This window comes from Arachis stenosperma, chromosome 4 (assembly GCF_014773155.1).
Source record: "Arachis stenosperma cultivar V10309 chromosome 4, arast.V10309.gnm1.PFL2, whole genome shotgun sequence".
Lineage (NCBI taxonomy): Eukaryota > Viridiplantae > Streptophyta > Magnoliopsida > Fabales > Fabaceae > Arachis > Arachis stenosperma.
The window spans coordinates 60,990,254-61,057,228 of NC_080380.1; the positions used below are offsets into that span (position 1 = coordinate 60,990,254).

At 39.2% G+C, this 66,975-nt stretch overlaps 2 protein-coding genes and 2 non-coding genes across 4 annotated transcripts; 2 read left to right on the top strand and 2 right to left on the bottom strand.

Moving 5' to 3' along the window:
• Positions 1–42,058: 42,058 nt before the first annotated feature.
• On the bottom strand, positions 42,059–42,163 carry LOC130978117 (small nucleolar RNA R71). The gene has a single exon (XR_009085779.1). It is a non-coding gene; the product is annotated as a small nucleolar RNA R71 (small nucleolar RNA).
• Positions 42,164–43,300: 1,137 nt separating this feature from the next.
• Positions 43,301–43,807, top strand: LOC130975033 (uncharacterized). The gene has a single exon (XM_057899869.1). It carries the CDS (start codon positions 43,301–43,303, stop codon positions 43,805–43,807), a length of 507 nt encoding a protein of 168 aa, XP_057755852.1.
• Positions 43,808–45,941: 2,134 nt separating this feature from the next.
• Positions 45,942–46,865, top strand: LOC130975034 (uncharacterized). Its single transcript, XM_057899870.1, has 2 exons — positions 45,942–46,370; positions 46,455–46,865. Exons 1-2 carry the CDS (start codon positions 45,942–45,944, stop codon positions 46,863–46,865), a joined length of 840 nt encoding a protein of 279 aa, XP_057755853.1.
• A 4,607-nt stretch (positions 46,866–51,472) lies between these two features.
• On the bottom strand, positions 51,473–51,580 carry LOC130978243 (small nucleolar RNA R71). Its single transcript, XR_009085897.1, has one exon. It is a non-coding gene; the product is annotated as a small nucleolar RNA R71 (small nucleolar RNA).
• Positions 51,581–66,975: the final 15,395 nt, after the last annotated feature.

Genomic DNA, 66,975 nt, shown 5'->3' on the forward strand with positions numbered 1-66,975 from the left:
AATTAAAGGAAACTATAATGATAGAACTTCCATTGCTCACCCTTGGCCAAGGCTTTTATCTTGATTGATTGTTGTTTACTTTCGTTAGCTTGAATTTTTGCAACGACTCTCAAAACCACAAAAGACTTCCTAATCAATAATGTGCATTCTAAGGAAATTCCTAGGGAGGACGACTCGGGACTAATACTCTCGGTTATAGATTGTAGAATTGTTTGATTCGAAATTTACGTGATATTTAGACTATACTCACGATTGGATTTACTACTAGCCTCTATACCGACATAAAAATATCATTCATCATGGTGCAACCGTGTCAAGGAGAAGCTTGAGAAATTATATCCGTGGGGGGCGTTATCACCGGGTAACTTGGACCAACTAGTCTAGGATTACCAATCGAATGCTCACTATCAAAAGTTGCCTTTAGATGGAGCATTTAGAGTTGTCACCTGACACATTTGGTAGATAACCCGAACATTATCCTCTCTGCTGTTTACTCACTTTATAGTATAGCCTTGTAGGGTGAGTGCCCTATACACCTCAAAGATAGAGGGAACCTCACAGAGTTAAATGCTTTGTATACCTCGTAGCATTAATATATTATACACCTCGTAGATTCACATGCCTGTATCTCCCACAAGGTTAGTACCCTGTCATATCATCGTATAACCATTATCAATTTCACCGTCACTTTCCTTATTTCACAGGGAGATCAGCCTGTATCTCTAGTAGGGTGTGTACCTTGTACACCTCGCAGGCAGAAAATCTGTATCTCTTTCTAAACTCATTGTTCGTCTCGCAAGGTGAGTGCCCTATACACCTCATAGGAAGAAAAGCCTATATCTCTATTCATAACCACAACACGAGATAGGGAATCCTCTACCTCAACTCGCCTATTCATTTATCTCATTTGTCAATTTCATATTCAATCAGTTTGCTACTCATAAGCCGTCATTATTAATTCAGTTTCTCATTCCTCAATCTCCTTCATTATCAATATCACTCACTCCACATGTTTTTACTCATTTCAAAACCTAGCAGGAGAGGGGGAATTCTCAACCCCAACTTATCTATTCATCTCGGGATATAGTACCCATCACACTTCTCAATCATTATCTCGTCAAAATCTTCACTCATGTATATAACATATAATTCGGAGGGAATCCTCAACCTCCCCAATCCGCCATCATTCACCAATTATCAATGACTTTGACCGATCATTCAGTTCACTCATTATCACCATCATTCTCATCATACTCAATCGTAATTATTTCATTTTCAATTTACTAATTCAACTCATAAATTCTCACTCTTAACTTCTCTATCCTCTATTACACTGGCTTTATGCTTTTATTGTGGTTTAGAAAAGTTTTGAAGGCTAAACAAATGGTTAAAAACTCAAAAATTCAAGTTTTGCAAAACTGGGTTGTCGTCATGCATACGCATGAGTGCAAAAATTGGCATAGTTATTTAGGCAAACCACTCTCCCATACGCGAGAAATTTGGGCAGAGAGCTCACGCGCTTAAGCATGACATGCGCTACATAGGGATGAGCGTAATTTTGATAATGTCGCGTACGCAGCCGATGTTCGCAGATACATGGGTTTTGGCAGTGACCAACTCTCGCGTACGCATGATGGATTCCGCGTACGCATGACATATCAGAATGGGAAAAAGCTTATATGCTCCAAAAACTAGTTTTCCAGCCAAAATTCCAAACCTTCATAACTTTTTTCGGAAAATTTATTTTTCAACCATTCTTGAACCGTTGGAAAGATCGATATTCATAAAAATATTTTTTCATAAAATTTCCAACTAAGGACCGAGTTACGGTCTGCCAAAGTTGGTCAAAAATCAGTTTTTAACCAAAAACAGAATTTACCGATTTCTCCAAAGCTTTATAAGCCAGAATAATTTTTAACTAAACAACATAACCCCAAACCACTTTTATTCACATATTCACAATCAACCAAACTCAAACCTACTCCATTCCCACATTTTAACTCAAAATCATCAACTTCACATCTTAAATCCTCAATTCCACTGTTCCAACAATCATTACCTAAAATTCCATATACTCAATATCAAAATTCCCATTCAAACTCATGCATCAACATACAATACAACCACCAACTTACCAATCTTACCTTTTTCCAACTTCCGACTCAACATTCATCAATTCAATACATAACTTATAAATACACAATCACCATTCAATATCAATTTCAATAACACATCAACTATACATATCAATTTCATCCAAACACATAATTCATACTTATTACTAAGGGCATCTAGCCTAGGATTTCACATTACATCACACGGTATTTAAATGAAGCTTAAACCATACTTTAATAACATCAAAACCAAACCCTCAAACTTGAAGTCAACCAAGTCCAAGTTCCAAATTCACGTCTGCCAAGCTCAAACACCACCAATGCTCAATTTAATACCTCAAGTACACAATCTACACTAATTTCATATAATATGCATAATACGCAAACTCTAGGGTTTCATAAAACTTAATAAACAAATAAAAAAAGTGACTCTTACCTTTACTCACTAAAATTGGTGATGATATCTAGTTAGAACTCAAGTAAGAGCTCCTCCTAAACACAAGAATTGTAAAACCCAAATGATTAATAAATAGTTAACTCATAAATTAAAATTTATTTTAGAAAATTATAAATGTGACTTTTTATGGTTTAATATAATAGAAAAAATTAAAATAAAAATTTTGACACTAATTTTAAAGAATTTAGCCCGAGATTGGGTTGAACAGGCCGAACTGGGCGAACGGGGCCCGTATTGGGCCCATGGCCCAACCCAACTCCATTAAAATGAAGGGCATCAGCCTTTCTTCCCCAAACAAAGGGGGGAAACACGCTGAAACATGGTGAGGGGGAGAAGGAGATGAGCAAACCCTTGGCTTCAATTTCATTCTGTCATAAATTTTGATTCGAAGTTTTGATTGACGAGCCATCAACGGCCACGCGTTTGTCTAGGAATTCTCTACAAAGGCCAGTACATCAAATGGTAAGAAAACCATATTCCTAGTTTCTGTCCTCTCTTCTCATTTTTGAAAATTTATTGTTTGGGGTTTTGAGATTTTAATGTTTTGATATGTTTAGGGTCAATCTAACTTGAGGAGATTATTGGGTCATGATCCTATAATATTTGGAGAAGGTAAGAACCCTAGTCCTCTTGTGGAATTGTTGAGATTTTGAGTTTAGGGGTTAATTATAGTGATATATGTGGTTAAGATTGAATATCGGTGGTTTGGAGTACATTGATGATCTGTTGAAAACTTGATTGTTGAACCTTGGTGACTGTGATTTAGTTTGAAGAGGCTTTGGGGCTGTAGACTCTCGAGAAACATTGACCTTGAGGTGTCCTTGAGTTTTGCGAGGAATCGGCTAAGGTACGATTTAAGTTTCATTTAAGTACCGTATGATATGATGTGAATTTCTAGGTTAAGTGCCACTAGGATTAAGCTTGAATGGTATGATTGATTGGTATTATATGTGTAGTGGATGATATTGGATACGGATTGTAGAATTGTGCATTGTTGTTGTGTTGATTGAAAATGGTATTGGATAGTGAATTATATGGTGATGAGTTTATTTATATTGAATAGGAAAGAGATAAGGACGGAAAGTATATGGTTGATGATTGGTGATTGAATGAATGATAGTAATATATAAGTGTTGGAACATGATGTTTTGTTGATTGTTGAACTTGAAAGATTGGATGTTATTTGAATTGAATTGTTGAGTTGAGATCCATGAAAAATAGAGAATTGGTAGGATGTGGATGTAATGAGGGAGTTGGATAATATTTAATGCTAAATTTGGTAGGTTTTTGGGTTGGTTTTAAAAGGTAGGAATTGGTATGTTTTTAAAATGGATGTTGTAGAATTTTATGAAAATTATAATTTTGGCTCAACTTTGGCTGAGTATAACTTGGTCTCCCGACCTCTGATTTATTTCAAACTTGTATAGAAAGAAAATTTGGTTCGAGATATTTATGTCGTTCGAAGAATGGAGGAAAAATATTTTAAAATGAGAAAATTATACTCGATCAAAGTTATGCTGCATTGTATCCATATGCATACATTCCATACGTGGGCAAAAATGTACGCTCACGCGTACGCGTGGCCCACGGTACGCGTGACCTGGGATTTTTGCGTACGCGAAATCCCTCATACGCGAGCATTCGCTTCTGCTTGATGTATATGCGTACACGTAAAGGGTAATGCGTACGCGTCTTGGTCCAAATGCACACTCACGTGTACGCGTGGCCCACGCGTACGTATGACATTTCAGTAAAACACTCCCACACGTACACGTGGCTTACGTGTACGCGTGACCCTGTTTTCAGCAAATATGAGTTTTCTGCTTTTAGAACCAAATTTCTAACCTCTAAGCCTCTATTTTCACTCATTTAAGCCTAGATCTTAGTAGTAAATCTAGTAATGAGATGAAGCTAGGGAAGAGGAGGTATGTTGGTGGTGAAATAAGGTTGGAAAGTGATGACTTATATATGGAAAATATGAATACATGGAGTATATGTGATGTCATTGCAATGATGAATGGTTGTGAAATGATTATGAATGACTGTGATTGAATGTGATCATTGAGACTTCGTTCATGATGAGAATATGTAAGTTTCTCTCTGTTGTAAGGTGTGTCGGGTACTATATCCCATGAGTGTGGAAGCATTTGTCCCAAAAAATGCAACGGGCACTATATCCTATGAGTGTGATGGGCACTATATCCCGAGAGTATGATGGGCACTATATCCCAAGAGTGTGGAGGCATAAAGAGACGATATTCGAGTTAGCTACTGGGTGTGTCGGGCTCTGGCAAGTAACCGACACGTGAGCTCACGGCCAGTAGGATAGACATGCATCATATGCATTTTTTTGAATTGTTTGGGTTTGCTTAATTGCTTTGGATTGCCTAATTGTACAAGTCTCCTGAATTTTCGCTAATTGCCCTACTTGCCTTACTTGTATATTACTTGTCTGCATTGTTTGTGTTTGATTCGGTTCTTGGGTCAGTCAGTTGGGAGGTGGTAAAGAATGAAGGGATTTGGGTTAGAATTAGAACCCCCTATGATAGTTGCCAAGTTATGGATTAGTGAGAGCTTAGGTTGGATAAGACGAGATAAAAAGTTTAAGATGCTTGGTGAATTTATATTTTAGTACATTGTATTTATTTGGCACTTTTACCGTACTGAGAACCATGGGTCAGGGGTTCTCATTCCGTATATATCTCTTGTTTTTCAGATGCAGGTCCAGGTGCTCATCAGTGAGCTGTGGTTTATCTTAAAGACAGTGAAGACCTTTGAAATTCTCTGATTTACATTTTCTTAGACTCTCTCCCTTTTGTTTTGAAAACATATGCTATGTATTTAATCCGTTGTAACTTGCTTATAGGGGCTGTGATGTATTTTTGGGAGAGATAGGAATTCACGTTGTCAAACTGATTTTCATTCTATACTCTAACCGGCCTAAACTTCGCAGGTCTCGAATAGCAGCTATTTGTATATATATTATACAATTATATTATGTCTTTATCTCATTCAGCTTTACTGTTTTATCCTTACCTTCGCTTTTTTAATCAAGCCTTATTTGTATATTATCGATACATAAGAGTTCCTATTTTTGTGATTTTATTTTTACTCCTTTTCAGCCTTCTCATTTAACATTTTCCTTCAACATATATATAATTACGTATTATAATCCACCTTGAGAGTCATACCACCTTAATACCATTTACTTATGACTTGAGCATAAGGATCTGTATATTAGCGAGTTACAAGAATCACAAAGTTCCATGAACACACAACCAAAAATGTGATATTCATACCAAAATCGAATTGGAGATTAATGACGAAGAAGTGATGAGCGAATAATTTATACGCTTTTTGGCATTATTTTTAGGTAGTTTTTAGTAGGATCTAGCTACTTTTAGGGATGTTTTCATTATTTTTTATGCTAAATTCACATTTATAAACTTTACTATGAGTTTGTGTGTTTTTCTATGATTTCATGTATTTTCTAGCTGAAATTGAGGTACCTGAGCAAAAGTCTGATAGAGGGCTGACAAAGGACTGCTGATACTATTAGATTCTGACCTTCCTGCACTCGAAATAGATTTTCTAGAGTTACAGAACTTCAAATGGCGCGCTCTGAACGGCGTTGGAAAGAAGACATCCAGGGCTTTTCAGCAATATATAATAGTCTATACTTTGTTCGAGTTTAGATGACGCAAACTGGCGTTCAACGCTAGTTTCATGCTGCTTTCTGGAGTAAAACGCCAGAAACACGTCACGAACCAAAGTTAAACGCCAAAAACACGTTACAACTTGGCATTTAACTCCAAGAGAAGCCTCTGTACGTGTAAAGCACAAGCTCAGCACAAGCACACACCAAGTGGGCTCCAGAAGTGAATTTCTGCATCATTTACTCAATTTTGTAAACACTAGTAGCTAGTCTAGTATAAATAGGACATTTTACTATTGTATTAGACATCTGATGAGCGGAAATTTATACGCTTTTTGGCATTGTTTTTAGGTAGTTTTTAGTAAGTTTAAGCTACTTTTAGGGATGTTTTCATTAGTTTTTATGTTAAATTCACATTTCTGGACTTTACTATGAGTTTGTGTATTTTTCTGTGATTTCAGGTAATTTCTGGCTGAAATTGAGGGACTTGAGCAAAACTCTGAAAAAGGCTGACAAAAGGACTGCTGATGCTGTTGGAATCTGACCTCCCTGCACTCAAAATGGATTTTCTGGAGCTACAGAACTCCAAATGACGCGCTCTCAACGGCGTTGGAAAGTAGACATCCAGAGCTTTCCAGCAATATATAATAGTCCATACTTTATTCGGAAATTGACGACGTAATTTGGCGTTGAACGCCAAGTACATGCTGCTGTCTGGAGTTAAACGCCAGAAAAACGTCATGATCCGGAGTTGAACGCCCAAAACACGTTATAACTTGGAGTTCAACTCCAAGAGAAGCCTCAGCTCTTGGATAGATCAAGCTCAGCCCAAACATACACCAAGTGGGCCCCAGAAGTGGATTTATGCATCAATTACTTACTCATGTAAACCCTAGTAGCTAGTTTATTATAAATAGGACTTTTTACTAGTATATTAGACACCTTTTGATCACTTTAGATCTAAGGAACATCTTGGGACGATTAGTTCTCAGATCATGGGGGCTGGCCATTCGGCCAGGCCTGAACCTTTCACTTATGTATTTTCAATGGTGGAGTTTCTACACACCATAGATTAAGGGTGTGGAGCTCTGCTGTACCTCAAGTTTCAATACAATTTTTATTACTTTCTATTCAATTCTCTTTTATTCTTATTCCAAGATATACGTTGCACAACACTTTGATGAATGTGATGATCCGTGACACTCATCATCATTCTCACCTATGAACGCGCGTGATTGACAACCACTTCCGTTCTACTCTAGGCCGGGCGCATATCTCTTAGATTCCCCAACAGAATCTTCGTGGTATAAGCTAGATAGATGGCGGCATTCATGAGGATCCAGAAAGTCTGACCTTGTCTGTGGTATTCGGAGTAGGATCCTGGGAATCCGGAAAGTCTAACCTTGTCTGTGGTATTCCGAGTAGGATTCCGGTATTGAATGACTGTGACGAGCTTCAAACTCCTGAAGGCTGGGCGTTAGTGACAAACGCAAAAGAATCAATGGATTCTATTCCAACCTGATTGAGAACCGACAGATGATTAGCCGTGCTGTGACAGAGCATTTGGACCATTTTCACTGAGAGGATGGGATGTAGCTATCAACAAAGGTGATGCCTCCTGACGATTAGCCGTGCAGTGACAGCGCATAGGACCATTTTCCCGAGAGGATTGAAAGTAGTCATTGATGATGGTGATGCCCTACATACAGCTTGCCATGGAAAGGAGTAAGGAGGACTGGAAGAGTGAGTAGTGAAGTAGAGTTTCAAGAGGAGCACAACATCTCCATACGCCTATCTGAAATTCCCACTATTGATTTACATAAGTATTTCTATCCCTTTTATTTTCTTTTTATTATTAATTTTCGAAACCCAAAACTATTTAATCTGCCTAACTGAGATTTACAAGGTGACCATAGCTTGCTTCATACCAACAATCTTTGTGGGATCGACCCTTACTCACGTAAGGTATTACTTGGATGACCCAGTACACTTGCTGGTTAAGTTGAACGGAGTTGTGTCCACACATAGTTGAAAAGGAATGAATTTTACAAAATACAATAACAAAGGAATCACAATTTCGTCCACCAAGTTTTTGGCGCCGTTGCCGGGGATTGTTCGAGTATGGACAACTGACGGTTCATCTTGTTGGTCAGATTAGGTAATTTTCTTTTCAAAAACTTTTTCAAAATTTTTCTTTTCTTTTTTTCGTTTTTCCAAAAATTTTTTCGAAAAAAAAATTATAAAAATCCAAAAAAATTAGAAAATTATAAAAATCAAATATATTTTGTGTTTCTTGTTTGAGTCTAGTGTTAATTTTAAGTTTGGTGTCAATTGCATGTTAAAAAAAATTTTCTTGCATTTTTCGAAAATTTCATGCATTCATAGTGTTCTTCATGATCTTCAAGTTGTTCTTGACAAAGTCTTCTTGTTTGATCTTGATATTTTCTTGTTTTGTGTTGTTTGTTGTTTTTCATGTGCATTTTTCGTTTGTTAGAGTCCATGCATTAAAGATTTCTAAGTTTGGTGTCTTGCATGTTTTCTTTGCATAAAAAATTTTTCAAAAATAAGTTCTTGATGTTCATCATGATCTTCAAAGTGTTCTTGGTATTCATCTTGACATTCATAGTGTTCTTGCATGCATCTTGTGTTTTGATCCAAAATTTTTATGTTTTGGGTCATATTTGTGTTTTTCTCTCCCATAATTAAAAATTCAAAAATAAAAAAAATATCTTTTCCTTATTTCCCTCCAAATTTTCGAAATTTTGGGTTGACTTGGTCAAAAATTTTCAAAATTAGTTTTTTCTTACAAGTCAAGTCAAAATTTCAATTTTAAAAATCTTATCTTTTCAAAATCTTTTTCAAAAATCATATCTTTTCCATTTTTTTCTTGTTTTCGAAAATTTTAAAAAATTATTTTACAAAGTCTTTTTCTTATCTTTTATACCATATTTTTGAAAATATGCTAACAATTAATGTGATTGATTCAAAAATTTGAAGTTTGTTACTTTCTTGTTAAGAAAGGTTCAATCTTTAAATTCTAGAATCTTATATTGTAGTTTCTTGTTAGTTAAGTCTTTTTAAAAAAAATTAAATCTTTTTCAAAATATCTTTTTCTTAAAATTTTTATCTTATCTTTTTATCTTATCTTTTTTCAAAAACTTTATCTTTTTCAAAATTTGATTTCAAAATATCTTATCTAAACTTCTTATCTTCTTTTCAATTTTGATTTCAAATCTTTTTCAATCAACTAACTAACTTTTTGTTTGTTTCTTATCTTTTTCAAAACCACCTAACTACTTTTCTCTCTTCAATTTTCGAAAATACCTCTCTCTTTTTCAAAAATTCTTTTTAATTAATTAATTGTTTTAAATTTTAATTTCAATTACATTTTATCTCTAATTTTCGAAAATCACTAACCCCTTTTTAAAATTATTTTCGAAATTCTCCCTCTCTTTTCTTATTCTATTTAATTATTTGTTTACTAACACTTCTCTTCACCTCTCTCCATCTAAAAATCCAAATCCATTCTTCTACCCCCTTCTTTTTCTACTAACATAAAGGAATCTCTATACTGTGACATAGAGGATTCCTCTTTCTTTTCTTGTTTTCTTCTCTTTCATATGAGCAGGAACAGGAAAAAAGGCACTCTTGTTGAAATTGATCCTGAACCTGAAAGGACTCTGAAAAGAAAACTAAGAGAAATTAAATTACAACAATCCAGAAACAACCTTTCAGAAATTTTCGAACAAGAGAAGGAGATGGCAGCCGAAAATAATAATAATGCAAGGAGAATGCTTGGTGACTTCACAAAGCCAACGTCCAAATTTGATGGAAGAAGCATCTCCATTCCTGCCATTGGAACCAATAATTTTGAGCTTAAGCCTCAACTAGTTGCCTTAATGCAACAAAACTGCAAGTTTTATGGACTTCCATCCGAAGATCCTTATCAGTTTTTAACTGAGTTCTTGCAGATCTGTGAGACTGTAAAGACGAATGGAGTTGATCCTGAAGTCTACAGACTCATGCTTTTCCCTTTTGCTGTAAGAGACAGAGCTAGAATATGGTTGGATTCACAACCTAAGGATAGCCTGGACTCCTGGGATAAGCTGGTCACAGCCTTCTTGGATAAATTCTTTCCTCCTCAAAAGCTGAGCAAGCTGAGAGTGGATGTTCAAACCTTCAAAAAAAAGATGGTGAATCCCTCTATGAAGCTTGGGAAAGATACAAGTAGCTGACCAAAAGATGTCCATCTGACATGTTTTCAGAATGGACCATATTAGATATATTCTATTATGGTCTATCTGAATTTTCGAAAATGTCATTGGACCATTCTGCAGGTGGATCTATTCACCTAAAGAAAACGCCTGAAGAGGCTCAAGAACTCATTGACATGGTTGCAAACAACCAATTCATGTACACTTCTGAGAGGAATTCCGTGAATAATGGGATACCTCAGAAGAAAGGAGTTCTTGAAATTGATACTCTGAATGCCATATTGGCTCAGAACAAAGTGTTGACTCAACAGGTCAACATGATCTCTCAAAATCTGAATGGATGGCAACATGCATCCAACACTACTAAAAAGGCAGCTTCTGAAGAAGCTTATGATCCTAAGAACCCTGCCATGGCAGAGGTTAATTACATGGGTGAAACTTATGGAAACACCTATAACTCATCATGGAGAAATCATCCAAATTTCTCATGGAAGGATCAACAAAAGCCTCAACAAGGCTTTAACAATGGTGGACGCAATAGGCTGAGCAATGGCAAGCCGTTTCCATCATCTTCTCAGCAACAGACAGAGAATTCTGAACAAAACACCTCTAATTTAGCCAATCTAGTATCTAATCTGTCAAAGGCCACTTTCAATTTTATGAGTGAAACAAGATCCTCCATCAGAAACCTAGAGGCACAAGTGGGCCAGCTGAGTAAGAAAATCATTGAAAATCCTCCCAATATTCTTCCAAGCAATATAGAAGAGAATCCAAAAGGAGAGTGCAAGGCCATTGATATAATCAATATGGCCGAATGCACAAGGGAGGAGGAGGATGAAAATCCTAGTGAGGAAGACCTCCTGGGATGTCCCTCAAGCAAGAAGGAGTTTCCTATTAAGTATCCACAGGAATCTGAGGCTCATATAGAGACCATAGAGATTCCATTAAATCTCCTTCTGCCATTCATGAGCTCTGAAGACTATTCTTCCTCTGAAGAGGATAAAGATGTGACTGGAGAGCAAGTTGCTCAATATTTAGGAGCTATCATGAAGCTGAATGCCAAGTTGTTTGGCAATGAGACTTGGGAAAGTGAACCTCCCTTGCTCATTGGTGAACTAGATACCTGGATTCAGCAAAATTTACCTCAAAAGAAACAAGATCCTGGCAAGTTTTTGATACCTTGTACCATAGGCACCATGACCTTTGCAAAAGCTCTGTGTGATCTAGGGTCAGGGATAAATCTTATGCCACTCTCTGTAATGGAGAAGCTAGGGATCATTGAGGTACAACCTGCCTTGTTCTCATTACAATTGGCAGCCAAGTCATTGAGACAAGCTTATGGAATAGTAGAGGACGTGTTAGTAAAGGTTGAAGGCCTTTACATCCCTGCTGATTTCATAATCTTAGACACTAGGAAGGAAGATGATGATTGCATCATCCTTGGAAGACCTTTCCTTGCCACAGCAGAAGCTGTAATAGATGTCAACAGAGGTGAATTAGTCCTTCAATTGAATGGGGAATACCTTGTGTTTAAGGCACATGGCCATCCCTCTGTGACAAAAGAGAGCAAGCATGAAGAGCTTCTCTCAGTTTAGAGTCAAAAAGAGCCCCCACAGTCAAACTCCAAGTTTGGTGTTGGGAGGCCACAACCAAACTCTAAGTTTGGTGTTAAGACCCCATATCCAAACTCTAAGTTTGGTGTTGGGACTATATAACACTGACCTGATCACCTTGTGGCTCCATGAGAGCCACTGTCAAGCTATTGACATTAAAGAAGCGCTTGTTGGGAGGCAACCCAATTTTATTTATCTAATTTTATATTATTATTATTTTATGTTTTATTAGGTACATGATCATGAGGAGTCACGAAAAAAATATAAAAATTAAAAACAGAATCAAAAACAGCAGAAGAAAAATCACACCCTGGAGGAAGCACAAGCTGGCGTTCAACGCCAGTAAGGAGCATCTGGCTGGCGTTCAACGCCAGAACAGAGCACCAACCTGGCGCTGAACGCCAGAAACAAGCAACATTCTGGCGCTGAACGCCAGTAACAAGCATGAAACTGGCGTTCAACGCCAGAAACATGCTTTACATGGGCGTTGAACACCCAGAATGTGCACCACTCGGCGTTTAAACGCCAGAATGGTGTGCAAAGGCAATTTACATGCCTACTTGGTGCAGGGATGGAATTCCTTGACACCTCAGGATCTGTGGACCCCACAGGATCACCTCAGGATCTGTGGACCCCACAGGATCCCCACCTACCATATTCCCACCTTACCTCCTAATCCTAGTTTTTGTGATTACTCTTCCCCATGTCACACTTCCCAACACCCTTTACCAATCACATCAATTCCTCTTCCCAATCACCCCCCTCACCACTCACATCCATCCACTCTTCCCCATAAACCCCACCTACCTTCAAAAATTCAAAACCAATTTCCCACCCATTCCCACCCTAAATAGCCGAACACACCCTCCCCCCTTCTCCCTATATATACCCTTCCATTCTACTTCATTTTCACACAACACAACCCCCTCTTCTTCACCTTGGCCGAACCTACATATCTCCCTCTCTACCATATTCTCTTCTTCTTCTTCTTCTCTTCTTTCTTCTATTGCTCGAGGGCGAGCAATATTTTAAGTTTAGTGTGGTAAAAGCATAAGCTTTTTATTTTTCCATTACCATCAATGGCACCTAAGGCCGGAGAATCCTCTAGAAAAGGAAAAGAGAAGACTAAAGCTTCCACCTCCGAGTCATGGAAAATGGAAAGATTCATCTCTAAGAGCCATCAAGACCACTTCTATGATGTTGTGGCAAAGAAGAAAGTGATCCCTGAGGTCCCTTTCAAGCTCAAGAAAAATGAGTATCCGGAAATCTGACATGAAATCCGAAGAAGAGGTTGGGAAGTCCTAACCAACCCCATGCAACAAGTCGGAATTTTAATGGTTCAAGAGTTCTATGCCAATGCATGGATCACTAGGAACCATGATCAAAGTATGAACCCGAGTCCAAAGAATTATCTCACAATGGTTCGGGGGAAATACTTGGATTTTAGTCCGGAAAATGTGAGGTTGGCATTTCACTTGCCCATGATGCAAGGAGATGAAGGCCCCTACACTAGAAGGGTCAACTTTAATCAAAGGTTGGACCAAGTCCTTATGGACATATGTGTGGAAGGAGCTCAATGGAAGAGAGACTCCAAAGGCAAGCCAGTCCAACTAAGAAGACTGGACCTCAAGCCTGTAGCTAGAAGATGGTTGGAGTTCATTCAACGCTCCATCATTCCCACTAGCAACCGATCTGAAGTTACTGTGGATCGGGCCATCATGATTCATAGCATCATGATTGGAGAGGAAGTAGAAGTTCATGAGGTCATCTCCAATGAAATCTACAAAATAGCCGACAAGCCTTCCACCATGGCAAGGCTAGCTTTTCCTCACCTTATTTGCCATCTATGTTACTCAGCTGGAGTTATCATAGAAGGAGACATATCCATTGAGGAAGATAAGCCCATCACAAAGAAGAGGATGGAGCAAGCAAGAGAGACCCTTCACGGTTCTCAAGAGATGCATGAGGAAGCTCATCATCAAGAAATCCCTGAGATGCCTCAAGGGATGCACTTTCCTCCCAACAACTATTGGGAACAACTCAACACTTCCTTAGAAGATTTGAGCCACAATGTGGAACAATTAAGGGTGGAACATCATGAGCACTCCATCATTCTCCAAGAAATAAGAGAAGATCAAAGAGCAATGAGGGAGGAGCAACAAAGGCAAGGAAGGGACATAGAAGAGCTTCAGAACATCATTGGTCCTTCAAGAAGAAGACGCCACTAAAGGTGGATTCATTCCTTGTTCTTATTTCTTTCTGCTTTTCGGTTTTTATGTTGTATGTTTATCTATGTTTTGTGTCTCTACTTCATGATCATTAGTGTGTAATAACTATGTCTTAAAGCTATGAATAAAATCCATTAATCCTTCACCTCTCTTAAATGAAATATGTTTTAATTCAAAAGAACAAGAAGTACATGAATTTCGAATTTATCCTTGAATTTAGTTTAATTATATTGATGTGGTGACAATACTTTTTGTTTTCTGAATGAATGCTTGAACAATGCATATTTATTATCTTGTTGTTTATGAATATTAAAATTATTGGCTCTTGAAAAAATGATGAACAAAGAAAAATGTTATTAAGGATCTGAAAAATCATGAAATTGATTCTTGAAGCAAGAAAAAGCAGTGAAAATTAAAAAGCTTGCGAAAAAAAAGAAAAAAAATGGCGAAAAAAATAGAAAGAAAAAGAAAAAGCAAGCAGAAAAAGCCAATAGCCCTTAAAACCAAATGGCAAGGGTAAAAAGGATCCAAGGCTTTGAGCATCAATGGATAGGAGGGCCCAAGGAAATTAAATCCAGGCCTAAACGGCTAAATCAAGCTGTCCCTAACCATGTGCTTGTGTCATGAAGGTCCAAGTGAAAAGCTTGAGACTGAGTGGTTAAAGTCATGATCCAAAGCAAAAAAGAGTGTGCTTAAGAGCTCTGGACACCTCTAACTGGGGACTCTAGCAAAGCTGAGTCACAATCTGAAAAGGTTCACCCAGTCATGTGTCTGTGGCATTTATGTATCCGGTGGTAATACTGGAAAACAAAATGCTTAGGGCCACGGCCAAGACTCATAAGTAGCTGTGTTCAAGAATCAACATGCTTAACTAGGAAAGTCAATAACACTATCCAAAATTCTAAGTTCCTAGAGAAGCCAATCATTCTAAACTTCAAAGGAAAAAGTGAGATGCCAAAACTGTTCAGAAGCAAAAAGCTACAAGTCCCGCTCATCTAATTAGAATTAATATTCATTGATATTCTGGAATTTATAGTATATTCTCTTCTTTTTATCCTAATTGATTTTCAGTTGCTTGGGGACAAGTAACAATTTAAGTTTGGTGTTGTGATGAGCGGATAATTTATACGCTTTTTGGCATTGTTTTTAGGTAGTTTTTAGTAAGTTTAAGCTACTTTTAGGGATGTTTTCATTATTTTTTATGTTAAATTCACATTTCTGGACTTTACTATGAGTTTGTGTGTTTTTCTGTGATTTCAGGTAATTTCTGGCTGAAATTGAGGGACTTGAGCAAAACTTTGAAAAAGGCTGACAAAAGGACTGCTGATGCTGTTGGAATCTGACCTCCCTGCACTCAAAATGGATTTTCAAGAGCTACAGAACTCCAAATGGCGCGCTCTCAACGGTGTTGGAAATTAGACATCTAGAGCTTTCTGGAAATATATAATAGTCCATACTTTATTCGGAAATTGACGATGTAACTTGGCGTTGAACGCGAAGTACATGCTGCTGTCTGGAGTTAAACGCCAGAAAAACGTCATGATCCGGAGTTGAACGCCCAAAACACGTTATAACTTGGAGTTCAACTCCAAGAGAAGCCTCAGCTCGTGGATAGATCAAGCTCAGCCCAAACATACACCAAGTGGGCCCCGGAAGTGGATTTATGCATCAATTACTTACTCATGTAAACCCTAGTAGCTAGTTTATTATAAATAGGACTTTTTACTAGTGTATTAGACACCTTTTGATCACTTTAGATCTAAGGAACATCTTGGGACGATTAGTTCTCAGATCATGGGGGCTGGCCATTCGGCCATGCCTGAACCTTTCACTTATGTATTTTCAACGGTGGAGTTTCTACACACCATAGATTAAGGGTGTGGAGCTCTGCTGTACCTCAAGTTCCAATACAATTTTTATTACTTTCTATTCAATTCTCTTTTATTCTTATTCCAAGATATACGTTGCACAACACTTTGATGAATGTGATGATCCATGACACTCATCATCATTCTCACCTATGAACGCACGTGATTGACAACCACTTCCGTTCTACTCTAGGCCGGGCGCATATCTCTTAGATTCCCCAACAGAATCTTCGTGGTATAAGCTAGATAGATGGCGGCATTCATGAGGATCCGGAAAGTCTAACCTTGTCTGTGGTATTCCGAGTAGGATCCTGAGAATCCATAAAGTCTAACCTTGTCTGTGGTATTCCGAGTAGGATCCTGAGAATCCGTAAAGTCTAACCTTGTCTGTGGTATTCTGAGTAGGATTCCGGTATTGAATGACTGTGACGAGCTTCAAACTCCTGAAGGCTGGGCGTTAGTGACAAACGCAAAAGAATCAATGGATTCTATTCCAACCTGATTGAGAATCGACAGATGATTAGCCGTGCTATGACAGAGCATTTGGACCATTTTCACTGAGAGGATGGGATGTAGCTATCAACAAAGGTGATGCCTCCAGACGATTAGCCGTGCAGTGACAGCGCATAGGACCATTTTCCCGAGAGGATTGAAAGTAGTCATTGATGATGGTGATGCCCTACATACAGCTTGCCATGGAAAGGAGTAAGGAGGACTGGAAGAGTGAGTAGTGAAGTAGAGATTCAAGAGGAGCACAGCATCTCTATATGCCTATCTGAAATTCCCACTATTGATTTACATAAGTATTTCTATCCCTTTTATTTTCTTTTTATTATTAATTTTCGAAACCCAAAACTATTTAATCTGCCTAACTGAGATTTACAAGGTGACCATAGCTTGCTTCATACCAACAATCTCTGTGGGATCGACCCTTACTCACGTAAGGTATTACTTAGATGACCCAGTACACTTGCTGGTTAAGTTGAACGGAGTTGTGTCCACACATAGTTGAAAAGCAATGAATTTTACAAAATACAATAACAAAGGAATCACAATTTCGTCCACCAACATCTTAGTATCTAGTCCTTTTCCCTATTTTCGAATTCATATCACATTTTGGGGGCTGGCAATTTGGCCATGCCTGGACCACCACTTATGTATTTTCAATGGTGGAGTTTCTACACACCATAGATTAAGGTGTGGAGCTCTGCTGTACCTCGAGTTTTTATGCAAAGTACTTCTATTTTCTATTCAATTCATGCTTATTCTTATTCTTAGATATTCGTTGCATTTCAACATGACGAATGTGATGATCCGTGACACTCATCATCATTCTCACCTATGAACACGTGATTGACAACCACTTCTGTTCTACTTTAGACCGAACGAATATATCTTCGATTCCTTAATCAGAATCTTCGTGGTATAAGCTAGAACCCTTTGGTGGCCACTCTTGAGAATCCAAAAAGTCTAAACCTTGTCTGTGATATTCCGAGTAGGATTCAAGGATTGAATGATTGTGACGAGCTTCAAACTTGCGATTGTTGGGCGTGGTGACAGACGCAAAAGAATCAATGGATTCTATTCCGACATGATCGAGAACCGACAGATGATTAGTCGTGCTGTGATAGAGCATTTGGATCATTTTCACTGAGAGGATGGGATGTAGCCATTGACAACGGTGATGCCCTACATACAGCTTGTCATGGAAAGGAGTATGAAGGATTGAAGGAAGGCAGTAGGAAAGCAGATATTCAACAGGGACAAAGCATCTCCATATACTTATCTGAAATTCCCACCAATAAATTACATAAGTATCTCTATCTTTATTTTATGTTTTATTTATTATTATTTTCGAAAACCATTATAATCATTTGAATCAGCCTAACTGAGATTTACAAGATGACCATAGCTTGCTTCAAACCAACAATCTCCGTGGGATCGACCCTTACTCACGTAAGGTTTATTACTTGGACGACTGATGAGCGGATAATTTATACGCTTTTTGGCATTGTTTTTACATAGTTTTTAGTGAGTTTAAGCTACTTTTAGGGATGTTTTCATTAGTTTTTATGATAAATTCACATTTCTGGACTTTACTATGAGTTTGTGTGTTTTTCTGTGATTTCAGGTAATTTCTGGCTGAAATTGAGGGATTTGAGCAAAACTCTGAAAAAGGCTGACAAAAGGACTGCTGATGCTGTTGGATTCTGACCTCCCTGCACTCGAAATGGATTTTCTGGAGCTACAGAACTCCAATTGGCGCGCTCTCAACGGCGTTGGAAAGTAGACATCCAGGGCTTTCCAGCAATATATAATAGTCCATATTTTATTCGAAGAATGACGACGTAACTTGGCGTTGAACGCCAAGTACATGCTGCTATCTGAAGTTAAACGCCAGAAAAACGTCATGATCCGGAGTTGAACGCCCAAAACACGTCATAACTCGGAGTTCAACTCCAAGAGAAGCCTCAGCTCGTGGATTGATCAAGCTCAGCCCAAACATACACCAAGTGGGCCCCGGAAGTGGATTTATACATCAATTACTTACTCATGTAAACCCTAGTAGCTAGTCTAGTATATATAGGACATTTATCTATTGTATTAGACATCTTTTGACCACTTTAAGTCTTTATTCATTCGGTCACTTGATCATGGAGAGGGCTGGCCATTCGGCCATGCCTGAACCTCTTTCACTTATGTATTTTCAACGGTGGAGTTTCTGCACACCATAGATTAAGGGTGTGGAGCTATGCTGTACCTCAAGTATCAATGCAATTCTACTTTCCTTTATTCGGTCTCTATCTTATTCTTATTCCAAGATATTCATTCGCACCCAAGAACATGATGAATGTGATGAGTAAATAACCCTCATTATCATTCTCACTTATGAACGCGCGTGATTGACAACCACTTCCGTTCTACATGCAACAGAGCTTGAATGTGTATCTCTTAGATTCCCCAACAGAATCTTCGTGGTATAAGCTAGATAGATGGCGGCATTTATGAGGATCCGGAAAGTCCAACCTTGTCTGTGGTGTTCCGAGTAGGATCCTGGGAATCCGGAAAGTCTCACCTTGTCTGTGGTATTCCGAGTAGGATTCCGGTAATGAATGACTGTGACGTGCTTCAAACTTGCAACCTGCTGGGCGTTAGTGACAGACGCAAAAGAATCAAGGGATTCTATTCCAGTAGGAGGGAACCAACCGGTGATTAGCCGTACTGTGACAGAGTGCGTGAGCATTAGTTTTCACTGCGAGGATGGGATGTAGCCATCAACCATGGGTGATGCCTCCAGATGATTAGCTGTGCGAGTGACAGCCGCATAGGATATTTTCCCGAGAGGATTGAAAGTAGCCACAGCTGATGGTGAACCCCTATACAAAGCTTGCCATGGAAAGGAGTAAGAAGGATTGAGTTGAAGCAGTAGGAGAGCAGGCGTCCTTGAGCTCTACAGCATCTCCATCCGCTTATCTGAAATCCCCACCAATGAATCTGCATAAGTCTTCTATCCTTTTTATTATTCCTATTTTATTATTTCTTTTTTCGAACCCATAAATAATGTTTAATCCGCCTGACTGAGATCTACAAGGTGACCATAGCTTGCTTCATACCAACAATCTCTGTGGATTCGACCCTTACTCACGTAAGGTTATTACTTGGACGACCCAGTACACTTGCTGGTTAGTTGAACGGAGTTGTGAAAATAAACAGTGCCCTAAGAGTATACAAAAGAACATGTGATCACAATTTCGTCCACCAAGTTTTTGGCGCCGTTGCCGGGGATTGTTCGAGTATGGACAACTGACGGTTCATCTTGTTGCTCAGATTAGGTAATTTTCTTTTCAAAAATCTTTTTCAAAATTTTTCTTTTAATTTTCGTTTTTCTTCACATTATTTTCGAAAAAATTAATAAAAATCCAAAAAAATTAGAAAATCATAAAAATCAAAAATATTTTATGTTTCTTGTTTGAGTCTTGAGTCAATTTTTAAGTTTGGTGTCAATTGCATGATTTAAAAAAAAAAATTTTTTTTCTTGCATTTTTTTTTGAAAATCCCATACATTCATAGTGTTCTTCATGATCTTCAAGTTGTTCTTGATAAGTCTTCTTGTTTGATCTTGATGATTTCATGTTTTGTGTTGTTTGTTATTTTTCATGTGCATTTTTTGCATTCATATTTTCCATGCATTAAAGATTTTTAAGTTTGGTGTCTTGCATGTTTTCTTTGCATCAAAAATCTTTCAAAATTATGTTCTTGATGTTCATCATGATCTTCAAAGTGTTCTTGGTGTTCATCTTGACATTCATAGCATTCTTGCATGCATTCATGGTTTTGATCTAAAAATTTCATGCATTGAGTATTTTTGTTGTTTTTCTCTCTCATCTTTAAAAATTCAAAAATAAAAAAATATCTTTTCCTTATTTCCCTCCAAATTTTCGAAATTTTGGGTTGACTTGGTCAAAAATTTTCAAAATTAGTTGTTTCTTACAAGTCAAGTCAAAATTTCAAATTTTAAAAATCTTATCTTTTTAAAATCTTTTTCAAAAATCATATCTTTTTCAATTTTTTCTATTTTTCGAAAATTTCAAAAATCTTTTTCAAAATTTTCAAAATCTTTTCTTATCTTTATATGTAATTTTCGAAAATTAGCTAACAATTAATGTGATTGATTCAAAAATTTGAAGTTTGTTACTTTCTTGTTAAGAAAGGTTCAATCTTTAAGTTCTAGAATCTTATCTTGTAGTTTCTTGTTAGTGAAGTAAATAATTTCAAAATTTTTGAATTAAATCTTTTTATCTTTTATTTGATCTTTTTCAAAAATTTTATCTTTTTCAAAATTTGATTTCAAAAATATCTTATCTAACTTACTATCTTCATATCTTTTTCAAAATTTGATTTCAAAACTTTTTCAATCAACTAACTTTTTGTTTGTTTCTTATCTTTTTCAAAACCACCTAACTACTTTTCCCTCTCTTATTTTCGAAAATATCTCTCTCTTTTTCAAAAATTCTTTTTAATTAATTAATTGTTTCATGTTTTAATTTTAATTATAATTTATTTTTAATTTTCGAAAATCACTAACCCTTTTTTAAAATTATTTTCGAATTTTCTCTTCTCTTTTCTTCTTTTATTTAATTATTTAATTACTAACACTTCTCTTCACCTCTCTTCATCCATAAAACCGAATCCATTCTTCATTCTTCTACCCCCTTTCTTTTTCTACTAACATAAAGGAATCTCTATACTGTGACATAGAGGATTCCTCTTCTTTTCTTGTTTTCTTCTCTTTCATATGAGAAGGAACAGGGATAAAGGCACTCTTGTTGAAATTGATCCAGAACCTGAAAGGACTCTGAAGAGAAAATTAAGAGAAGCTAAATTACAACAATCCAAGAGAAACCTTCTAGAAATTTTCGAACAAGAGAAAGAGATGGCAGACGGAAATAATAATAATAATGCAAGGAGAATGCTTGGTGACTTCACAAAGCCAACATCCAAGTTTGATGGAAGAAGCATCTCCATTCCTACCATTGGAGCCAATAACTTTGAGCTTAAGCCTCAACTAGTTGCTTTAATGCAACAAAACTGCAAGTTCTATGGACTTCCATCTGAAGATCCTTATCAGTTTTTAACTGAGTTCTTGCAGATCTGTGAGACTGTAAAGACGAATGGAGTTGATCCTGAAGTCTACAGACTCATGCTTTTCCCTTTTGCTGTAAGAGACAGAGCTAGAGTATGGTTGGATTCACAACCCAAGGACAGCCTGGACTCATGGGATAAGCTGGTCACTGCATTCTTGGATAAATTCTTTCCTCCTCAAAAGCTGAGCAAGCTGAGAGTGGATGTTCAAACCTTCAAACAAAAGATGGTGAATCCCTCTATGAAACTTGGGAAAGATCAAGCAGTTGACCAAAAGATGTCCCATCTGACATGTTTTCAGATGGACCATATTAGATATTCTATTTATGGTCTCTGAATTTTCGAAATGTCATGGATCATTCTGTGGATCTATTCACCTGAAGAAAACGCCTGGAGAGGCTCAAGAACTCATGACATGGTTGCAAACAACCAGTTCATGTATACTTCTGAGAGGAATTCCGTGAACAATGGGGTACCTCAGAAGGAATTGATTCTCTGATAATTGATGCTCGCACACAGGCTCTCAAAATCTGAAGTTGCAACAGCATCAACATACTAGATAGGCAGCTTCTGAAGAAGCTTATGATCCTGAGAACCCTGCCATGGCAGAGGTTAATTACTTAGGTGAACCTTATGAAACACCTATACTCATCATGGAGAAATCATCCAAATTTCTCATGGAAGGATCACAAAACCTCAACAAGGTTTTAACAATGGTGGACGTACTAGGCTGGGCAATAGCAAGCCATATCCATCATCTTCTCAGCAACAGACAGAGAATTCTGAACAAAACAATTCTAATTTAGCCAATATAGTCTCTGATCTGTCAAAGGCCACTTTCAGTTTCATGAATGAAACAAGATCCTCAATTAGAAATTGGAGGCACAAGTGGCCAGCTGAGTAAGAAAGTCTTGAAACTCCTCCCAGTACTCTCCCATGCAATACAGAAGAAAATCCAAAAGGAGAGTGCAAGGCTATTGATTTAATCAAAGTGGCCAAATGCACAAGGAGGAGGAGGGACGAAAATCCCAGTGAGGAAGACCTCCTGGACGTTCCTCAAGCAAGAAGGAGTTTCCTATTAAGGATCCTGAGGAATCTGAGGCTCATCTAGAGACCATAGAGATTCCATTAAATCTCCTTCTGCCATTCATGAGCTCTGAAGACTATTCATCCTCAGAAGAGGATGAAGATGTAACTGGAGAGCAAGTTGCTCAATACTTAGGAGCTATTATGAAGCTGAATGCCAAGCGTTTGGTAATGAGACTTGGGAAGGTGAACCCCCCTTGCTCATTAATGAACTAGATACTTGGATTCAGAGACTCTACCTCAAAAGAAGCAAGATCCTGGCAAGTTCTCAATACCTTGTACCATTGGCACCATGAGCTTTGAAAAAGCTCTATGTGATCTTGGGTCAGGGCTAAATCTTATGCCACTCTCTGTAATGGAGAAGCTGGGAATCATTGAGGTACAACCTGCCTTGTTCTCATTACAATTGGCAGACAAGTCCATAAGACAAGCTTATGGAATAGTAGAGGACGTGTTAGTGAAGGTTGAAGGCCTTTACATCCCTACTGATTTCATAATCCTAGACACTAGGAAGGAAGATGATGAATGCATCATCCTAGGAAGAACTTTCCTAGCCACAGCAGGAGCTATGATAGATGTCAACAGAGGTTGGTTAGTCCTTCAATTGAATGGGGACTACCTTGTGTTTAAGGCACATGGCCATCCCTCTGTGACAGAAGAGAGTAAGCATGAAGAGCTTCTCTCAGTTCAGAGTCAAGAAGAGCCCACACAGTCAAACTCTAAGTTTGGTGTTGTGAGGCCACAACCAAACTCTAAGTTTGGTGTTCATACCCCATATCCAAACTCTAAGTTTGGTGTTGGGATTACACTAAATTGACCTGATCACCATGTGGCTCCATGAGAGCCACTGTCAAGCTATTGACATTAAGAAGCGCTTGTTGGGAGGCAACCCAATTTTATTTATCTAATTTATTTTATTTGTTTCTTTGTTATTTTTATGTTTAATTAGGTACATGATCATGAGAGTCACGAAAAAATCAAAAAATTAAAAATAGAGTCAAAAACGAAGAAAAAAATTTTTCACCCTGGAGGTAGCACAGACTGGCGTTCAACGCCAGTAAGGTGCATCTGGCTGGCGTTCAACGCTAGAACAGAGCACCATTCTGGCGCTGAACGCCCAAAACAAGCAACAACCTGGCGTTAAACGCCAGGATGGTGCACGAAGAGGACAAGCTGGCGCTGAACGCCAGGAACAAGCATGAAACTGGCGTTCAACGCCAGAAACATGCATTACATGGGCGTTGAACGCCCAGAACATGCACCAATGGGCGTTTAAACGCCAGAATGATGCATGAAGGCATGTTACATGCCTATAGGGTGAAGGAATGGTATTTCTTTTCACCTCAGGATCTGTGGACCCCACTGATGTGTGGAAAACGATCCAACACAAAACTCACCGACAAGTGTACCGGGTCGCATCAAGTAATAATAACTCACATGAGTGAGGTCGATCCCACAGGGATTGAAGGATTGAGCAATTTTAGTTTAGTGGGTGATTTAGTCAAGCGAATCAAGTTTTGGTTGAGTGATTTGGGCTTAACAGGAAGTAAATGACAGTAAATGTAAAGGGGGAAGGGAGAAGTGCAGTAAATTAAAGAACAGAATTATAAAATTACAGAATCTTAAAGAGCAAGAAAGTAAATGACTGAAACTTAAAGTGCAATAAACTTAAATTGCAGTAACTTAAATGGCAAGAAAGATAAATGGCTTGAAGATAAAAGGGGTTTGAGGACTGGGATTGCAGAATCTAAATAAAGAGAGGTAACTTGCAACATTGATTGAGCAGAAATTGAATCAGAAGCATAAACATTCAACAGAGAGAAAATAAAATGCAGCAAAGGTTCACAGAAGAACCAAGAGTAAATTATGATCTCAGGATCCCAAGGGCTTAGGTAGCAGAGCCTAAAACCCAATTTCCTTCCCAGATCTGAATTATCTAAGCAATTGACAGAAAATTAAAGAAGAAGCAATAGAAAAACAGAATTGAATTTGAATTATGCAGAAAACAAAGTGAAAAGAGTTTGAATGGGAATTGAGACAGAATTTCCTCAATTTCACACACCCAGAACTCAGAAACAGAAGAGTAGAATTGCCCAAGGGAAATGAGGAAGGAGATTAATCAATTCTCCCTTGATCCTCTTAGCTCTCGGTCAAGTCTCTCAAGAAAGCTCAAGAAAGTGCCCAAGCAAAAGTAAAATTCAAAAGCCAAGGTAAAAGTCTAAGTGGTAAAAAATCAAAAGAAAGGTTCTAATTACATTAAACTAGCTTCTATATATACACTTTCTATTCTGGATTTTTTGGATGGGCTTTTGATTTGGTGAAGAATTGAATTAAAATGGGAATTTAGTTTGAATTTTCGGCCCATGAAAATTCACTCCCAGGAGGCTGCCCGGCCCTTGTGGAGGGCAGGGCAGAAAATTGGTGCTTAGTGCATGAGAATGGTGCAGCCTTGGTGCGGTTGGTGCGAGTCTGGCGCGTCCTGGTGCGGCGAGATGCTGCCCTGCCCCGCCAAGGCAGGGCAGAAAAGTTGGTGCTGCCAGGGATGGTGCGTGGTGCTCGTTGGCGCTACCAGGAAGAAAATTGGGCGCCAAGAAGATTGGTGCGCCAGATTTCAAAGCTGGTGCGCCACACACACGATTCTGCCCTGCCCGCGCAGAGGGCAGGGCAATGCTTCCTCTTTCACGCCCCGTGTTCGAAACACGGCTGGGGCACACGCTTCTCAATTTCTTCTTGGCTTCTTGGCACGGCACTCAACCTTAGTTCTTGGCTTCCTCATGGTTCCTTGTTCGAACCTTGTAGCATGCATGGGTGACATTTTCCCTTGAATTTCTTCCTTATAGAGCCCGATCCTGCCCTCCACAAGGGCAGGGCAATGTTCTCTTCCTCTTGGTTCCAAGGCACCATTTTGTGCTCTGCCCTTGTAGTGGGCAGGGCAGAGTTGCCTCCATTGTTTGGTTCCCTTATGTTGCCTTCCTAGAGGGCAGTCTGCCCTTGTGGAGGGCAATGTTGCTTCTCCCTTAGCATGCGGCACGCTTCTTATTGATTCGGACACGCTTTCCTTTTCTTGGCTACACTTCTTAGGCCACGCTTTTCCTTTTCTTTTCTTTTCTTCACCTACAATAAACCAAAACAACCACTCCAAGAATCACTAAATTCAAGAGGCTTATAAATCAATTAAAATTCAATTAAAATTAGCTCAAACCTTATGGATTAACATTAATTTCATGGTGGTTGCTTGATTAGAGTTATGCATTTTACTCCAAATCACTACTTAGGATGCAAGAAAGTGCATAAATGCTAACAAAACAAGTGAATTAGCTTGAAAAATGGTATGATGATGACTTGTCATCACAACACCAAACTTAAACCTTGCTTGTCCCCAAGCAAGCATCAAAACTAAGAGTAAATGAAAAATAAGAAAAGAATGCATATCCTTATTATGCAGATAGCAGAACTTGATCTAGGGGCATTTATGCAGACAATGACAACTCATTTTGTTGCTGCTGCATAATACACATTTTTCATCAAGGTTTGCTAAACTTGCTGTTAAGACTCACTTTTTACTCACTCCCTCGCTAACTTTTCTTGGCTTACAATGCTTAACAAGCTTATTATTCTTTTAGAGGTTGGGTGTCAAATGCTGCAGCATAGCCTTTGGCTTTATTTTCTTTTCTTTTTGCTCAACATCTTTCCACCTAAGACACATGGCTCATTAATTCTTCCTAGGATCATGCCCAGCATCTCTTTGGATAACAAATGTTTGTATCTAAGTTACTCTTTATTGTGGATTTTCAATTGGCCATCCCAAATCAGTTGATCTAAGTGACCGGGTTTCAAAATACCCCTTAGAATTTACTCCTCAGCATCTTAGTACAAGAACACCACAGGCATATGTCCTAAGGTCCAAGCTATTGGTGTCCAACCTTTGTTCTTTGTTTTTCTTTGCCATTTTGGCTTTTTCTTTCTTCCTTTTTTTCTGTTTTTGTTACCAAGGGTTGTTTCATTATTGATAAGAGTCTTTGTACAGCAAGCTAACTCACACTTGAATGAAAATGATATTATGCAACAATTATTTCATGAGTTATGCATTTAATCAAACACATATACCACCACTGACTTCCTTTCATACTTATGCAACATTGGATATTTTACTTTCCAATTCAAACCAAACTCTTTTATTTAAGCAAATGGGAAACAAAACAAAATTTAAGCTAAGTGATGGATACAAGCATTATGCAGACTTATCATTTTTCTAGCTATTTATTAACTAACTAAGATGAAAAGCAAAAAACAGAAAATGCATAAAGTAAAAGAAATAAATGATGGAGGCATATCATGTTTCAGACATGCATCTCCTTATTAGAGACATGAAAGAAGAAGTATGAAGGAACTTTGCCACCTTCTAATGGTCATGGCTGCTGCTTGATTCTCCCTTCTTCTTCTTTCTCTTCCCTGTCTTGGAGTAATCTCGGATCTCTTCACCAGGACATCTTCTACCCCAAACAGAATCTAAGAGTCCTTTGAGCCCAAAATCTTCCAATCTGTTAAAGGTTGACTCAGTGTATTGATGAGATCTAGCTTGTTGCTTGGCTAAGAATTCAGGGCATTGTTCAAATGGCTTGATTTCAGGATTGAGTGTTGGCAAATTGTGGGTCAAGTACTCCATCCTTGCTTGCATGTTTTCATCATACTCCATTCTTTGTACGTGTCTAACTTCTCCCAAGGTATGATGAACATTCTTCCATTGATATAGGTTGTGACTATATTTCTCTGCTTTAGCTTGACTAAAATACAGCTTATCATATGATTCTTTGAATTCTTTGTATTGCTCTTTTTGCCCTTCAAGAATCTGTGCTTGAAATTCTTGCTGCTGAGTCATCATTTGTTGTTGCCATCTCTCTTGTTTCTCCTCCATTTGATTTGATGCTGCCAAGCTTCTCGTTCCTCTTTTTCTTTCAAAAATTACTCCATAAACTCTGGATGGGGCTCTAGATATTGCGCTGGGCCCTCCTGATTTTGGCCTTGTTGGGCCTGCATGAGTTGATTTTGACCTTGTTGAGCCAACATGAGTTGCTGAGATAATTCTTCAATTGATCTTTGCAATTGGTTCATATCTATGGCATTATAAGCTTGATTTCGTCCTTCCTCTCTTTGTGATCTCCTTTGTCTAGGAGCTACTACCCCTTGTTGGTCTTCTTCTTCATTAATTCCCTCCATGCTCTTCTTGGTAATTCCTTTTCCTACTTTCACTTTTGTTGTGTCCTCATCTTCAAAGATTACGTTGGCTTTGTTACATAGCCTGAGGATGGTACTTGAATGCCCAAGACCTTTTTATTTGCTTGTGCTATTGGCCATTTCTTGAATACTGTCAGCTATGAGTTGTGCAATGTTGATCTCTCCTCCATGCAAGATGCAGTATGTCAAGAAGAAGAGTGCTCTTTTGATTTTGACCCAAGATGCATTTCCAGTAGGAAGGATAGATCTCCTTACTATTTCATACCATCCCTTAGCCACAGGAGTAAGATTTATCCTCCTTATGTGACTTGGAACTCCCTTTGAATCTCTTTCCCAATCAGTATTTTCCATGCATAACCCCTGCAGAATTTCATCAGGATTATTTTCCCGTTGCAATCTGGGCCTCATAACTAAGCTCTGGATAGGTTATGGTTCTCAACTTGAGAGCTCTTGTGATAGCAGCTGGGCTAAAACTCACTTCAACCCCTCTGACATAACTTGTGTAGGGAGCACTATTTTTGCTTTCTTTTGCAGCATTTGCATAGAACTCCCTAATCATTACTGCACTGATGTCAGTCAGAGGAGCACACAAGAGTTCCCACCTTCTTTCTCTAGTAATTTGCCTCATGATGGGGTATTCTCCTTCCCTCAAATCAAGGCCTTTCTCATAGATGACATTCTTTGTCTCCATGAACCTATGATATCTCCCTTCATGGAATTGGGATCTAAACTTGGTTGCATTAAAGGCTGGAGGTTCGGTTATCATAGGCTCTTTTCCCGGCCTTCTTTGTGAGCTTGAGGAGGCCATTGAAATTAAAGTGAAAAGAATGAGGGAGTGAGAGTAGAAGAACTGTGTGTTGTGTTTGGGAAGAGTTTTGGTTCGGTGAGGTAAGGGAATTATGTTGGTTTTTTGGAAGTGGGAGAGAGTATGGTTTTAATATGAAAGTGGCTTGAAAGTATATACCGTGTTGGTGCAACGGCTATTAATAGGCCAAGTTTTCAAGCTTTTCCACAAAACCAAAATGAATGAATGAAGAAGGAACCGTTAGTGTTCATGAAGGGCTGAGATTGAGTTGGTCATCTCAAGGACTCATGGAATGGACGGTCTGCATGCATGGTTGAGGCTTGACGAGGATCCTCCTCCCATTGGCTGCATGTATTTAAGTGTCCAAGGATGCATGCATGCAGATTTTTGTTCCCCATGAACGCGTTCTCCTAGGCACATGTGACCTTCCTCACATAACTCCTCCTAGCCGTGGCCCCTCCTTGAGTTTTGTCTTAATCTTTTTCTCCTGCAAGAATCAAGATAGCTAGCCTTAGATCATTAATATGGCCGTTGGCAATTAATTTGTATGAAAAAAATTTTTTTGTTTTGTTTATTATTATGAAAAATATTTTTTGTGGTCAATTGTGTCCCTTAATTAAAGATGTTAAAGGTTGATGAACACCAAACTTATCTTTTATTTAGGGGATGGCTTAGCAATTGCAAACCAATCTCACAATTGATGCATTTAAAAAAAATTATTGATGTATGATCCCTTGTCTGTATGGTTTTGAGTTCATGATTGGAAAATAATCCTCTGAGCATTGTTGCACATGCAGACACCAAACTTAGTGTTTGGTCATATGCTTCATTAAAAGAATTATGCATATGTTCTAAGAATGACTCCCTTTTCTTTTTGAAAAGCAAAATTAAGTGTGCCTTAAGGGACACCAAACTTAAAAGTTTGACACGTGCTTTAAAACAATGTATGCAGTCATTAGGCATGAAGTTCAAAATCATATTCAGAGGAATCATAGCTTATTAATAAATGAAGACAAATCTTAAACCATGGGTTGCCTCCCATGAAGCGCTCTTTTATTGTCATTAGCTTGACATTGACCTCCCTTTAAGGTGGTTGATGTTGGTGATGTCTCAACTTGTCACCTCTCACTGTCAGCTTTCTTTGTGTGCCTTGATGTTCAATTTCCATGTGCTCAAGAGAAAGTATTTGGTTGACAGTGTAATAATCTTTTGCTCCCTGCTGTTGATATACTAGTTGCACCTTATCACCCTTAGAGAATCCTTCAGTTGGGATTTTCTTGTTCTTCCACCCTTTGTGAGCCTTTTTCTTATTCTTCATCTTTTTCTTGCTTGTTGATCTTCCTCTCTTGATAGTTACTTGAGTTGTGATGCCTTCCTTCTTGCTGATCATGTCTTTGTTGATAGTTTCATCATTCTTTGTTGGCTCAGTGTCATTATGCTTGGTTGCTCCTTGGTTACCATCTGTTAACACTTTTCCACTTCTTAGTTGCACAACCTTGCATTCTTCCTTTGGGTTGGGAATGGTGTCACTAGGTAGTGAACTTGATGGTTTTTCAACAGAAATCTTCTTGGAGATTTGTCCAATCTGCCTCTCTAGGTTCTTCATGGAGGCTTCTTGATTCTTGGTTGTCAATTCTTGGTTCTTCATCAGTTTCTCCATGAGCAGCTCTAGATTGGTGATTCTCTGTGAGTCTTGTGTAATTGGTTGGTTTTGGGGTGTTGATGGATGATGATAGATGTTTTGGTTAGTTGGGTGGTTATTGGGTGGGTATTGGTTAGAATTGGGGTAGTTGTTTTGTGGTTTTCTGTATGTATTTGGTTAGTGTTTGGCTGGGGTTTTGTTTTTCCAATTGTTCTGTCCTGTATTTCTTTGCCATGGTTGTTGGTTTTGATTATGGTTGTCTCCCCATCTAAGGTTGGGATGGTTCTTCCAAGATGGATTAAGTATCCCATAGACTTCATTTGTTCCAGGATTTGGTTGTGCATGTATTGGACTTGCTCTTGTTGTTGCTCCTCTGAGTTCTTCACTTTGCACCCAAGTGGTTGGAGGTTGGCTTGTGGTGCTCACGCTGCAACTTGCAAGCCATCAATCCTTTTGGCCATTTGTTCAAACTGTTTGGATCTGCTGCTGCATCATCTTGTTCTGGGCCAGAATAGAATCAACCCCTTCCAACTCCATTACTCCTCTTCTCTGTGATGGTTGGCGTTGTCTTTGATGAGCAAAGAAATATGGTTGGCCACCATATCAATGAGGTTTTGAGCTTCCTCTGTGGTCTTCATGAGTTGTAATGAGCCTCCGGCAGAGTGATCAAGAGCTTCTTGAGCTTTAAGAGTGAGTCCCTCATAGAAGTTTGTAACTTGTCCCACTCAGTGAACATCTCTGGTGGACATTCCTCAATAGAGCCTTATACCTTTCCCATGCTTCATATAAGTTCTCAGACTCCATTTGAGTGAACGTTTGAACCTCAGTCTTCAACCTTATGATCCTTTGAGGGGGATAGAATTTAGCAAGGAACTTGCTCACCAGGTCATCCCAAGTGTTGATGCTTTCTTTTGGAAAGGTCTCTAGCCATTGGGTGGCTTTATCTCTGAGAGAGAATGGGAAGAGCAACAATTTGTAGCTATCAGGAGGTACACCATTGGTTTTCACTGTGTCACAGATTCTCAAGAATGTGGACAAATGTTGATTTGGATCCTCCAAAGGTCCTCCTCCAAAAGAACAATTGTTTTGAACCAGAGTGATGAGTTGTGGCTTGAGTTCAAAATTGTTTGCATTGACATTGGGAGGAAGAATGCTACTCCCACAATGCCTAGCATTTGCAAATGTGTATGAAGCCAAGACTCTTCTGATGTTGATTATATTGGCTCCTCCTTCGGGTTGATTGGTATCTCCTTCCATGTCTTGGAATTCCTCCTCAGATTCTTCTTCTCCAACAATGTTCTTCCCTCTTTCAGCTCTTCTTATTCTCCGAAGAGTCCTTTGATCAATTTCAGAGATGATAGGAGAAAATCTTCCTATACCTGACATACAAACACACAACAATAAACACACAAACCCAGAAATACAATGGAACTTCAATCTATTGCTAGAATGAGGTTTTTGTTAGTTTAAGCAAAATTTCAAACAGTTAGTGTGTTAGTGGGAATTAGAATAACAGAAAAGAAAAATGCTTAATCTAGACCTCCACTTCACTTAATCATTGTCAATCTATTTCAATCCCCGGCAACGGCGCCAAAAACTTGATGTGTGAAAAACGATCCAACACAAAACTCACCGGCAAGTGTACCGGGTCGCATCAAGTAATAATAACTCACATGAGTGAGGTCGATCCCACAGGGATTGAAGGATTGAGCAATTTTAGTTTAGTGGGTGATTTAGTCAAGCGAATCAAGTTTTGGTGAGATTTGGGCTTAACAGGAAGTAAATGACAGTAAATGTAAAGGGGGAAGGGAGAAGTGCAGTAAATTAAAGAACAGAATTATAAAATTGCAGAATCTTAAAGAGCAAGAAAGTAAATGACTGAAACTTAAAGTGCAAGAAACTTAAATTGCAGTAACTTAAATGGCAAGAAAGATAAATGGCTTGAAGATAAAAGGGGTTTGAGGACTGGGATTGCAGAATCTAAACAAAGAGAAGGTAACTTGCAACAATTGATTGAGCAGAAATTGAATCAAAGCAATAAACATTCAAACAGAGAGAAAATAAATGCAGCAAAGGTTCACGAAGAACCAAGAGTAAATTATGATCTCAGGATCCTAAGGCTTAGGTAGAGAGCCTAAAACCCAATTTCCTTCCCAGATCTGAATTATCTAAGCAATTGACAGAAAATTAAAGAAGAAGCAAAGAAAAAAGAATTGAATTTGAATTATGCAGAAAACAAAGTGAAAGTTTGAATGGGAATGAGACAGAATTTCCTCAATTTCACACACCCAGAACTCAGAAACAGAAGTAGAATTGCCCAAGGGAAATGAGGAAGGAGATTAATCAATTCTCCCTTGATCCTCTTAGCTCTCGGCAAGTCTCAAGAAAGCTCAAGAAAGTGCCCAAGCAAAAGTAAAATTCAAAAGCCAAGGTAAAAGTCTAAGTGGTAAAAAATCAAAAGAAAGGTTCTAATTACATTAAACTAGCTTCTATATATACACTTTCTATTCTTGGATTTTGGGATTTGGATGGGCTTTTGATTTGGTGAAGAATTGAATTAAAATGGGAATTTAGTTTGAATTTTCGGCCCATGAAAATTCACTCCCAGGAGGCTGCCCGGCCCTTGTGGAGGGCAGGGCAGAAAATTGGTGCTTGGTGCATGAGAATGGTGCAGCCTTGGTGCGGTTGGTGCGAGTCTGGCGCGTCCTGGTACGGCGAGATGCTGCCCTGCCCGCGCCAAGGGCAGGGCAGGAAAAGTTGGTGCTGCCAGGGATGGTGCGTGGTGCTCGTTGGCGCTACCAGGAAGAAAATTGGTGCGCCAGGAAGAAGATTGGTGCGCCAGATTTCAAAGCTGGTGCGCCACACACACGATTCTGCCCTGCCCACGCAGAGGGCAGGGCAATGCTTCCTCTTTCACGCCCCGTGTTCGAAACACGGCTGGGGCACACGCTTCTCAATTTCTTCTTGGCTTCTTGGCACGGCACTCAACCTTAGTTCTTGGCTTCCTCATGGTTCCTTGTTCGAACCTTGTAGCATGCATGGGTGACATTTTCCCTTGAATTTCTTCCTTATAGAGCCCGATCCTGCCCTCCACAAGGGCAGGGCAATGTTCTCTTCCTCTTGGTTCCAAGGCACCATTTTGTGCTCTGCCCTTGTAGTGGGCAGGGCAGAGTTGCCTCCATTGTTTGGTTCCCTTATGTTGCCTTCCTAGAGGGCAGTCTGCCCTTGTGGAGGGCAATGTTGCTTCTCCCTTAGCATGCGGCACACTTCTTATTGATTCGGCCACGCTTTCCTTTTCTTGGCTACACTTCTTAGGCCACGCTTTTCCTTTTCTTTTCTTTTCTTCACCTACAATAAACCAAAACAACCACTCCAAGTATCACTAAATTCGAGAGGCTTATAAATCAATTAAAATTAGCTCAAACCTCATGGATTAACATTAATTTCATGGTGGTTGCTTGAATTAGAGAAGTTATGCATTTTCACTCCAAATCACTTACTTAGGATGCAAGAAAGTGCATAAATGCTAACAAAACAAGTGAAATTAGCTTGAAAAATGGGTATATGATGACTTGTCATCACCCACAGGATCCCCACTTCAGGATCTGTGGACCCCACAGGATCCCTACCTAACATATTCCCACCTTACCTCCTAATCCTAGTTTTTGTGAATGTGATTACTCTTCCCCATGTCACACTTCCCAACATCTTCTTCATCAAGCACTCAATTCCTCTTCCCAATTACCCCATTCACCATTCACATAACCTCCTCTTCCCATACACCCCACCTACCTTTACAATCAACTTCTCCTTACCCCCAATCCCACCATATCGCCGAATCCATCTCCCCTCACTCACCTCCATCTTCTTCTTCTTCTCTTCTTTTTTTCTTGCTCGAGGGCGAGCAATATTTAAGTTTGGTGTGGTAAAAGCATAGCTTTTTTGCTTTTTCATTACCATTAATGGCACCTAAAGCCAAAGAAACTCAAAAGGGAAGACAAAAAGCTTCCACTCTGAGTCATGGGAGATGGAAAGACTCACAAAGCCATCATAGCTCAGTGGTAGAACATGTGGCTGCAAATCAAGAGATCCCTGAGATACCTCAGGGATAAGTTATCCTCCACACAAATATTGGAAGCAACTAAAGGGTGGAACATCATGAGCACTCCATCATTCTCCAAGAAATAAGAGAAGATCAAAGAGCAATGAGGGAGGAGCAACAAAAGCAAGGAAGAGACATAAAGGAGCTCAAAAAGCACCATTGGACCTTCAAGAAGGCGCCACCTTCACTCAGGTGGATCATTCCTTGTTCTTTATTCTTTCTGTTTTCGGTTTTAATTATTATGTTTATCTATGTTTTGTGTCTTTATTTCATGATCATTAGTATGTAACCATGCCTTAAAGCTATGAATAAAATCCATTACTCCTTCACCTCTCTTAAATGAAAAATGTTTAATTCAAAAGAACAAGAAGTACATAATTTTCGAAATTATTTTGAAAGTTTAATTATATGATGTGGTGACAATAATTTTTGTTTTCTGAATGAATGATGAACAGTGCATATGTCTTTTGATCTTGTTGTTTATGAGTGTTAAAATTGTTGGTTCTTGAAAGAATGATGAACAAGAGAAATGTTATTGATGATCTGAAAAACATCATGAAATTGATTCTTGAAGCAAGAAAAAGCAGCAAAAAAAAAAAAAAAAGGGGGCGGAAAATTTTAAAGCAAGGATCCAAGGCTTTGAGCATTAATGGATAGGAGGGCCCAAGGAAATAAAATCCAGGCCTAAGCGGCTAAATCAAGCTGTCCCTAACCATGTGCTTGTGTCATGAAGGTCCAAATGAAAAGCTTGAGACTGAGTGGTTAAAGTCGTGATCCAAAGCAAAAGAGTGTGCTTAAGAGCTCTGGACACCACCAACTGGGGACTCTAGCAAAGCTAAGTCACAATCTGAAAAGGTTCACCCAGTTATGTGTCTGTGGCATTTATGTATCCGGTGGTAATACTGGAAAACAAAATGCTTAGGGCCACGGCCAAGACTCATAAATAGCTGTGTTCAAGAATCAACATGCTTAACTAGGAAAGTCAATAACACTATCTGAAATTCTAAGTTCCTAAAGATGCCAATCACTCTGAACTTCAAAGGAAAAAGTGAGATGCCAAAACTGTTCAGAAGCAAAGCTACAAGTCCCGCTCATGTAATTATAATTAATATTCAGTGATATTTTGGACTTTATAGTATTCTCTTCTTTATCCTGTTTGATTTTCAGTTGCTTGGGGACAAGCAACAATTTAAGTTTGGTGTTGTGATGAGCGGATAATTTATACGCTTTTTGGCATTGTTTTTACATAGTTTTTAGTAAGTTTAAGCTACTTTTAGGGATGTTTTCATTAGTTTTTATGATAAATTCACATTTCTGGACTTTACTATGAGTTTGTGTGTTTTTCTGTGATTTCAGGTAATTTCTGGCTGAAATTGAGGGATTTGAGCAAAACTCTGAAAAAGGCTGACAAAAGGACTGCTGATGCTGTTGGATTCTGACCTCCCTGCACTCGAAATGGATTTTCTGGAGCTACAGAACTCCAATTGGCGCGCTCTCAACGGCGTTGGAAAGTAGACATCCAGGGCTTTCCAGCAATATATAATAGTCCATACTTTATTCGAAGAATGACGACGTAACTTGGCGTTGAACACCAAGTACATGCTGTTGTCTGAAGTTAAACGCCAGAAAAACGTCATGATCCGGAGTTGAACGCCCAAAACACGTCATAACTCGGAGTTCAACTCCAAGAGAAGCCTCAGCTCGTGGATTGATCAAGCTCAGCCCAAACATACACCAAGTGGGCCCCGGAAGTGGATTTATGCATCAATTACTTACTCATGTAAACCCTAGTAGCTAGTCTAGTATATATAGGACATTTATCTATTGTATTAGACATCTTTTGACCACTTTAAGTCTTTATTCATTCGGTCACTTGATCATGGAGAGGGCTGGCCATTCGGCCATGCCTGAACCTCTTTCACTTATGTATTTTCAACGGTGGAGTTTCTGCACACCATAGATTAAGGGTGTGGAGCTCTGCTGTACCTCAAGTATCAATGCAATTCTACTTTCTTTTATTCGGTCTCTATCTTATTCTTATTCCAGATATTCATTCGCACCCAAGAACATGATGAATGTGATGAGTAAATAACCCTCATTATCATTCTCACTTATGAACGCGCGTGATTGACAACCACTTCCGTTCTACATGCAACAGAGCTTGAATGTGTATCTCTTAGATTCCCCAACAGAATCTTCGTGGTATAAGCTAGATAGATGGCGGCATTTAGAGGATCCGGAAAGTCCAACCTTGTCTGTGGTGTTCCGAGTAGGATCCTGGGAATCCGGAAAGTCTCACCTTGTCTGTGGTATTCCGAGTAGGATTCCGGTAATGAATGACTGTGACGTGCTTCAAACTTGCAACCTGCTGGGCGTTAGTGACAGACGCAAAAGAATCAAGGGATTCTATTCCAGTAGGAGCGGGAACCAACCGTGATTAGCCGTACTGTGACAGAGTGCGTGAGCATTAGTTTTCACTGCGAGGATGGGATGTAGCCATCAACCATGGGTGATGCCTCCAGATGATTAGCTGTGCGAGTGACAGCTGCATAGGATATTTTCCCGAGAGGATTGAAAGTAGCCACAGCTGATGGTGAACCCCTATACAAAGCTTGCCATGGAAAGGAGTAAGAAGGATTGAGTTGAAGCAGTAGGAGAGCAGGCGTCCTTGAGCTCTACAGCATCTCCATCCGCTTATCTGAAATCCCCACCAATGAATCTGCATAAGTCTTCTATCCTTTTTATTATTCCTATTTTATTATTTCTATTTTCGAACCCATAAATAATGTTTAATCCGCCTGACTGAGATCTACAAGGTGACCATAGCTTGCTTCATACCAACAATCTCTGTGGATTCGACCCTTACTCACGTAAGGTTATTACTTGGACGACCCAGTACACTTGCTGGTTAGTTGAACGGAGTTGTGAAAATAAACAGTGCCCTAAGAGTATACAAAGAACATGTGATCACAATTTCGTCCACCAACGACCCAGTGCACTTGCTGGTTAGTTGTGCGAAGTTGTGAGGAATGTGAGTGAACCATAGTAGTGTGCACCATGTTTTTGGAGCCATTACTAAAAATTGTTCGAGTTATGAAAAGAGTAAATCACATTTTTGCCTATCAAGTTTTTAGAGCTGTTGCTCAGATTAGGTAATTTTCTTTTCAAAAAGTTTTCAAAAATCTTTCAAAATTCTTTCCTTGTTTTCATTTTTCCAAAAAAAAATAATTTTCGAAAAAAATAATAAAAAAACAAAAAATTAATAAAATCATAAAAATCAAAAATATTTTGTGTTTCTTGTTTGGTTACAATTGCATGTTTTTAAAATTTATGCATTTTTTGAAAATTTATGCATGTGTTCTTCATGATCTTCAAGTTGTTCGCGGTATGTCTTCTTGTTTGATCTTGATATTTTCTTGTTTTGTGTTTTTTGTTGTTTCTCATGTGCATTTTTGAATTCTTAGTGTCTAAATATGAAAAATTTCTAAGTTTGGTGTCTTGCATGTTTTCTTTTCTTGAAAAGTTTTCAAAAATAAAATCTTGATGTTCATCTTGACATTCAAAGTATTCTTGGTGTTCATCTTGACATTCATAGTGTTCTTGTATGCATCATGTGTTTTGATTCATAATTTTTATGTTGTGAGTCATTTTTGTGTTTTTCTCTCTCCTCATTAAAAATTTAAAAATCAAAAAAATATCTTTCCCTTATTTCTCTCATAAAATTCGAAATTTTGGGATTGACTTAGTCAAAAATTTTTAAAATAAGTTGTTTCTAGTTAGTCAAGTCAAGATTTCAATTTTAAAAAATCCTATCTTTTCAAAACTTTTTTCAAAACTCAAATCTTTTTCATTTTTTATGATTTTTGAAAATTTGAAAATATTTTTTTAAAATATTTTTCTTAATTTCATTTCAATGCTAACAATTAATGTGATTGATTCAAAAATTTGAAGTTTGTTACTTTCTTGTAAAGAAAGGTTCAATCTTTAAATTCTAGAATCATATCTTTTAGTTTCTTGTAAGTCAAGTAATCAATTTTAATTTTAAAAATCAAATCTTTTTCAAAATATATTTTCAATCATATCTTTTCAAATCATATCTTTTTTAAAATCAATTTCAAAAATCTTTTCTAACTTCTTATTTTTTCAAATCTTTTTCAACTAACTATTGATGCCAGGGCATCTTGGCCAGTTACACTGACCTTTTCTTTACTGTTTTTAGGGTAGTTTCATGCAGTTTCTTAGAAAATAAGCTAATTTTGGGTAAATATTCACTTACATCTTGTTTCAAACATACATTGTGCACTTTACATGATTTCATGGGAATTTTGCATGAATTATATGACAAATTGGATGATGCATGTCTCATGACTTGGATTAGAACTTTGATGCACTTTTCTACTTGATTTCAGGACAAAGGAAGCAAAGAAGAACCACGTTAGCATTCACGTTAGTTCAACTAACATGACCTCTAACGTGGAATGGGAGCTAGCTTGCAAAGTTAGTGAGAAAGGTAATCGCCAATAACGCCCTCGAAGCCATCATAGCCCACGTTAAGAGTCACGTTAACTAAGTTAACGTGAACTCTAACGTGGAAGAAGACAATAAGGCCAACGTTAGTGACACTCTCCTTTGTCACTAACGTTGGACCAAGCTCATAATTGGCCACGTTAGTTGCCACGTTAACTTAGTTAACGTGGACTCTAACGTTAAAGGAGCAAAAGAGAAGCCAACGTTAGTGACATTCACCTTTGTCACTAACGTTGGCCAAGCCTCCATGAGCCACGTTAACTCCCACATTAACTTAAGCTAACGTGGAGAGAGCAATTGATCGCCAACATTAGTGACACTTACCTTTGTCACTAACGTCGGGGTGAACCACCAAGAGCCACCATGAGCAATGTTAACTCCAACGTTAACTTTGTTAACGTGGAAGCTAACGTGGATAAAGAGATGATGAGCCAACGTTAGTGACACTCACCTTTGTCACTAACGTTGGAGATGGCCAGCATGACTACGTTAAAAGCCACGTTAACTTAGTTAACGTGGACTCTAACGTGGGAAGTAGGGGCACATTGGAACGTTAGTGGCAAAGGCAAGTGTCACTAACGTTCTCGAAGAATTGGCATTGCTACGTTAGAAGCCACGTTAACCTAGTTAACGTGGACTCTAACGTAAGGAGAAGGGGTGACTCACCACGTTATTAGGAAAGGTAAGTCCCAATAACGTATGCGAAGGACCAAGAGGCAACGTTAGTGGTCACGTTAGTGCTACTAACGTTGAAGTCAACGTGATCATATTTGGGTTAGGAACGTTAGTGAAAAAGGTGATTGTCACTAACGTTCTCGAACCCATACTTTCACTTAACGTTGACACCACTAACGTCCTGAGCCAAAGTCCCTGCCTACTTCACCTTTTCTCTCTGCAAGCAAAGTTAAGCCCAATGAAGAGGATAACTGCTTCAAACTCAAGATCCAGAGGCCCATACCCAAGACTTGAAGAGCCAACTAGAAGATCAGAAGAGTAGTATATATAGGAGTAGCTTTGAATTAGATGGGGGTTGGAAACTTTAGGAGCCTTGGGAATAGAACTACTCTCTGTCTTTTACTTTTTCTGCAACTTCTAGTTTTACTTTCTTGATGTATTCTCCATCTTTGTTTTCATTTTCCAGAGCTATGAACAACTAAACCCATTTCATTGGGTTAGGGAGCTCTGCTGCAATTTGATGGATCAATATTAGTTTTCATTCTTCTTCTTCTATCTTTTCTCTTGATTTTACTAGAAAGCTTTCAATTTCATCCAATTGGGTAGTTATCTTGGAAAAGAAACTATTCATATTTGGATCTCTTCAAAACTTTGGAAGAGGAATGAAAAGATCATGCTAGAAATGCTTTCTCATGCTGGACCAAATTGGGTTTGGATGGATATGTGACTATAATCCTACCAATACTTGATTTGGGAATGCATGTGGTATAATCAGTGACCATACTTCATCTCTTCTCATGAGCAATTGACCAAGGAATTGGCTATTGATGAAGATCTGAGAGATTGGATTACCAAGGAATTGGAATTCGATCATTTAAGATTGCCAAGGAGATCAATGAATGCATTGATTGAGGAAGAAATGAAAATGAATTTGATCCGAAGAATGCAACAGCTCCTAAGCCCAATGAACTCCCCATTTCTGATCTTACCCATTCTCTTTACTTTCTGCCATTTACTTTTATGAGCATTTCCCCCCATTCCCATTTAAGATTCTGTAATTTACTTTCTGCCATTTACATTCAGCTCTTTATTTCTAGCATTTATTTTCTCTGCTATTTAATTTTCTGTAATTTAATGTTCTGCAAATCTCAAATCAAATTCTGGTTCGCTCAACTAGAACATTCCTCTAATTAAAGTTGCTTGATCAATCAATCTTTGTGGGATTCGACCTCACTCTATAGTGAGTTTTTACTTGACGACAATTCGGTACACTTGCCGAAGGAAATTCGTTACGAGACGAATTTTTCGTGCATCAAGTTTATGGCGCCGTTGCCGGGGATTGATTTTGTATCAACAATGATTAAGTTGGAGGATAACTAGATTGAGCATTTTTCATTTTGCTGATTTAAATTTCTGTTTGAGTAATTTACTTTCAGTTTCAGTTGTTTTTCTTCCCATCCCTTTGACCCTTTTATTCCAGTTGTTTACAATCTTTTTTTTACTCACCCACTAACTATTTGATATATTGCATCACTCACACTAACAGCATTTTTTTTAACAAGAATAGTTTCTGTATTTATTTCCTTGCTTGTGCCGTGTTGATTGTATGACAGGGAGAAGAAGCGGGACTTCAACTTCCTTTGATTCTGAACCTGAGAGGACCTTCCTTAGATTAAGGAGGAAAGCAAGAGGAAAAAGAGTAGTAGGTGCTAAAGAAGAGGAAGAGTACTTTGAACCCAACATGGAAGAGAATTTGGAGAATAATCATGAAGAAGAAGCTCATAATCATGCCAGAGAAGGCCATGCAAACCGGGCTGGGCATGTAAGGAGGGTCTTAGGATCCTATATCAATCCTAATCCAGGAAACTGTGGAAGCAGCATTCAAAAGCCCACCATACATGCCAATAATTTTGAGCTAAAACCTCAGCTCATCACCCTTGTGCAGAATAATTGTTCACTTGGAAGAGGTGTTCAACAAGATCCTAATCAACACTTGACCACCTTCTTGAGGATTTGTGACACAGTGAAGTCCAATGAAGTCCACCCGGATGTCTATAGGCTGCTCTTGTTCCCTTTTTCACTCAGGGACAAGGCATCCAAATGGCTTGAATCCTTCCCAAAGGAAAGCTTAACTAATTGGGAAGAAGTGGTGAACAAGTTTTTAGCAAGATTTTATCCTTCTCAAAGGATCAATAGGCTAAGAACTGAGGTGCAGACTTTTAGACAACAAGATGGTGAGACACTTTATGAAGCATGGGAGAGATTCAAAGACTTGACAAGGAGATGCCCACCAGAGATATTTAATGAGTAGGTTCAACTTCACATCTTCTATGAAGGTCTTTCCTATGAGTCAAAGAAGGTTGTAGATCATTCATCAGGAGGTTCTTTAAACAAGAAGAAAACCATTGAAGAAGCCATAGATGTCATTGAAACAGTTGCTGAGAATGACTACTTCTATGCCTCTGAAAGAAGTAACACTAGAGGAGTAATGGAGCTGAACCACATGGATGCACTGTTAGCCCAAAACAAGATAATCACCAAGCAGCTAGCAGATCTTACCAAGAAGGTGAAAGAGAACCAAGTTACAGCAGCCATCACCTCATCACCAACTCAAGAAGGAGTAAACATAGGAGAAGAATGTGACTGGGAGCAAGCCAACTATGTGGGAAACTCACCTAGACAAGTCCATGATCCATACTCCAAAACTTACAACTCTGGATGGAGAAATCACCCCAACTTTGGATGGGGAAATCAACAAGACCAAGGCCAAGATCAAAGACGTCCAAATCCCAGCAACATAGCTCACCAACATGCCACACCTAGACCATATCAACACTCACATAATAACCCCTCTCAACACCTATACCAAAGCCAACCTAACCATTCTCATCCCTCCAATCTCAACTCACCATCACCTTCTGATGACATACTCTCAAGGATTGAGAACTTACTTGAAAGCATATGCAAAGAGATCCAAGACAGTAAAGCATTCTGAGAGGAAGTGCAGTCCAATATGCAAAATCAAGATGCTGCCATCAAGAAACATGAGACACAAATTGGGTACTTATGCAAGTAGATTCCCGGCCACAACCTTTGCAGCGATACTAACTCAAACCAAAGGGAGGAGTGTCAAGCTATCACCCTCAGGAATGGGAAGGAACTGAAGGAATCCTCCCAGAAACCACAAGAAGAGGGCTCAAATGAAAAAGAAGAAAAGCAAGATGGAGCTCAAGCTTCCATTTCAAGTTCGCAAAAAGAAGAAGGAATGTTGAAGCTAGATGCCCCAAGAGTCCCATACCCTCAGCAGTTGAGGAAGAAGGGGGATGACAACCAATTCTTGAGATTTTTGGAAATCTTCAAGAAACTCCAAATCAACATACCCTTTGCTGAAACAATAGAACAAATGCCACTCTATGCCAAGTTTTTAAAGGAGCTAATGACTAAGAAGAGAAGCTGGAAGAACAACGAGACTGTGATACTAACCGAAGAATGTAGTGCTATCATTCAGCATAAATTGCCCCAGAAATTGAAAGATCCTGGGAGCTTCCAGATCCCTTGTATTATAGGGGAAATCACAGTAGAGAAGGCTCTATGTGACTTAGGAGCTAGCATCAACTTGATGTCAGTAGCTATGATGAGGAAGATGAAGATCGAGGAGGCTAAACCAACAAAAATGGCCTTACAACTGGCAGACCGATCATTCAAGTTCCCTCATGACGTAGTAGAAGATTTGCTGGTGAAAGTGGGGGATTTCATATTCCCGGCAGATTTTGTAGTGCTGGACATGCAAGAGGAAGCCAAGGCCTCCATCATCCTGGGAAGGCCGTTCTTAGCCACTGCTGGAGCTGTCATTAATGTCCAAAAGGGTGATCTCACCCTGAGATTACACAATGAAAAGATGACAATCAATGTGTTCAAGGCCATGAGTTACCCACCAGAATAATTGGGGGAATGTATGAGGTTGGACTCACTTAAAGAAGAAGTGCAGGAGAGTTTTGAAGAGGAAGAACCTGAAGAGTTAACAGAGGAGGAGTCAACATCTATTGAAGAGGTTGTAACAACAGTGATTCGCATACAAGGTGCACAAAAGGAAGAAAATGAAAAGATAGAGGCACCCAAACTTGAACTCAAAGCACTGCCACCCACTCTCAAATATGCATACTTAGGAAAGAATGAAAGTTACCCAGTAATCATAAACTCATCCCTCAGCCAAGATCAAGAGGATGAACTACTCCAAGTATTGCGAAAGCATAAGGATGCCATTGGATGGACCCTCGCTGACCTGAAGGGAATCAGTTCAGCCATATGCATGCATAAGATACTGTTGGAAGATGATGCCAAACCATCCATTCAATCCTAAAGGAGGCTTAACCCAATCATGAAGGAAGTGGTACAGAAAGAAGTTATGAAATTATGGCAGGGAGGAGTAATCTACCTGATCTCAGACAGCACCTGGGTCAGCCCCGTGCATGTCATGCCCAAAAAAGGAGGAATCACTGTAGTCCCCAATGAGAAGAACGAACTAATTCGTACAAGGACCGTCATAGGATGGCGGATGTGCATAGACTACTAGAAACTCAATGAGGCTACACGAAAGGATCATTTCCCCCTCCCATTCATGGATCAGATGTTGGAAAGACTCGCAGGACACGCATATTATTGTTTTCTCGACGGCTATTCAGGATATAACCAAATAGTGGTTGATCCTAGAGACCAAGAGAAAACCTCATTTACTTGCCCATATGGAGTGTTTGCCTACAGGCGCATGCCATTTGGGCTATGTAATGCACCTGCGACTTTCCAACGTTGCATGCTTTCTATCTTCTCAGATATGATAGAGAAATTCATTGAAGTTTTTATGGATGATTTCTCGGTATTCGGAGATTCCTTTACTAGCTGCCTAAATCACCTAGCCTTGGTATTGAAAAGGTGCCAAGAGACCAATCTGGTCTTGAACGGGGAGAAATGTCACTTTATGGTGACAGAAGGAATAGTCCTTGGCCATAAGGTTTCTAACCAAGGCATTGAGGTGGACAGGGCTAAGGTGGAACTTATTGAAAAACTTCCTCCACCTAGTGATGTCAAGGCAATTAGAAGTTTTTTAGGACATGCTGGCTTTTACAGAAGGTTTATTAAAGATTTTTCAAAGATAGCCAAGCCCTTGAGCAATTTCCTTGTATCCGACACACCATTTATCTTCGATGAAACATGCATGCTAGCATTCGAGAATTAAAAAAAGAGATTGTCCTTTGCTCCTATTATTTCCCCACCTGATTGGAACTTACCCTTTGAATTGATGTGTGATGCATCTGATTTTGCAGTTGGAGCAGTGTTAGGGCAGAGGAAAGATAACTTAGTCCATGTGATATACTATGCTAGCATGATGCTCAAAGAAACTATACCACTACTGAAAAGGAGTTGCTAGCAATAGTTTTTGCATGTGACAAGTTCAGATCATACCTCATTGGTGCTAAAGTGATTGTTTTTACAGATCACACAGCACTTAAATATTTGTTTGCCAAGCAAGAATCAAAACCAAGTCTAATGAGATGGATCTTATTGTTGCAGGAATTCAATATTGAAATCAGAGATAAGAAAGGAATGGAGAACAAGGTAGCAGATTACCTATCCAGAATCCGTCATAAGGAAGGTGGAACACATGATACAAGTGTGAACGAGCTCTTCCCTGATGAGTAATTGATGACAATTCACAAAGCACCATGGTTTGCAGACATTGCCAACTTCAAGGCAACTGGGGCCCTACCTCCAGGGATCAATAAACATCAAAAAAGAAAGCTCATAAATGATGCAAAATATTTTGTTTGGGATGAGCCATATCTCTTCAAGAAGTGTTCAGATGGAATCCTTAGAAGATGTGTCTTGGAAGAAGAAGAAGGACGAGAGGTCCTATGGAATTGCCACGGCTCATGCTATGGAGGCCATTTTGGAGGGGACAGAACTGCAGCAAAGGTGTTACAAAGCGGATTCTTTTGGCCCACCCTTTTCAAGGATGCCAAAGAACTAGTAAAGAGCTGCAATGAATGCCAAAGATCTGGAAACTTGCCCAAAAAAATGAGATGTCACAAAATTTTATCTTGGAACTGGAACTGTTTGATGTGTGGGGAATCGATTTCGTGGGACCATTCCCAACCTCATATTCAAACAAGTACATCTTGGTAGCAGTGGATTACGTTTCCAAGTGGGTAGAGGCTATTGCCACTCCAACGAATGATAACAAGATGGTCATGAACTTCCTCAGAAAGAATATCTTTAGCCGTTTTGGAGTCCCCCGAGCACTCATCAGTGATAGAGGGAGTCATTTTTGTAACAGACCACTAGAAGCGCTCCTCCTACGATATGGGGTAAAACACAAGGTTGCCACACTTTACCATCCCCAAATAAGTGGGCAAACTGAGATATCCAACAGAGAGCTAAAAAGGATTTTGGAAAAGACTGTGGGTGCATCAAGAAAGGATTGGTCGAAGAAGCTGGATAATGCTCTTTGGGCATACCGAACAGCATTCAAAACACCAATTGGAATGTCCCCATATCAACTGGTGTATGGGAAAACTTGTCATTTACCACTGGAGCTGGATCACAAAGCTCTCTGGGCTCTCAAGATACTAAATTTTGACAGCATTGCTGCTGGTGCAAAGAGGATCTTGCAGCTGCAAGAGATGGAGGAATTTAGATCACAAGCCTATGAAAATGCCAAGATTTATAAAGAAAAGGCAAAGAGAAGACATGACCTGCATCTTGCACCCAGAAGTTTCGAAAAGGGGCAACAAGTACTCCTCTACAATTCCAAATTGAGTCTGTTCCCAGGAAAACTCAAATCAAGGTGGTCCGGACCTTTTCTTGACACAAAAGTCTTGCCATATGGACACATAGAAATCATGGATGAAAGTTCAGAGAGGACTTTTACTGTGAACGGACAAAGGCTGAAGCATTATATGGGCAACATGGAGGAAAACCCCAGAGTAAAGTATTATCTCAAGTAATGGAGGAATCGTCGAGCTAGCGACGCTAAAAGAGCGCTCTGTTGGGAGGCAACCCAACCTGAGGTAGTTTCATTTTCATTTTCATTTCAATAAAGATCACAAGTTATTTCCCCGGTATTGCGAGGAGCTAAGTTTGGTGTTCCACACCAACACAATCCAAGAGTGAAAGTGTAATTCTAAGTTTGGTGTTCCACCAAAGATATTAGTTAGAATCACACTACACCCCCAAAACACATTGCTAGCTCCAACCAATCAGGGGAACCAATTAGCTGTAGTTTAGTCTTTAGTTAATAATGGTTTTGTTAACAACATGATATGAGGTTCTCTGCATGTATGCAAACTTTTGTACTGGGCAAGGAACTAAGTTTGGTGTTCACACACCAAATTCAGTTCAGAAGTTCACAAGCAAACATGCAAGCTAACTATTTCTCAAGTGTTTCGGGAACAAGCAACTTCCAATAACTTTGCAGGAACCTTATGAGGAAATGGTGCACCTTCATCCAAGGAAGTGAAGTAGCAAAGACTATGGATGATGACAAAGAGGAGGGCAACTAGAAACCATTACCCGAAGGTTGTATTGTTACTTAATTCCATGTACTGGGAATGTTAAAATTGGAAGTCCAAATGCACCTTTGATTAATAGTTACTCATTAGTTGGAACCTTTTCAATTCTGTTTTTAAGTTTCTCACAGCTTAGGTCTATGTTTGCTAGTCTGAATGTCACTGCATCTTTTCCTTACTTAATTGTATGCTTATCCTTTTTAATCAAATGAAAAGAGAATGAGTGTTTTATAAAGGACCAGAGTTGAGTTCATATTATGGAGTAAGTTCCTAAGTTTGTGGTGTAATCATAAGTTAGCTAAGTTGGTTCACCAACAAGGTGGGAACACAACTATCTGTCCTGAATCCTATGCTTTGAACACACCCCATGAGACTAACTAAATAACAAGATCCTAATAAGAAAAAAGGAAAGAAAAAGGAAAGTGAAGAATAAAAGAAAAATAGCAAGAAAAGAGGCTAGGCACTAAGGGGTTGAGTCTTGAGGGATGTGTCTGTGGTGTTCTTGTACCAAGGATCTACTTGGATTACTAAGCTCTCAGGGATGCTTTATCACCTGGTAACTTGGGTTAACTAACCCGGGATTATCAGTTGAAAGTCCACTATCAAGAGCAATCTTTGCTACAGAACATTTAGTAGCCCAAAGCGGTGCTAGACACCAAGACCTCAAGGAAAGAAAATAAACAAACCATGTGCCTGTGGTTTGTATGTATGGGGGAGAGACTTGAGGAAGTAAGTCCTTAGGGGTGTTTCAACACCTAGCACCTTGAACCAACTGGTTCGGGAGTGTTGGCTGAAAGCTTATTCTAAAGAGTTGCCCCCTTACAGAGCACTTAGCCTAAGAACACAAATAAGCCCTGAAATGACAACAAAAGGATCAATGAATAAAAGTCTCATGGGATGCAATCAAGTGAGTATTCTAGGACATGATAAAGGTCTGGAAGCTAGTGAAGGAATGAACCTAAGTTGCTATGCATGAAACCACCATAAAACCAGGGACATGACTTCCACAAGAATGACTCATTTCTCTTGGCATTCCATTCATCATTCTCTTGTTCCAGTACTTGCTTAGGGACAAGCAAACTTTAAGTTTGGTGTTGTGATGCCAGGGCATCTTGGCCAGTTACACTGACCTTTTCTTTACTATTTTTAGGGTAGTTTCATGCAGTTTCTTAGAAAATAAGCTAGTTTTGGGTAGATATTCACTTACATCTTATTTCAAACATACATTGTGCACTTTACATGATTTCATGAGAATTTTGCATGAATTATATGACAAATTGGATGATGCATGTCTCATGACTTGGATTAGAACTTTGATGCACTTTGCTGCTTGATTTCAGGACAAAGGAAGCAAAGAAGAACCACGTTAGCATTCACGTTAGTTCAATTAACTTGACCTCTAACGTGGAATGGGAGCTAGCTTGCAAAGTTAGTGAGAAAGGTAATCGCCAATAATGCCCTCGAAGCCATCATAGCCCACGTTAAGAGTCACGTTAACTAAGTTAACGTGAACTCTAACGTGGAAGAAGACAATAAGGCCAACGTTAGTGACACTCTCCTTTGTCACTAACGTTGGACCAAGCTCATAATTGGCCACGTTAGTTGCCACGTTAACTCTAACGTTAAAGAAGCAAAAGAGAAGCCAATGTTAGTGACATTCACCTTTGTCACTAACGTTGGCCAAGCCTCCATGAGCCACGTTAACTCCCACGTTAACTTAGTTAACGTGGAAGCTAACGTGGAGAGAGCAATTGATTGCCAACGTTAGTGACACTTACCTTTGTCACTAACGTCGGGGTGAACCACCAAGAGCCACCATGAGCAACGATAACTCCCACGTTAACTTTGTTAACGTGGAAGCTAACGTGGATAAAGAGATGATGAGCCAACGTTAGTGACACTCACCTTTGTCACTAACGTTGGAGATGGCCAGCATGACTACGTTAAAAGCCACGTTAACTTAGTTAACGTGGACTCTAACGTGGGAAATAGGGGCACATTGGAACGTTAGTGACAAAGGTAAGTGTCACTAACGTTCTCGAAGAATTGGCATTGCTACGTTAGAAGCCACGTTAACCTAGTTAACGTGGACTCTAACGTAAGGAGAAGGGGTGACTCGCCACGTTATTGGGAAAGGTAAGTCCCACTAACGTATGCGAAGGACCAAGAGGCAACGTTAGTGGTCACGTTAGTGCCACTAACGTTGAAGTCAACGTGATCATATTTGGGTTAGGAACATTAGTGAAAAAGGTGATTGTCACTAACGTTCTCGAACCCACACTTTCACTTAACATTGACACCACTAACGTCCTGAGCCAAAGTCCCTACCTACTTCACCTTTTCTCTCTGCAAGCAAACCTAAGCCCAATGAAGAGGATAACTGCTTCAAACTCAAGATCCAGAGGCCCATACCCAAGACTTGAAGAGCCAACTAGAAGATCAGAAGAGTAGTATATATAGGAGTAGCTTTGAATTAGATGGGGGTTGGAAACTTTAGGAGCCTTGGGAATAGAACTACTCTCTGTCTTTTACTTTCTCTGCAACTTCTAGTTTTACTTTCATGATGTATTCTCCATCTTTGTTTTCATTTTCCAGAGCTATGAACAACTAAACCCATTTCATTGGGATAGGGAGCTCTGCTGCAATTTGATGGATCAATATTAGTTTTCATTCTTCTTCTTCTATCTTTTCTCTTGATTTGCCTAGAAAGCTTTCAATCTTCATCCAATTGGGTAGTTATCTTGGAAAAGAAACTATTCATATTTGGATCTCTTCGGAACCTTGGAAGAGAAATGAAGAGATCATGCTAGAAATGCTTTCTCATGCTGGACCAAATTGCGTTTGGATGCATATGTGACTATAATCCTACCAATACTTGATTTGGGAATGTATGTGGTATAATCAGTGACCATAATTCATCTCTTCTCATGAGCAATTGACCAAGGAATTGGCTATTGATCAAGATCTGAGTGATTGGATTGCCAAGGAATTGGAATTCGATCATTTAAGATTGCCAAGGAGATCAATGAATGCATTGATTGAGGAAGAGATGAAAATGAATTTGATCCGGAGAATGCAACATCTCCTAAGCCCAATGAACTCCCCATTTCTGATCTTACCCATTCTCTTTACTTTTTGCCATTTACTTTTATGAGCATTTCCCCCATTCCCATTTAAGATTCTGCAATTTACTTTCTGCCATTTACATTCAACTCTTTATTTCTAGCATTTATTTTTTCTGCTATTTAATTTTCCGCAATTTAATGTTCTGCAAATCTCAAATCAAATTCTGGTTCGCCCAACTAGAACATTCCTCTAATTAATGTTGCTTGATCAATCAATCTCTGTGGGATTTGACCTCACTCTATAGTGAAGTTTTACTTGACGACAATTCGGTACACTTGTCGAAGGAAATTCGTTACGAGACGAATTTTTTGTGCATCAAGTTTATGGCGCCGTTGCCGGGGATTGATTTTGTATCAACAATGATTAAGTTGGAGGATAACTAGATTGAGCATTTTTCATTTTGCTGATTTAAATTTCTGTTTGAGCAATTTACTTTCAGTTTCAGTTGTTTTTCTTCCCATCCCTTTGACCCTTTTATTCTAGTTGTTTACAATCTTTTTTTTTACTCACCCACTAACTGTTTGATATATTGCATCACTCACACTAACGCAAGGAGGAAGCTTGGTGATTATACTACACCTACTTCCAAATTTGATGGAAGAAGCATCTCAATCCCTTCCATTGGAGCAAACAATTTTAAGCTGAAACCTCAACTCGTTTCTCTAATGCAACAGAACTGCAAGTTTGATGGACTTCCATCAGAAGTTTCCTATCAGTTTTTAACTGAGTTCTTGCAGATCTGTGAGACTGTTAAGACTAATGGAGTAGATCCTGATGTCTACAGGCTCATGCTTTTCCCTTTTGCTGTAAAAGACAGAGCTAGAACATGGTTGGACTCACAACCTAAAGATAGCCTGGACTCTTGGGATAAGCTGGTCACGGCCTTCTTGGCTAAGTTCTTTCCTCCTCAAAAACTGAGCAAGCTTAGAGTGGATGTTCAGACCTTCAAACAGAAAGATGGTGAATCCCTCTATGAAGCTTGGGAAAAATACAAGCAGATGACCAAAAGGTGTCCTTCTGACATGCTTTCAGAGTGGACCATTTTGGATATATTCTATTATGGTCTATTTGAGTTCTCTAAGATGTCACTGGACCATTCTGCAGGTGGATCCATTCACCTAAAGAAAACGCATGGAGAAGCTCAAGAACTCATTGACATGGTTGCAAATAACCAATTCATGTACACTTCTGAGAGGAATTCTGTGAGTAATGAGACGCCTCAGAAGAAGGGAGTACTTGAAATTGATGCTCTGAATGCCATATTGGCTCAGAACAAAATGTTGACTCAGCAAGTCAACATGATCTCTCAAAGTCTGAATGGATGGCAAAATGCATCCAACAGTACTAAATAGGCATCTTCTGAAGAAGAAACTTATGATCCTGAGAACCCTGCACTGGCAGAGGTGAATTACATGGGTGAACCCTATGGGAACACCTACAATTTTTCATGGAGAAATCATCCAAACTTTGCATGGAAGGATCAACAAAAGCCCCAACAAGGCTTTAATAATGGTGGAAGAAACAGGCTTAGCAATAGCAAGCCCTTTCCATAATCTTCTCAGCAACAGACAGAGAATTCTGAGCAAAGCTCCTCTAGCTTAGCAAATATAGTCTCTGATCTGTCTAAGGCCACTTTAAGTTTCATGAGTGAAACAAGGTCCTCCATCAGAAATTTGGAGGCATAAGTGGGCCAGCTGAGTAAGAAAATCACTGAAACACCTCCTAGTACTCTCCCAAGCAATACTGAAGAGAATCCAAAAAGAGAGTGCAAGGCCATTGACATAATCAAAATGGCCGAACCTGGAGAGGACGGGGAGGACGTGAATCCTAATGAGGAAGACCTCATGGGACGTCTTCCAGACAAGAAGGAGTTCCTTATTGAGGACCTAAAAGAATCTGAGACTCATATAGAGACCATAGAGATTCCATTAAACCTCCTTCTGCCATTCATGAGCTCTAAAAACTATTCTTCCTCTGAAGAGGATGAAGATGTGACTGGAAAGCAAGTTGCTCAATATCTAGGAGCTATCATGAAGCTGAATGCCAAGTTATTTGGTAATGAGACCTGGGAAGATGTACCTCCCTTGCTCATTAGTGAACTAGATACATGGGTTTAGCAAACTTTACTTCAAAAGAAACTAGATCCTGGTAAATTCTTAATACCATGTACCATGGGCACCATGACCTTTGAGAAGGCTCTGTGTGACCTGGGGTCAAGTATAAATCTTATGCCACTCTCTGTAATGGAGAAACTGGTAATCTTTGATGTACAACCTACCACTTTATCATTAGAGATGGCAGACAAGTCAATAAGTCACGCTTATGGATTGGTAGAGGACGTGTTAGTGAAGGTTAAAGGCCTTTACATCCCTGCTGATTTCATAGTCTTAGACACTAGGAAGGAGAAGGATGAATACATCATCCTTGGAAGACCCTTCCTAGCCACAGCAGGAACTGTGATTGATGTTGACAGAGGAGAGCTAGTCCTTCAATTGAATGGGGACTACTGAAGAGAGAACTTTTGCATGGTCTAGAATTCAAAATAAATTCCCATTGCAAGTATAGCTTCTAAACCAACAAGAGTCCTTTCTTACAAATGTTTTGGTTGTCACAAGTAACAAACCCAATAAAAATAATTAACTGAAGTATTCAAACCTCGGGTCGTCTTCTCAAGGAATTGCAGGGAAGTATGATTTATTATTGGTTATGGAAAAATAGTGTTTCGGGTTTTGAAAAGGGTTTTGAGCAAGAGAAATGGTTTACAAAAATTAATAAAGTAATAACGAAGAAATCTCTTGGCAAGGTGTGGAAACTGGAAGTTCTATCCTAGTTATCCTTATTAATGGTAATAAGAATTATAATTCTGCTACCACTAAGTCAACCTCTAACTATGAAGGTCAGTTAAGTGGACAAATTAATTTAACACCTAAAGTTCTAGTCAATTCCTTAAGGAAAGACTAGAGTTATAGAAATCTAAATTAATCAGCAAGGATGATAATTATCAATCACAATGAGTTTGATAACTCAAGAGTTACCAATTAATCAACCAAAGCCAATAATATACAATCTAAATTATAAATAAGGAAAAGCAATCATGAATCTGAAATACCTCAATTTATATTTAAATAAGAAAATCATAACATGAATGGTCATTAAATAAATAAAAGGAAAAATAAATAGAAGGGCATTGAACCTTAGATGAAGAAGTAATATTCCTAATTCCTAACATGCGGACGCATCACTATCGGTTTCTCCAAGGACTCCAATTTGTTCTTTCCTTCCATTTTGTATGTTTCCTTTCCATCCTTTAAGTCATTCCTACCCTATAAAACCTGAAAGTACACAACACACAAATCACGGCATCAAATGGTAATAAAGGATAATTAAAATTGATAATTTTGAAGCATAGGAAACATGTTTTCTCATACATCATATTCTAAGGAAGGAATTGTAAAACCATGCAAATTCATATGAATAAGTAGGTGAAGAGTTGATAAATCATTTAATTTAAGTACAACATATATCATAAAATATGGGTTTATCAACCTCCCCACACTTAAACAATAGCATGTCCTCATGCTAAATCCAAGAGAAAAGAGTGAAGGTGAAATGGTGGAATCATATGCAATGCAATCTACTCTAAATGCAACTACCTAAATGTGTCATGCAAATCTAGTTATTATTCACCTATATATAAAGTATACATGTAGTCAAATTGATTCATATCTTCAAAGAATCATATATGCATAGCCAACCTTAGATAATGTTAAAGCATTTTTACAATTGAGATGGGTAAAAATATTTTTTCAAACTTACAAGACAATTAACAATAGAGGTAGAGATATATGGTGATGAACTATTGAACCCTCACTAGATTTTGTATTTACTCTCTAGTCACTCAGTGTTTGTTGGGTTAATCACTTTATTCTTCTTTTATCCTTAGTTTCTATAACTTTGTTCTTCATCTAACCAATCAACAATTATAGAATATAGACATACAAAAATCATGAGGTCTTTTCATGGTTATAATGGGGCCAAGGTAGAGGTAAAGGCATATGTATAAGGCTAAGTGAGCTAATAAGGGAATCTTTGATTAGTCTAAGATCTCACCTAACATATACATACTTTATACAAATCAAAATTTCTTAACCTATTTGCCCAAATTTTTCCACTTTGTATTGCAAACTCATGCATTAAATTTAACTTTGTCCCATGTGTATTGATTCCTCCTATTTTGTGTTTGGGGATTTTTTTTTATGCACAAGGTAATTCAATTTTTCTAATTTCACATGAGCATGCTTCCCAAAATTTTTAAATAATTTATTCGATTTAAATTTCTACTCTTTTCTGTCATCCTATGTTTCCATAAAATTCTCTACACTTAAATGTTACACAATATCTATCTTAAGCTAATCAAGGATTCAACTTGGGATTTTTATTTTGTTTTTTTGCTTAAGGCTAGTAATATGGTTATAAAACAGAAGGGGATTAAGAGGCTCAAGGGGGCTAACAAGGATGGCATGAAAGGTAGGCTTTATTTGGGATAAGTGAGGAAAAATTCAAATGATAGCCTCAATCACTTTCTTAGTATGTATCTATATTCTATATTGGACATGTAGATTAAAGCAAAGTAAAGAACATCAGAATAAAAAAGAAGGGTAAAACACACAGGAATGAAATTTATGGTTTGAATGCAACCATACAATTAAGCTCAAAACTCACAGGCTGTGTTTTCTCAAACTCATAAACCATATATCAGTTATGTATGTCATGCAAGTAGAAATTCAAGAGTTTCCATTCAACTCAATGTAAAATTTATTGGATGGCTTTAAAGTTTTAGTGTTTCTCCTTGAAGAAATGTTGTTAACTAATTAACATGTAATGCTATATATATAAGGTGTGTGGATTGTTTTACTATACTATGGTTTCTAGCTTACTCTTTTTATTTTTCAACCAAATCAACTATCATATGCTAAAAAGGGTAAATTATACTAATTAATCCACTTAATGTATAACTAGTAAACTAAGGTGTAAATCAAGCTAAAATATCCAAGATATTATACAGCCCAAAGTGCATAATGCAAAAGTACAATAAGAGCAAAAGAGAGAAATGTGCAAATAAAATATAGAAAATGGCCAAAATAAGAAGAGAGTCTATAGTGATTCACCGAAATAAATAGATGCCAGAGATGGCGACCTCCCCACACTTAAATAATAGCATCATCCTCGATGCTCCCTCAAGCCTGGTGTGAAGGAGTGACATCTCCGGAAGGATGGGCTGCTGGTGTCTCGGTGGTGGTCTGAGGATCTGCAGACTGGATGAGGGTAGGAGGATCTATCTGCTGCAGAGGAGTGTCTGACTGGATAGGAATCTCGGGATCTGTGGCCTGTATCTGGTGTGGCACCTCAGGATGTGGCGCAGCCTGCTCCAGGTCTGCCTGCTCAGCCTGGGTGGGTGTCTCCTCCTCATGAGTGCTCGCCTCTACCTCATATGTGTCAGAAGGGGTGTCAGGCTCGGAGGGGATGTCGCCACCAGACCGGATCATCAACTTGAGGTGCTCATAGCGTCGCTTGTTGCAACGCTCCATACGTTCCAAGCGGGCGAAGAGTCGATGCACCAAATGGTAAATAGGCTCAGGAGCAGCTGGAGGTGCAGTGGGCAGGGCAGGTGCAGCAGTGGAAGAAGAGGGGACAGCTGAAGGTGTGGCTGTCTCATCAGAAGCAGTAAGGAATGGAGGTCTGTAGCCTAAAGCCAGAAAGTTCCTGCTGTGAGGAATGATCTTCTTGCAGTCCACAGCAGGTGGCTTCTCATCAGCATCCTCCCAAGGCACGTCAGCTCGATGGCCTAGCTGGGTGCCAGATAAGGGAAGGGGAGGGTGCCTCTGATATGGACCCTGGCCATATAGTTCCGGATGAATCGTGGCAGGTACAGGTCCTTACCCTCCAGCACACACCAGAGGAGGGTGATCATAGTAGCAGGCAGCTCTGTCTCATGAGTGCTCGGCATAATAAAGTTACTCAGGATATGGTGCCAGAGTCGAGCCTCATCATTCAAGTATATCCGCTTGATTCTTTTAGGCATGGTGGTGTTCTTACCCGTGACCCAAGGGACAGTAGGGTCAAGAGCTATCTTCTCCTTGACAGCATCCCAGTCAAATCTCAGAAAATGCATGTCTTCTTCAGCCTTTTGGTAACCGTCAGGCTGATCTGACTTAGGCTGAAGGTGCAGAATATCCTCAATGGCCTCTTCAGTGAGCAGTATCTATTTCCCCCTGAGGTGCACTGTATCCAAGGAATTCTTGAAATAATTACAGTAAAACTCTCTTACCCAGGAAGCATTTACCTCAGTCAAGTTTCTCTCTAAGAAGAACCAGCTTCTGTGTTTGATCTGATCGGAGGTGTACTGCTGTAGTTCTTCTGGAATTTTCAAAGTCCTCTCCAGGTACAGATTTCTGGAGGTAGCAAACACTGGAAACTTCAGCTCACAGTAGCGGTTTGCAAACTTAATTGGATCATTGGCAGGGAGGAGCTGGTCAGCCTTCTCCTGCGCGGTAAAGTGCTTTTCCCGCCAGGAGTCATCATGCAGACGCTCTAGGAGAGACATAGAGGATTCACCTCTTTTCCGTTTGCCAGTTGTTGCTTTGCCCTTACCCCTGCCTTGAGAATCAGACATCCTGAAAAATAGAATTTTCAAGATATAATTGAGGAATAAAAGCAAGAAAATAAGTAGGCAAATAACAAGATAAGCACGAAGTGGCAAAGGAGCAGTATAAAAATGAAATGAGTTAAGTAAATGTATATTTTGGATTGTGTTGGAGTTGAGAAGCTAAGATGAGAAATCACAGTCCAAAATATGTTAGAAGTAGAAAGTCTGTTAATTAGGAAAAACAATAATCATGTCATGAGTGAAATTAATTTAAAGAAGTAGTGAAAAGGCAAAGGGGGACGTTAGAAAGTTAAGAGTGGGAAAATTGAAAATAGAGGTTAGAAAGCAAAAATCAGTGAGTCAGTAAAAAGGAAGTCAGAGTAAGTGGCATGATGATTGGTTTCTAAGTAACAAGAATTTCACAATCTTAAAAAACAGTCAACTCATATTCAAGCAGGGATAACAGGGTATTGATGATGATTTATAGAAATATAGAAGTAGTAAAAAGTGAAATCAAATCATCAATAAACCAATTTATTAACCAGGAAATCAAAAGTAATAAGAATGTTGGCCCGTGCATTCAAGAATTGGTTTGGTATTCGTGGAGTAGTGCAAAATAGAGAATTGCCAAAACTAATACTTGGATGTAAAGAGGGAACAATTCGCAGAAAATTGGGCAGCATTCCGGCTAAAAATTGGATGTTCCCAGAAAACAAATAGGAATAACAGTTCATATGAATTGAAATAAGGCTGCACAAATTGCAAGAATAAGAAAGAGCAGTGTAACAGCAGCATGAAACAGTTAGGTGCAGCATATGAACAGTATTAACATCATAGCCAGAATAAAATTGCAGAACAGATAAACAGATAACAAGAACAGTACAATTATCAGGCCTAAATCTACTATTCAGATCCTAGCTACCTAACCACCTAGAATCCACTACAAACATGCATCTCTATCTAGCCTATTCAGAACAAAAATTGGAAAATGAACTAATGAGTCGCAAGGAGGAATCGCAGTATGGCGGAACCTGGTACGTAAAGGGCAATGAGATAGAACAGGGATGAGGGCAGAGAGGTGGTGATGCGGCGACGCTAGGTGAAGCACGGCAGTACGGCGGTGGAGCAGGGGCGGTGGTAAGGGTGTAGGATAGGGTTGAGGGGTATGGTTGAGAAGAGGGGGTTAGGGTTGGAGTGGTGGCCGGTGAAGGTGGCTGCGGCGGTCGCGGGGGTCTGCGGCGGTTGGATGGTGGCGGAAGAGAGAGAGAGGGAGGGGAAAGAAAGAAGGAGGAGAGGGGAGGGGTGGGTGTTGCGGCCGGGTTTGGGTGGGGGCGGTACGGTGGCAGTCGTGGAGGTCGGAGGTGGTCGTGTGTGGTGGCTGGGGGTGGTTGAGGGGGAGAGAGTTGCAGAAGAGAGGAAGAGGGGGGTTGGGGTTTGGGGATGCGATGGATGGGGTTTCGCGTGATCTAGGGTTAGTGATCGCGAATCCACACGAACGCGTGGAGGATGCGATCGCGTGAGTAAGGTGAAATGGGATTGACGCGGACGCGTGAGGCACGCGATCGCGTCGTTGGAATTTGTGCTAGATACACGATTCCAGTGTTGTTTTAGCGCAACTCTCTGTTTGATATAGGTGGTCATAATATCCACGCGACGCGATCACGTCGCTTACGCTTTCGCGTGGGATGGGGGTTATGTAGGTGACGCATTCGCGTCAGGGACGTGCACGCGTGGATTGTTTTGTGCTAAACCCACACTAGCCGCACGATTCCAGCCTAACTTTCTGGGCGTTGGATCTTTACGCCGATATCTAGATCACGCGTTCGCGTGAGTGACGCGGACACGTGGGAGGCCTTTTTTGCAATCGACGCGATCGCGTGGGGCACGCGGTCGCGTGGAATAATTTGTGCCAAAGGCACACCTCCAGCCTTGCTTTAGCGTTACTCTCTGCTCACTTTCCTTTTTCTTTTAATGCACTTGTGACGATGACGCGTCAGCGACGCTGTTGCGTCGCGTGCTCTCTCTCTCTCTCTCTCTTTTTTAATGCAAAATGCAGAATGCAATGAATGTTATGCAAAATTCCAGGCTCAATCAAAACTTGAAAACAGAATAAAATTTAAACTAAAAAAGGAACGATCATACCATGGTGGGTTGTCTCCCACCTAGCACTTTTAGTTAAAGTCCTTAAGTTGGACATTTGATGAGCTTCCTATTATGGTGGCTTGTGCTTGAATTCGTCCAGAAATCTCCACCAGTGTTTGGAATGCCAGCATCCTCCGGGGTCCCAAATAAGATACGTAAAACCGTTGAGCAGTTTCAAACAGGCTTCCAGGCTCCCGGGGTGTTGAATGTCAGAATAGATTCCAGGATCCCAAACTCTACTTTTACACCCATTTTTATCTTGATCTGCATTTTTCCAGCTGGGTGCTAAGTAACTTGAATTCCCACTGTAGTGACCAAACCGCTTCCGAGATCCTTTCAATTGAGCTTGACACCAATCCTTGTACCTCAAATTGAAGTGTGAAACCTCATTGAATCTTGCATACCAGCGCTGAGTACGAGTCATTTCCCTTTTGTTCTTAAAGTCGCAAAGAGATCTAAGCTGGCTATCTATTTCAAGTAAACCATATTCAAGTGGAAAAGTACAGATGAAAGTCAATGATTTTACCCACTTGAAGTTTGTGTTGGGTGGTAATGGCCTTGGGGTAGGTGTTTCCAGTGGTTCTGCAAGCTCTACTCCTTTGTGGTCTTTTGTGAATTCCTCCATTTCTTGGAAAATTTCTTCCATTTCAACTATGTCTTGCTCAAAGTCACTGATATCTTCCTCATCACTTGAGTCATAATTGGGAGGTTGAGAAAAGTCGACCTCTGTGTCATCTTCGTATTCACTTAGGGAAGATTCTTCTGTCTCAAAGAATTCACTTGCGGATGCAAGTTCATTATTAAGAGAACTTGAGTGGTGACTATCATCATCAGGAAAACTTGAGTCTTCGGTTATTCCGTCTAATTCCTCATAAGATACCTGCCTTGGGGGTTGTGCACTATCCTCCTTAGCATTAATTGTAACGTCTTAGACGGAATTATCCACAACTCTGGATTCCTGCGGAGGTTCAGCATCTCCTAAATCTTCAACCAACTCTTCTTCTTCTATAATGACAGCTTCCTCTACTTGTTCTAGTACGAAGTTATGCTCTATGTTGTCCACTGGAGTTTCTTGTGTCTTCTTCACGCTGCGTTCTTCATTAGATTCTCCATATGAAGCAATGGGAGTATGTTGAGTGTCTGAACATCTGGAAGATAGTTGATTTATTCCTTGCTCCAGTTGATGAAGGGTTGTATGAAATTGGCCTACTGATTCTTCAAAGCGAACCTGTGATTCTTGGCTTGATGGATATGGACATGGTGTATAGGGAAGTGGTGGTTCTTGGGAGTAATTGGATTGGCGTTAGGGTGGATAAGGATCATGCGGTGGCGAATGGTGAAAGGGAGCTTGTGAGTGTGGTGGTTCGAAGCTATGTTGAGAGGATGATCTATAAGCACAGGGTGGGACTTGTGGGTAACTACAAGGGGGTCCACCATATCTATCAGTTTGGCATGCATTGTAGAATGGTCTCTGTCCATGATATCTTGGAAGGTGTTGCTGCCTGAAGGGTTGATCAGATCCTCTTGGTTCTATCCATCTTTGATTGCCTTGACCGTGATGCATAATCCTATTATAGCTTCCATTCCTTTCAACAAAAGTAGAACCAAACTCAAAGCGAGAGGGGTGAGAATTCATAGTAGTTATCAGAAATAAGGGAGAAAAGAAGAAACAAATAAACAAGTAAAAGAAAAAAATATTTACAATAACCAATAATAAGGCACACGTTTGCAATTCCCCAGCAACGGCGCCATTTTGAAGAGAGAACTTTTGCATGGTCTAGAATTCAAAATAAATTCCCATTGCAAGTATAGCTTTTAAACCAACAAGAGTCCTTTCTTACAAACGTTTTGGTTGTCATAAGTAACAAACCCAATAAAAATAATTAACCGAAGTATTCAAACCTCGGGTCGTCTTCTCAAGGAATTGCAGGGAAGTATGATTTATTATTGGTTATGGAAAAATAGTGTTTCGAGTTTTGAAAAGGGTTTTGAGCAAGAGAAATGGTTTACAAAAATTAATAAAGTAATAACAAAGAAATCTCTTGGCAAGGTGTGAAAACTGGAAGTTCTATCCTAGTTATCCTTATCAATGGTGATGAGAATTATAATTCTACTACCATTAAGTCAACCTCTAACTATGAAGGTCAGTTATGTGGACAAAATAATTTAACACCTAAAGTTCTAGTCAACTCCTTAAGGAAAGACTAGAGTTATAGGAATCTAAATTAATCAGCAAGGATGATAATTATCAATCACAATGAGTTTGATAACTCAAGAGTTACCAATTAATCAACCAAAGCCAATAGTAAACAATCTAAATTATAAATAAGGAAAAGCAATCATGAGTCAAAATACCTCAATTTATATTTAAATAACAAAATCATAACATGAATGGTCATTAAATAAATAAAAGGAAAAATAAATAGAAGGGCATTGAACCTTAGATGAAGAAGTAATATTCCTAATTTCTAAAAATCCTAATCCTAAATCCTAAGAGAGAGGAGAGAGCCTCTCTCTCTAAAAACTACATCTAGATCCTAAAACTATGTATGAATCCAGTATTCTCTATCTAATCTCCCTTCTTTTTTTCATGAATGGATGAATTCCTCCATTTATAATCCTTCAATCTGTGTTCTCTGGGCTTGGATCTGGGCCAAAAGGGGCCCAAAATTTGCTGGAAAAGGAGATCTGCAAATTCTGTAAATCGCGCACGTCACGCGGTCGCGTCCTTTAGAGTGTTGCTCTTCCACGCGGTCGCATCAATCATGCTCCCGCGTCAGTTGTAATTCGTAAGTCACGCGTTCGCCGCATCCATGCGCTCGCCTCGATTCCCTTTTGCGCGAACCACGCATTCGTGTCGCCCATGCGGACGCGTCACTGCCGGTTTCTCCAAGGACTCCAATTTGTGCTTTCCTTCCATTTTGTATGTTTTCTTTCCATCCTTTAAGTCATTCCTGCCCTATAAAACCTGAAAGTAATCAACACACGAATCACGGCATCGAATGGTAATAAAGGATACTTAAAATTGATAATTTTGAAGCATAGGAAACATGTTTTCTCATACATCATATTCTAAGGAAGGAATTGTAAAACCATGCAAATTTATATGAATAAGTAGGTGAAGAGTTGATAAATCATTTAATTTAAGTACAATATATATCATAAAATATGGGTTTATCAACTACCTTGTGTTTAAAGCTCAAGGATCTTCTTCTGCAACCATGGAGAGGAAGCACGATAAGCTTCTCTCAATACAGAGTCAAACAAAGCCCCCACAATCAAACTCTAAGTTTGGTGTTGGGAGGCCACAACCAAACTCTAAGTTTGGTGTTGAGAAGCACCCACATTCAAACTCTAAGTTTGGTGTTGGGAGGCCCTCATCATGCTCTGAACATCTGTGAGGCTCCATGAGAGCTCACTGTCAAGCTATTGACATTAAAGAAGCGCTTATTAGGAGGCAAACCAATTTTTATTTATCTATATTTTTATTGTTCTTTTATGTTTTATTAGGTTCATGATCATGTGGAGTCACAAAACAAATACTAAAATTTAAAACATAATCAAAAACAACACACCTTGGAGGAAGAGTTTACTGGCATTTAAACGCCAGTAAGGAGCATCTGGCTGGTGTTCAACGCCAGAACAGAGCATGAATCTGGCATTGAACGCCAGAAACAAGCAGTAGTCTGGCGTTCAAACGCCAGGATTACACCCTGAGGAGAGCTGGCGTTAAACGCCAGAAACAAGCATGGAACTGGCGTTCAACGCCGGAAACATGTTGTAAACTGGCGTTGAACACCCAAAACAAGCATAGAAATGGTGTTTAACACTAGAAACAAGCATAAATCTGGCGTTAAACGCCAGGATTGCATACAGAGGGCGTTTTACACGCCTAATTGGTGCAGGGATGATAAATCCTTGACACCTCAGGATCTGTGGACCCCACAAGATCACCTCAGGATCTGTGGACCCCACAGGATCCCCATCTACCTCAACTCACTCTCTCTCTTCTTTCACACAATCCAATAACACTCTTCCCCAAACACCCTTCACCAATCACCTCAATCTCTCTTCCCCATCACCTCTTCACCACTTACATCCATCCACTCTTCCCCATAAACCCCACCTACCTTCAAATTCAAATTCTCCTTCCCACCCAAACCCACCTTAAATGGCCGAACCCAACCCTTCTCCCTTCACTATATAAACCCCTACATCCTTCTTCATTCTCACACAACACAACCCTCTCTTCTCTCCCTTGGCCGAATAAACATCTCTCCCCCTCTCCTCCATATTTTCTTCTTCTTCTTCTATTCTTTCTTTTTTTGCTCGAGGGCGAGCAATATTCTAAGTTTGGTGTTATAAAAGCATAGCTTTTTTTCTTTTTCCATAACCACTTATGGCACCTAAGGCTAGAAAAACCTCTAGAAAGAGGAAAGGGAAAACAAAAGCTTCCACCTCCGAATCATGGAAGATGGAGAGATTCATCTCAAAGGTCCATCAAGACCACTTCTATGAAGTTGTGGCCAAGAAAAAGGTGATCCCTGAGGTCTTTTTCATGCTCAAGAAAAATGAGTATCCAGAGATCTGACATGAGATCCAAAGAAGAGGTTGGGAAGTTCTGACCAACCCCATTCAACAAGTCAGAATCTTAATGGTTCAAGAGTTCTATGCCAATGCATGGATCACTAGGAACCATGATCAAAGTATGAACCCAAATCCAAAGAATTATCTTACAATGGTTCAGGGAAAATACTTAGATTTCAATCTGAAAAATGTAAGGTTGGCATTCAACTTGCCTATGATGCAAGAAGATGCACGCCCCTACACTAGAAGGGTTAACTTTGATCAAAGGTTGGACCAAGTCCTTATGGACATATGTGTTGAAGGAGCTCAATAGAAAAGAGACTCTAAAGGCAAGCCGGTTCAATTGAGAAGACTGGACCTTAAGCCTGTGGCTAGAGGATGATTGGAGTTCATCCAACGCTCCATCATCCCCACTAGCAACTGATCTGAAGTTATTGTGGATTGGGCCATCATGATCCATAGCATCATGATTGGAGAGGAAGTAGAAGTTCATGAAGTCATCTCTCTTGAATTCTACAAAATAGCCGAAAAGCCCTCTACCTTGGCAAGGCTAGCTTTTCTCGTCTCATTTGCCATCTATACTACTCAGCTGGAGTTATCATAAAAGGAGACATCCTCATTGAAGAGGACAAGCCCATCACTAAGAAGAGGATGGAGCAAACAAGAGAGACTACTCATGGATATCAAGAGATGCATGAGGAAGCTCACCATCAAGAAATTCCTGAGATGCTTCAAGGGATGCATTTTTCTCCAAACAACTATTGGGAACAACTCAACACTTCTCTAGAAGACTTGAGTTATAACATGGACCAATTAAGGGTGGAGCACCAAGAGCACTCCATCATTCTCCGTGAGATTAAAAAGATCAAAGAGCTATGAGGGAGGAGCAACAAAGGCAAGGAAGAGACATAGAGGAGCTCAAGGACATCATTGGTCCTTCAAGAAGAAGATGCCACCATCACTAAGGTGGACTCATTCCTTAACTTCCTTGTTCCTATTTCTCTGTTTTTTGGTTTTAAGCTTCATATTTGTTTATGTTTTGAGTCTTTATTACATGATTATTAATGTTTAGTAACTATGTCTTAAGGCTATGAATAATTCCATGAATCCTTCACCTCTCTTAAATGAAAAATTGTTTCTAATACAAAAGAACAAGAAGTACATGAGTTTCGAATTCATCCTTGAATTTAGTTTAATTATATTGATGTGGTGACAATACTTTTTGTTTTCTGAATGAATGCTTGAACAGTGCATATTTTTTATCTTGTTGTTTATGAATGTTAAAATTGTTGGCTCTTGAAAGAATGATGAAAAAGAGAAATGTTATTGATGATCTGAAAAATCATAAAATTGATTCTTGAAGCAAGTAAAAGCAGTGAATAACAAAAGCTTGCGAAAAAAATAAATAAATAAATAAATAAAAGAAAAAGAAAAAGCAAGTAGAAAAAGCCAATAGCCCTTAAAACCAAAAGGCAAGGGTAAAAAGGATCCAAGGCTCTGAGCATTAATGGATAGGAGGGCCCAAGGAAGTAAAATCTAGGCCTAAGCGGCTAAATCAAGCTGTCCCTAACCATGTGCTTGTGGCATGCAGGTCCAAGTGAAAAGCTTGAGACTGAGTGGTTAAAGTCGTGATCCAAAGCAAAAAGGAGTGTGCTTAATAGCTGTGGACACCTCTAACTGGGGACTTTAGCAAAGCTGAGTCACAATCTGAAAAGGTTCACCCAGTCATGTGTCTGTGGCAATTATGTATCCGGTGGTAATACTGGAAAACAAAGTGCTTAGGGCCATGGCCAAGACTCATAAAAGTAGTTGTGTTCAAGAATAAACATACTTAACTAGGAGAATTAATAACACTATCTGAATTCTGAGTTCCTATAGATGCCAATCATTCTGAACTTCAAAGGAAAAAGTGAGATGCCAAAACAGTTCAGAAGCAAAAAGCTACAAGTCCCGCTCATTTAATTAGAACTAATATTCAATGATAGTTTGAGATTTATAGTACATTCTCTTCTTTTTATCCTATTTGATTTTCAGTTGCTTGGGGACAAGCAACAATTTAAGTTTGGTGTTGTGATGAGCGGATAATTTATACGCTTTTTGGCATTATTTTTAGGTAGTTTTTAGTAGGATCTAGCTACTTTTAGGGATGTTTTCATTAGTTTTTATGCTAAATTCACATTTCTGGACTTAACTATGAGTTTCTGTGTTTTTCTGTGATTTCAAGTATTTTCTGGGTTAAATTGAAGGACCTGAGCAAAAGTCTGATAGAGGGCTGACAAAGGACTGATGATGCTATTGGATTCTGACCTCCCTGCACTCGAAATAGATTTTTTGGAGCTACAGAACTTCAAATGGCGCGCTCTTAATAGCGTTGGAAAGTAGACATCTAGGGCTTTCCAGAAATATATAATAGTCCATACTTTGTTCGAGTTTAAACGACGCAAACTGGCGTTCAACGCCAGTTCCATGCTGCTTTCTGGAGTAAAACGCCAGAAACACGTCACGAACCAGAGTTAAACGTCAAAAATACGTTACAACTTGGCGTTTAACTTCAAGAGAAGTCACTACACGTGTAAAGTTCAAGCTCAGCCCAAGCACACACCAAATGGGCCCCAGAAGTGAATTTCTGCATCATTTACTCAATTCTGTAAACCCTAGTAGCTAGTCTAGTATAAATAGGACATTTTACTATTGTATTAGACATCTTGGTATCTAGTCCTTTTCCTTATTTTCAAATTCATATCACATTTTGGGGGCTAGCCATTCGGCCATGCCTGGACCACCACTTATGTATTTTCAACGGTGGAGTTTCTACACACCATAGATTAAGGTGTGGAGCTCTGTTATACCTCGAGTTTTTATGCAAAGTACTACTATTTTCTATTCAATTCATACTTATTCTTATTCTAAGATATTTGTTGCACTTCAACATGACGAATGTGATGATCCGTGACACTCATCATCATTCTCACCTATGAACACGTGATTGACAACCACTTCCTTTCTACTTTAGACCGAACGAATATCTCTTGGATTCCTTAATCAGAA

Coding starts and splice junctions, on each gene's coding strand:
- LOC130975034 (XM_057899870.1), top strand. CDS start 45,942: ATGTCACAAAATTTTATCTTGGAACTGGAACTGTTTGATGTGTGGGGA. Junction 46,371..46,454: donor AGCTGGATAATGCTCTTTGG/GCATACCGAACA, acceptor TTACCACTGGAG/CTGGATCACAAAGCTCTCTG.
- LOC130975033 (XM_057899869.1), top strand. CDS start 43,301: ATGACTAAGAAGAGAAGCTGGAAGAACAACGAGACTGTGATACTAACC.